This window comes from Acomys minous (assembly GCF_964271855.1).
Source record: "Acomys minous genome assembly, chromosome: 11".
Lineage (NCBI taxonomy): Eukaryota > Metazoa > Chordata > Mammalia > Rodentia > Muridae > Acomys > Acomys minous.
Genome location: NC_140492.1, coordinates 34,113,614 through 34,185,702, shown reverse-complemented (window position 1 = coordinate 34,185,702; position 72,089 = coordinate 34,113,614). Strand labels below are relative to the sequence as shown.

Here is a 72,089-nt window from a genome sequence, read left to right as displayed (position 1 = left end):
TCAAAAGTCAGAGAACATGAAATCCAACTGAAGCAAAACTCTAGGAGAGACAGTGTTCGGTATCATGAGTACCAATCAAGATACAAGAGACAAATTCAAATTTGATGTGCGAGATTCCTACCTAGGAGCTCCTATCAATATTTGTAGCAACGAAAGTATTTTCTTTAGAGGATATTCCCAGGACCATGTGGTTTTAGTTACTATTGATCTGTAGTACAGCTTGACATCAGGGATGGTAGTAGCTCCAGAAGCCAGTGGGGGAGGCATCTCCGGGACAAGGGAGGCTTCCAGGCATCTATGGAGGTGACCCTAGAGGAGACTTCTACCAGTGAGGGAGATGGATCCTGAAGAGGCTACCTCTTGTGGCCAGGGAGGACTTCCAGTGGAAGGAGGGGACACCAACCCATGCACAAACATTTTTGGCCCAAAATTTTCCTGTCCATAAGTAGTCCAGGGTGAAAGATGGAGCAGAGGTTGAGGGCATGGCTAAACAACGGCTGGCCTCAATTTGAGACTCACCCGATTGAAAAGAGGCAAACCCTGACACTATTTTCATAGTCTGCCGTGCTTGTCGAAAGGAGCCTCACGTATCTGTCTTCTGTGAAACTTCATCCAGAAGCTGATGGAAGCAGATGCAGAGACCCACAGCCGATTGATAGGCAGAGCTCTTTGAGTTTTGTGGAAGAGTGGGAGGAAGGGTTGAGGGATCAAGGCCACCACAGGAAGATCTACAGTATAAACTAATCTGGGGCCACAGGGGCTCGCAGAGACTGATCCACCAACCAAAGAGCATGCATGAGCTGGATCTAGGATCCCTACACACATGCAGCAGATGAGCAGCTTGTTTTTCAGTTGGTTTCCCTGACAACTAGAGCAGGGTCTCTGACTCTTTTGCCTGTCTGTATCCCTTTCCCACAGCTGGGCTGCCTTGTCTGGCCTGAGCGTGGGGGAATGTGCTTAGTCCTTCTGTCACTTGATGTACTAGGGTGGTTTGGAATCCACTGGGGGGCTCCTGTTCTCTGAAGATAAGGGAATGGGGGAATCAGCAATGGGGGCTGAGGGTGGAACTGGGAGGAAAGGAGAGAGGGGCTGTAATCAGACTATCAAGTGAATAAATTTTAAAAATTACAAAAGAACACACTCTCAAGAATAGGCCCAGAATTAGATCCATATAACACAAGTTTGAGAAGGAAGTCACCAAGGAAGATGTACTTCCCAGATCCATCATCAAGAGAGGATGTTCACCTTAAGTAGAGGGTGTAATAACCAAACAATGACAATCAACTTCTTCACACTGTATTCTTCAACCTTGACCAAAGTCCCTCTTCTCAGGAGTATTCCATCCAGTGACTAAGGAAATCAGGAGAGTAAATGCCTGGATAGGTCAGTCACAGAAAAACAAAACAAAACAAAACAAAACAACAACAAAACATAAACAAAAACAAAAATACCCCTGAGAGAAACCTTTCTCTCTAGAACATCTCATTCAAGTCACCAAACCTTGTAAGTATTTGATGTCCTAATCTCCACTTCGTAAAACAAATCAGACTGCTTTCTGTATGTTAGATATTTGTGACAGATACTCTACATAGATCATCTGCATTATTTATGAAAATATATTTTGTTTTGAATGGAAGGTTTCTGCTATTATCACTTTCCTATAAAATATCATCATAATGAGTAGCTTCTTGAGTGAGTGTCACTGAGTATTGCTCATTTGTCCTAACTAAATGGACAACAACTAATTCTGAATATCTAATAATAAAACATGATTATAATTACATTCTCAAATGTTTTTGTGTTTCTATAGTACCTTTTTTATATTCCAAACTCACACTTTAATTCTGTCTCATGTTAGAGCTGCCATGCTCATGTGTCTCTGTCAGATGTTTAATGACTCCAGATTCACATTTTTGAGCTGAGCAATGGATGCTCATCGACAAGTTCCACTGGCAACATATGTTTTATCTCTATGAAGAATGAAATTTAATGACTATACACTGCCATTTAATCAAATGCAAATGACACGCCTTTAAACTGAAGCACTTCATTTTGAAAAGAGAGTTTTTATTGCTGTCTGGGGCATTCTTTAATTATGCAATTAGTATATCTCCAGTATCACAATATCTATAATAGTTGTTACTATACTTGTTTTATTGTCTTTAAGTTGTTGTATTATTCATCAAGTTTCCATTTATATTAAGGAAAAATAATGCATGTGTTCACAGATATGCTTGTTATGTGTAAAAATGTCAGAAAAGGTCTATGTATTAAGTAATATATCCTCAGCAGTGATGCTACTACAATGTCCTACTATCTTTAGTAGGTAAATTATACTCAGAGATTTTTTGTTCATTGATGTAATGGCCAATAGGCAGCCTCAGACATGTGCCTTTGCTTCATTCTAAATTAGCACAAATCCCAATTATGTGGCAGTACAATAATGGAAGGGAACCCCAAAAATTCTGAATAACATTAACCGTCTTTTCTCATTTTGAGTTTATTACATGAGTTATTTACTGCATTACTTTTGTTTCTAAGGAAGAGAAACATAATATTTACATATATATATATGTATATATAAGAATTAAGAGAATTTTCTTCTGAAATAAGACAATTTTCTAGTGTTGCCATTTTTTTTATCACTGTGACATTATCCAAATAATTTTTATACATAAATATTTTCATTGATTATTAATTTAAAGCTTACAATGTACATAAAGAGAATATATGTATATGTATATCTATCAAGTTATATGTGTGTATATTATATATAAAAAACCTGTAGTATGTATGTTAATCATTCAAATTTTAAAACATGTGGTACATGCTTATGTAAAGAGCTAGTGAATTTACCTATGAAAATAAGGTTTAATGAAAATTATGAATTTGCCAACATGTATGTGGTATAAAATTCTATCAGACAAGTACACATATAGAATCACTAACTTGAACATGTGACATTTATGGCCAACTGATAAATAATTCATACACATCCTTTTGTCTATGTTTCAAAATAATCTGTTTTTCCACATTATGCCTACTACTAATAACAAAGTGGACTACATGATCACTAGACATATTTTTAAAATATATGCATCATCAAATACATTATTACAATACTTTTTCCAAAAGAACCTTTGCAATTGACCTTTTAGTAAAGATATGCATGGAAATTCCTCAGCTATGCTTCCATTTGCTAGGGCTTTCATCTAAGAGCAAGATATCAGCATGGTTCTTTTCCTGTGATGCCTCTCTCCTTGACTTGCAGCTCCCTGCCTTCCTGCTCATATGGTCTCTATATCTCTTATATATTTGCATCCTAAGTTCATCTCAAAAGACCCATTTTACTAGATTTACATAGCAAGCTCATTTTAGCTTACTGACTTCATCAACCGTGTACCTAGTACAGCTGTAACTTAAGGTGCTGGGATCATAATTTCAACAGATGAATATGGGAACACACAGTTCAGTTTACAACATCCAGGTATGTATAATTAACCCACTGTCTTCTCAAACCACCACCCTCTTCCTGGACCACCTTTCCACACTTATCTAGCGCTGCCACTGTTGAGTTCTTTTACTGTGGCGCTAAAAATACAATTTAAATATTAGCTTCTAAGATAAAGTTTCCATAATGACAACTAAAGTAGAAATCACTGTCTCTTAAAATGTTACTTAAATGTTCCACATTGATGCAGAATGAATTTTTCATTATAGTTATATGTGAAATTTCAATTTCACATAAATGAGAGTGGGAAGGCAGAAACAGAGGACGAATTGTCTACCATGAGAGAGAGCTGCATGCCTATCTTAGCAGGCTCATTGCTGCTTAGCCAAAGAGGACACTGGAAATGCATAAGTGGAACCACAAGGGATGTGAAGCTGATGGCTACACCAAGGCCCAGCAGGGCTGCATAGAGGCCAAGCACAATAAGTACATGGCCTGCTTAAATGAGCTCTTCTCTCAGGAGGATGAAAAGAGAAAGAACTTTGCATCACATCCAGTTATATTAAACATGACCATAATGACATTGAAGAATACCTGCAACACATGGGCCACTCTGACACTGTGGCCCGGCGCCCTCTGACCCAAGAAGAGCTCATCACAAACATGCCACTGAAGATGTCACTGATGCATTCCTCTCTGATAACCACTAGGTAGAAGAATATGCCTGGAGCCCTGACTCAGGTGGGTCTGGAACCACAAGCTCCAGTATATATATATATATATTGTGCTTGTTAACATGCCCAGATAGAGATGGAGAGAGAAGGAGAAAGAGGTAAGGTAGTGTGAGATGGATTAGGAAGAGAGGAGGGAGGAAAATCCGCTGCTGGGTGGTAAATTAATAATTAAAAGAGAAAAACATGTGTTATTATCATTTGTGGTTGTGATTATGCCTAATAGAGCCAGCATAACTATAATACAGTGAACACCAACATTTTTTCTTTTGTTGTGTATTTATATCATGGATTGACATTACTCTCCTCATCTTAATTTATTGGCTTCCATTTGATATCAAACTCCTTTTCTTACCGATTAGTTCCTTTTCCACATTTGTGATTTTGTCTTTTCCTACCAGAATGTTTACATGAGCCAAAATCTACTAAAATGATACTTTTTTGCCTTACACCTGCTTCACAGCTTCCCATTAAATAGGAATATAGAGAAACAAATTAATGTCATGCATGCTGACAATAGTGATATACTGTCTTTTAGAACTTAATTTCAAAATTCATACCAATGTACTAAAAATTTGTCTGTTGCAGCAATAAGCTTTGTACCATATTTCATAAAATGTCATTATTTTTAGATAACTATACTTTGGTGCCTATATACTTTAAACTAGGTACAAATTTCAATAAAATGTTAAAATTAGTTATTTATCTCCAAAAATAATATTACATAGTAATATTTCTCTTTTCTTACAAAGTAAATGGTAAAAAGAGATCTTTTTGATGCTTACTGCATTGTCACTTATTAAAATTTTTATATTTACATTCTTTTGCCATTAGAATTTAAGGTTAGAATATGTCAGATAAATTTATTTTCTCTAATTCTGTTTAACATAGTCTCTTGATGCCATCAAATTCCCAAGTTAAACTGATGGTAGTTGTAGGTTTTATATTATGCAACATAAGATATTTACTTAGTATATTATTTAACTCAAATTGAACCAATGTTTGACACTATTAACAAAATCAAGAACTTGAGACAACATAGGTCATTGTCTCTATGGCAAAACTTGTTACTATCATTCTGGTAAAAGGATACACACCAGTAAAACTCCTAATAACATATTATTATATGCATGTAGATAACTGTATTGGTCAACCTTAGTCAGGAAATATTCTTATAATAAATTTTAATTAATATAGAGAACAATAACTGGACAATGCTCAGAAAGTGAGATACTATAGAACACATAGTCCTAAATACAATGTGTTTCTTGCCCTCTCCCTACTAGGTTCATTGACTTTTGCAAAAGAGGATACAGAAGTGGAATAAATTAGAGCCAGAGATGGAAGAACCTTCAAGAAAATAACATCTTACAGAGACAAAAATGAACATATGCAATTCAAGCCAGATAAAATCCAACCATAGAATTGGCCACAAATTCCTACATCTTTCCAAGAAACTATTTGCATTTTATAGCTGATAGCCAAGAAAAAAAAAATCACTTTTCAGTCACATTTCATGGCAGTCTTACTATTCAAAAGTAGTTGATAGATACAAACAGGACTCCATAGTTTGGTATGATGGTGTGTGTGTGTGTTGCTTATTTGTTTTTTGCATTGTTTTTTGTTGATTAAAGAGAGAAAATGAACATCAAGTTCAGTGTGGGAGGGTAACATTGGGGAGTGGAAGGAATATGATCAAATATAGTTTAGGAAAAATATAAAAATGCACATTTGTAGGAAAAGGTGGGAAAGAGTCTCTTGTTTTGTTTTTCGTTGTTTTCCTCTTGGTAAAGTTATGACTTAGTTGTTAAGAGCACTTAATGGTCTGGCAGAGGATTTAGGCTTAGGGACCAACCTCATACTATGGTTCACAACTGTCTATAACTCTAGCTCCAGGAGATGCAATACCTTCATCTGGCCTCAGTGGGTACCTGCACAAATATTGTAACGGAAACTTTTTCAGGTACACACACACACACACACACACACACACACACACACACACACACACTTAAGATCATGGCAGATCACTTTCTAGTATACTACTGAAACCTTTTAGATAAAGAGGCTGATAACGCAAATATATCTTCCAGTTGATTCTGTTTCTATTTAGAGGAGCTCACCGTCTGGTTATACCTGTTACTGGCTGATGCTTATGAAGAAAAACATGGGAAGAGGGAGTGAGAAGTGCTGTGTTCCTCACATCAGGGAGCGATTCACATATCAGTAGATTCTCTGGAGCACAGAATTTGAATTAATTTTATATTAGTCTATAGTGAGATTTCTGGACTTTTGGCTTTTGAAAATATACACAGAAATATACAAACGTGTCTTTCGTTTTAATCCCAGGTGTGGGAATATGGGACCACGTTGGACTTTCTGCAGCAGCTAACTATAATTTGCTTCATGATTTATCAGAGGGATTGTTTTGCCAGCTGCAGATAATTTCTGCAATTTGTATGACATTTGAAATTCTGGGAGTTTTTTAGAGGATGCATCAGTGCTAGTGCCTCAGCTGGAAGGTGTGTGGTTGTTGCTTGTTTAGGGAGGTTGGTTTAGGTTTGTTAGTTGCCAGAGTCAAAGAAGAAACAAAAGGAATTAAATCAGATGGAGAGACTTTGCTAATTCTTCTCTCTCATCTATCCTTGTTTCTCTCCTGTCTAGTGTCAGGGGGTGAAACTGTGGGATAAGGGTTTGGGAAAAGAAGAACTCACATGTGGCAAACGCCAGGTACATTAGCCCACAAACCCAATGTTGAGACATGTGGCTGCAATAGTACCATAACAAAAGCCCCATGTTGGGACTTCATAATAAACTCATTGAAAAAATGGCATGTTGAGAAAGAGAAGTAGAAGAAATCAAAACAGCATAGATTAATAGCACTGATATTACATGAACAGCAATATGAGGCTTGTCAGCAAATAAAATTAGACCCAGTATCTCTTTTTGTACATATTCAAAGCATTTCATAGCAGGAGCTCAAGTAAATCTCAGGCTTCCTGTGCTTATTGCAATGCTGTTCAGAATATCCAAGTTTTGTAGGAAACTAAATGCTGAATCATTGGTGAATAGATTTAAATAAACAGTAAATGTACTTGAGAGAAGATTATTTTGGCAAGAAAGAAAATTGTAATATGTGATAGTGTAAACTTTTGAGATATTAAATGAAATGAAATAAGGTAATTAATTACACTTACATGAGGTGTCCTTTTGATAATTTCTATTGCTACATATAGTTTTGTGTACCTAATATAAAGCTTCATAATATCTATTTTTCTATCATTTGAAATTCCACTGAAAGTACTGTTTCAGTACAATGAAGGGCTCCCTACTCATTACAGTTTACCAAAATGTAATCCACTGATTTTTTTTTTGCCATTTTTCCATTCTTTCTATAATTTTGATTTCACCATTTTTATAATGTATAATTTCCCCAAGAAAATACTTTTATATATTGAATTAAAATTGAATCTATACCTCAACTTGCTCAATTAGTATAATTTAATTTAGAATTAATTAATATCAGTTTTATGTTTTCAGACTTATGCATATTTATAGAAGGGAAAGTAATTATAGAATAAAATCTATTTTGAAAAAGTGTTCATTTTAATTAATTGACACAATCAAGTTCTTTTAAGACATTTAGTTGTGATATTTTGGTTATCAGAGTAAAGTACATATTCAGTAGAGTGAATTATTCATATGTTTTTTTCATACTCATACTATTCTAGGAAGCAGAGGGTTTTGAATTTATTCTATTGTGCTGAGTTTGCAAATCAAACATTTTTGAAAAAGAAAGTTCTTCTAGATTGTATGCCTACCTTATTTCAAGCTGTATATTAACATATGCATATGTTAGAATTCCTCTTGAGTGCTCATTTTTGTTTCATTTGTTTATCTATGTTCCAGGTTAGATTGCTTCAGTATTCATTAATACATGTGGTTATTGTTCTGCTAACAACTAAATTAATAACTTTAAGTGCTTGTTATATATCATATGCTAATTTTTTCTTTCAAACTGCTCAATTATAAAATTAATAATAATATAAAGAAAGTAATAATTTAAAATCTATAACAAAATGCATAATATAACTAAACTTTTTTCTTTTTATTTTCAAAAATCTAAGTTGACACGTTGATAACTAAGGCTACCTCTGAGTAATTGTAGTTCCCTAAGGCAAATACATTGTACCGAATATCAATGGTCATAATTATAAATAGGCTGTAAAAATTTGAGAATATATTGAATTACCACTGACATTAGCCAAATACAGCAACTACTAATTAATTCCACCATTAATACATCAGTTTGTTAAGATGCAGACATTAATTTAAACATGAACTACTTGATTTCATGTATTTAATTATAAAACTTTACTACTGTTTCATAGCAGTTTCCTCTAAGATTAGAATATTTTCTCTTGCAAAAATAATTTCAATGAGACAGAAGGAGAATAACTAAACCTAGCTGCAGGAAGTCCCTAAAACTGACAAGCTTCACTAGCTCCTTCCCTCTTTCCAAGAGTACACAATAATGCTGTTAATAGTCACTTTTAAATGCCAGGCTAAGAGAAGACTCTGAGACTACACTAATGTCATGGAAGAAACAGAAGCCAACCCAGCTGCCTGGAAGGGGCTTATATCAAGCGAGTCACTTGGAGAAAACACTCCTCCACTTATTGGTCTTCCTACAGTCTGTCCTATCTAATTCGAGTTTCTAGCTTTTGTGAGGTGTCACCCACACTGCCGTGGCTTTAGCGAAGCAACAGTCTTGAAGCTATCTGTGTTTCTGTAATTAACAGGGTCCACTCACATTCTTGTAAGCAACCCCAGAAAACCTCAGAGATTCACCAAGTTGGATTCGGTGGCACCCATATGTTGGTGTATTTTAGGCTGCCTGTTACAACAATTACTGAGAACTCAGGTGTTACTGCCTCAGGTCTTCACTTTATTTTGGTTTTAATTTTACCTGTGAAGGTGTAATTCCCCTGAGTAATGGAGAAGAGAGTCAGAAGATAAAGGTGTTTCTAGAGTGTTTTAAAAGTAGATAACATTAAATTTCAGATAAGAAAGCATCTGTGTTGATTATTATATCCTACATGTTGAATCAAAATTCTGAATGTTATAAGTTAGTTGTGGCAGCTGTACTGCTTGCATGTGTTATTATTTGTTTTGAGGTACTGTGCATCCGATTAACACCCTTTTTCTAAACTCTACCATTAAACATCAAGTCCCTCTACATACATAGTAAAGAAGGAAAAAATACATCTAAGCAGGAAAAATATCCTTACTCTGCCCTTGTCAGTCCTATTCTGACATGTACGATAGAAATAGTAAAGACTGGAATTTGAGTAGGAGAGTGTCTATGCATGCTTGTAGCACTTTTCTCTTCAAGAGAAAAATAAACATGGAAGAAATCAAAAAGCACTTTCAAAACATGAATAGAATATGATATATTTACTTAATGAAAGATAATTTGGTGATAAATGGGAACAGAACACTGAGTTTGAAAGGAAGGAAGGGAAGGAGTAGTAATGTTTTATTTATATTATTATCTCAAAATGTAAAAAATTTTTTAAAAAACACATTAGTATGTAAGACAAATTTGTGACTCCCCCTTCCTTCGTGCTAGAGACAATATTTAATATTTTTCCCCTGGGAAGAAGACATATTGGTTGTCCAATCCCAAATGCCCAGCCTTGAAGTCACACAGAGAAGTATCAGCATACCAACTAAGCAGGTTGTAATTAGGTGTTTAAGGACATATCCATATATACATGTGCATATGTAAATGTATCTTTGATTTTCCAGGTCATCTTGGAGGCTTACTGTTGAATAAGCTCACCCTTTCTAGTACTTTATGCACTCTGTCTGGCTGATTCAACTCAGATGTTCTGGTTCAAAACTTTTGGGCAAGCTGACTGATTCAATCTGGCTTCACTAGCCTTCTCATGAATTGCTTTCCTTCTGAACTCCATGAGCTAATCTGCACCAAATGCCTGTACTGTACTGAACTCTACTGTACTGAAATTAACTCTATTGTCCTGTTATATTTCTACTGAACTCTCTATTGTACTGAACTCTACTGCATTTCCTCTGCTCTCTCTGCTGCTCTTAAGTCTCCTCTCTTTCCTGTCTCTTCTCCTGAGCGTTAGGCATATTCTTTTTCTGACAGATTATGTTAAATCTTTCTTACATTTGTCACTGTGTCTGCCCCTCAATTAGACATCACATTGAAACATGAATGCTTCCTCCTACAAACTAACCTTACCTTCATTGTTTGGGATTAAAGGTGTGTACTAAGGGTGTATCTGCATTACAGCCAGAGGGATTAAAATTACTGAACAGATTTTGCTTATATCTAAACTCAGAATCTTTTTTTTCTTTTGTAACTTTCTCTCTTTTAGTTTAATATTTATCTAATTACAGTTTTTATAATTATAATGTATGTATTATGTGTCTTATCATTCCAATATCATGATATTTCTAATTTTATTTAATTATTTCATGAAATCATTCATGAATATTTACTGTTCGTAGTTATTGTAATGATTTCAGTTAAAGAAACAATAACAGGACACAAATTAACATTTTTTTACTAAAAAGTTCTGTTTAGTAAATAGATTGAAGAGTAGAACTCAATGGAATCTTAAGTAATTAGGAATATGTAGAAGTGTTATGCCTATAAGGAGTTAATAACTTAAGTCTTAGAGACCTAAGTAAGATCCTATATTATAATTGATGTTATATGACTGAGAAATGGTACAGCTATTATAAACACCTACTATCTTATCAGTAGGTTAAGTTCATATCTCAGCATTCACATTATGTACAAATCTTGATACAAGAGGTCTAAGTGCTCCTGGTCTCAGTGGGCATCCATGGACATACACACACACACACACACACACACACACACACACACACACACACAGAAATAAAAGTTTTAAAATGATGTTGGGCTCGAGTACAAAGAAAGTATTTTTTCCAAGATATATATTATTTTTACAGTGAAAATTTTCTCTAACAATATTTGAAGAATACGCAAAATACTCAGTTATCACGTTAGTCAACAGAGAATCCAGATTTCAGTGGCCTTATTTTTTTTAAGTACATGAAATTAAGTGGGTAAGTTAAGTTAAGGGAGGTAAAAACATCTGGGAGCAATGGTAGGAGAGAAAAATCTGAGATGAAAGGAAATGTACAAAGTATGAAATTTATTAACTTCCTAACAATGCAGGGCTCAGGGATGTTGATTTTAGCATATAGTATTAAGACAAAAAAGAATTTTCAGCTTTCAGTGGCAACAAATAAAAATAAAAATAGGATGATTCCTTTCACATTTTTAGCAGTTCAGATTATGAAATTACACTTGATCCAGGAAACAACTGTTGTGAAAGAATATTAGAACACTGAAAAGACCATCAATTTAACTTTTAACATTGTGCATATATTTATTACATTTTTGTGGAATGGGTAACAATGAGGGGTATTTTGCAAATGAAATTGCCTCCATACCTCAGGACAGGCAGACCTACCTCCCCCTGGTATATAGGGCCTGTGTGTGTGTGTGTGTGTGTATGTGTGTGTGTGTGTGTGTGTGTGTGTGTGTGTGTGTGTGTGTGTGTGAAGAATAAACTTACATTTGAATTCCAAACAACTCTATCTGGAATTAAACTTATTTTACATCTGTATAAAAAAATCTATACCAATGAAATAAAAATAAACTTGTGAGTGACAATTGAGGCATTAAGCTGAAGAGTAGATTCACTAATCTTCTTCTCTTCCAATCTCAATTGGTCTAGCATGTTAGACTGACCCACACAGGACTCTAACTAGGCCTGGAATTTCTCAACATTGAGAAAGGGACCACAAATGTGATTTCTAGCTTGTTTATCCATTTCCCCAATTTTATTTTGGCCCCTACTACGTATTATTCATCCCAAATCAGTCAGAAGAAACCTTAAGAGAATGAAGCCCCCATTTCCTTTTACAGGGATTGGGTAGGTTTTGGTTGCTTTCTTGGGCAATAGAGGGTTATTATCAATGGGAGTTGATTACAAGTTATTGGTCTTATTTAGAAACAATTCAAGGTTAGACTCAGTGATGTCTCTCTCTTCCCTTATCTTATATTCTTAAGTTTGGAGATAGGGATTTAAAAGAAAGAAGGAGAAAATATAGAAAAAAAATGTTGTTTTTTATAATAGTTACTTGGTCATGATGTCTCTTCACAGCATAAAATCCTTATTAAGATAATGAATGTGTATTTTATTATGATTTTATTATTTAACTTAGTCGACAAATTCCAACATGCATAATAAACTAAGGGACAAAATTATTAGTGATAGAAACACGAACTAAACTATCAATGCTAACATTACAAAAGTTCTATTTGCTCAGCCATGTTCATAGCGGCCTTATTCATAATAGCCAGAACCTGGAAACAGCCTAAATGTCCCTCAGTAGAAGAATGGATAAAGAAATTGTGGTATGTGGAGAGCCACAGATAGCAGCGCTCCCTGCTGCTTCCCCAGAGCAATGTGCCCTTGAGTGAGCCCCTTATGCGCATGCCTGAAGGCATAGCTGAGGTGGCGTGATCCAAACACACTAACCAAGAGCGACAACATGGCAGTCTCTGGTAGGACCAGGCACACTATAAAGGTTCTCTGGGAGCTTTTCCCGGAGTCACTCCGGTAGTCAAGGTTCCTGAATAAACTGCTGCAAGAAGAGTTCCCGGTGTTGGTGTCTTTCCTGCTGGTCGGGGACGGCATCGACATTTTGGTGGCCCGTAAGGGGAATCTCAGAACTTGCGGCAGCCAGGGCAGCTAGCTGGTAAGTTCCCGGTAAGTGGGACGTAACTGTTAAGTTCTCAGGCTTTGAGACAATAAAGTTCCGGGACTCGGAAAATATGAGAAATTATGTTTTGGGGAAAGTGAAAGAGGAACGGTCGGTAAGATCAGACAGAGGAAGTATTGAAGGGGACGATTCTGGCCCAGAGAACAAAGAATTAGAGGACTTGGCTGAACAGCTAGATAACATTATTATACCAAAAAAGAAGGAGATCAAGATTATGCAGCCTTCAGCTCCTGAACTAGAGCCACCTGAATCTCCAGGCAGAGTAAGACCCCCGCCCTATATACCAGGGGGAGGTAGGTCTGCTTGTCCTGAGGTATGGAGGCAATTTCATTTGCAAAATGCCCCTCATTGTTACCCAGTTTTTCAGAATGCACAAGGGAATAGTTATCATGAGCCCTTGTATTTTAAAATTGTCCAAAGACTAGCTGAGTCTGTTCGTACTTATGGTACAACCTCAGCCTTTGTTATGGTGCAGTTGGAATCCCTAGGGAGATATTGCATGACACCCTCAGATTGGCAAAATTTAGCACGAGCCTGTCTTTCACCTCGCACCTATTTAGATTGGAAAGCTTATTACATTGAGTTCTCAGCTGAGCAGGCAGCTGCCAATGCAGCTAACGGACAACAGGCATGGGACCAGGATATGCTTATGGGGCAGGGACGTTTCGCTAACCAACAGACAGGATATCCGGTGCAAGTTTTTGAGCAAATTAATTTTATTGGCACAAGGGCATGGAAAGCCCTTCCTAAATGAGGAGAAGTATCTGGAAATCTCACAAAAATTATTCAAGGAGGCAATGAAATATTTGCCGACTTTGTGGCCAGATTAGCTGATGCCACTGGAAAGATCTTCGGCAACCCAGATACTGCAATGCCTTTGATAAAACAACTTATTTTTGAGCAATGTACCAAGGAGTGTAGACAAGCTATAAATCCATACAAACATAAATCTTTAGATGTGTGGTTAAAGATCTGCAGAGAGATAGGAGAACCATTACCAAATGCAGGATTAGCTGCAGCCATGATACAGGCAGTCCAAGGAAGGAATAGAAATGAAATTACTGGTCCTCAAAATTGCTTCAAGTGTGGGCAAAGAAGGACATTTCAAATGCCAGTGTCCCAAGGGGATTAATCAGAATAGTCAAAATCCTCCTCCACGTACCCCTGCCTCTGTCCCAAATGCAGGAAAGGAAATCATTGGGCTAATAAATGCCGGTCAGTAAAAGACATTAATGGTCAACCACTAGCAGCAGGATTTGGAGGAGCACAGCCAAAAAACGGGACACGGGGCCCTCATCCTCAGGACTCTCAAATATATGGGGCAATGGAGGAGACCAGAGCTCCAGAACAGTGGCCGAGTCTGCGTCATCCCATAGAATGGCAATGCCCCGGAGAGCTACTAGAGGAAGCGTAGGCCTCAACTTCTGTTCCACCACCAGACTCATACTGACCCTACAAATGGGGCCTCAGTTGGTAGCCACTGATTTCACTGGCCCTATACCAAAAGACACAGTGGGACTACTAATTGGCCATAGTTCTACTACATTGAAAGGCCTTATTATTCATCCCAGTGTAATTGATTCAGATTATACAGGCACTGTAAAAATTATGATCTCATCTCCTCATAAGGTGAGCGCAATTTCGCCCGGTGACCGTCTAGCGCAGTTGCTCATTCTTCCTAGTTGTCATAATTTATTCCCGGCAAAAGATCAAACATGTGGAGAGATCTTGTCGGGTTTTCCAAAACCATTACCAGTATAACATACAACCGCAATTTTCCCAAGAATCTTCACCACCAATGATTCATTGACAAAAGAGATTGCACCTGATACAGAAAATATGGGCTTTCCCCTTAAGGGAAGCTTATGTTTTCAGATTATTAACAATATTTCTGAAGGCAGTGATTGTGTACAATTATACAATCAAACAGGTGCTTGGTTTGATCGCCCCTGGTGCGACAAGCCACAGCAGGCTAATACCACTTAGGCCTCTGGCCCATGGCCTGCCCTCATATCTAGAGGCCCTAGATCTACCAAGCTCCATCAATAGCCAGCTAAAAGGAGGAATCATGATTGTGAACCAGCGTATTGACCTGGTTCAAGAACAAATAGATGTTTTGATGGAAATTTTGCAGCTTGGCTGCCAATGGAGATATCCAGGATTATATGTCACCTCAGTAACTTATCATAACTTCAGTAGCATGGCTAACTTGTCTAGCAGTCTCTCCCAGCATCTTGCAGGTAACTGGAGCAGAAGCCTGGATAGTCTCCTGCAGGAACTGCGTCTCTCCATGGTGCACATCAATTCTACATGAGCTGACGTCTCCATGGTCTCTGGGCTGTCGCAGTGGTTCCAGAACGCCTTCTTTCATCTGCAGGAATGGGTGGAAATAAGAGCTTTGACAGTGCGTCTGGTCCTTGTCAGTTGCCTAGCACTCTGGTGCATATGCATGATGCATGCCCGCCAACATCGCATGCAGGCCTTTATGGTGCAAGCATTTGCTGCACTGGAGGCTGGGCAATCTCCTCAAGTGTGGCTTGGCATGATAGAGAAGTAGTCAATGATGGGTATAGATCCTCCGTTCACTTGGCGGACCAAGGCCATGACACTAATGTGCTTCCATTTCTCCTTCCTTGGCATGGTGAGAATGGCATATATTCAGATATTGCCTGCCGTAAGGCATGGACACCTGCAAGGGGTGTAGGATGAGGTACCGCAGGAGGAGGACCCGATTGTCTGACTCTGAGTCCCCCGAGAAGTAAACCTGATTGCATAGAGGTTGATGTCGGAAACTGTCTTGTTCGCTGTATGTTGGGGATGCCCACAGACAGCAGATCAGGACCTCCCTCTCCTCCTCAAAAAGACATCTTGACAGGCCAATGTGGCCCCAGGAGGATCAGGTCAATGCTTCCCCCCTCTGGTTAATGCCCACTCCCTCCGGGGACACAAGCTCATCTGTATATGATGGATCCATTTACCTCCTTTTCTAATAAAGAGAGGGAGGAGAAGAAGAAGATGTTGGGATGGGCTACATGTCCAATGTTCAACCATCTTGTCAGCCTATTTCTCCAGTGCAGGGGGGACACCTACCAGGCGTTCTCTGTGCCACTTGCTCAAAATTTAATGAATAAGCGGGAACTGTGGAGAGCCACAGATAGCAGTGCCCCCTGCTGCTTTCCCGGCGCAATGCGCCCTTGAGTGAGCCCCTTATGCGCATGCCCAATGCACCCTTGAATGAACCCCTTATGCGCATGTGCAATGTGCCCTTGAGTGAGCCACTTATGTGTATGCCTGAAGGCATAGTGTGAGGTGGTGTGATCCGAACGCACCAACCAAGAGCGCCAACGTGGCAGTCTCTGATAGGACCAGGCACACTATAAAGGTTCTCTGGGAGCTTTTCCCGGGGTCACTCCAGTTGTCAAGGTTCCTGAATAAACTGCTACAAGAAGAGTTCCCGGTGTTGGTGTCTTTCCTGCTGGTTGGGGCGGTATCGACAGTGGTACATTTAAACTATGGAATACTACTCAGCTATTAAAAGCAAGGAATTCCCAAAATTTGTGGACAAATGGATTGAACTAGAAATGATCATAATGAGTGAGTTAATCCAGAAGAAGAAAAACTCAAATGGTATATACTCACTTATATCTGCACACTAGCCCAAGGGGCATGTCCCATAAGAGTATTCACTCACCAGGAAAGTGGGTCAGAGGGGAAGACATCCTATTGGGACTCTAGGTGAGAGAAGCATGGGAGAATGGGGAAATAGAAGCATCCAGAGGGTCCTAGGAACGTATAAGAAGAACATTAAGATGGGTAGATCTGAGTCCAGGTGTCTGGCGCAAACTATGGCATCAGCCAAGGAAAATACATGCAGTAAACTTCGAACCCCTACCCAGATCTAGGCAATGAAAAGGACATTATTCACAGTTGAGTGGAGGGTGGGGTCTGACTTTCAGATGAACTCTGATGCCGCATATTTGACCATGTCCCCTGGATGGGGAGACCTGGTGGCACTCAGAGGAAGGATAGCAGGTTACAAGGAAGAGACTTGATACCCTGTGAGCATATACAGGAGAGCAGGTCCTCCTCAGTCACAGTCTTAGGGGAGGGGAGTAAGGGGAAAATGGGAGGGAGGGATGGGGGGGATACAAGGGATGGGATAACAATTTAGATAAAATATAAAAAATTAATAAAATATATTTTAAAAGTTGTTCTAACTTTAATAGCAAAGATAAATTTAAACTGAGTATGCTTGACTTATTTTGGATAAAGGAAAATAAAAGTCAGTAGATAAGAATTGGACAATAAAATATAGGTCCTCATGTCTCAGTATTTTATTGCTGTTAAGAGACACCATGACCACTGCAACACTTAATAAAGGAAAACATTTAACTAAGGTTATTTTAAAGTTCAGAGGTTTAGTGCATTGCTGTGAAGAAACAGCATGACCATGGCAACCCTTATCAAAGAAAATGTGTTATTATGTCTTGTTTATAGTTCAGAGGTTTTGTTTATTATCATCATGAAATGAAATGTCACAGCATGCCAACAGACATGGTGATAGAACTTTAGCTGAGAATTCTACATCGGGATCAGCAGATAGTAGGAAGAGAGAGAGACTGGTCCTGGCTTGTGCATTTGAAACCTCAAAGCCCACCCCCTTGGTGACATACTTTCTCCAACAACACCACACCTACTGCAATAAAGCCATACCTCCTGGGAGTGCCACTACCTATGAGCATATCGGGGCCATTTTAATTCAAACCATTACAAACCATCTTCAAATAATTGTTCATTTCTCAGATATTCTAGAATCTGCATCAGACAAGCATGTAAAGGAGTCCTGGACCGTAACTTATAAGTAATCATCTACAAATAGTTTTCCTTTTATAGATTTTAGAATCTGCTTCAGACAAGTATGAAGGGTTATTTTTGTACCTGTTGTTAAATCATAAGGGGGCCAAATATTTAGAATGTACCAGCAATGTAAGAATAAGCTACAATGAAATACTGATAATTTAAAATTATTCACTTTTGTAAAATTGAATGAGGATTTGCTATGATTCCATGCATAATGAGGAAGAACTGTGCCTTTTTTGTGGAGCTATCACATGTACTGTTGCGTTCATTAACAATAAGTACAAGAACAAATCGAAAGATGGATAACAAAAAGATGATTCAGCTTTAAAATGTTATAATCAAGATTATTTTTAACAATAATTCCCACTTTCATAATTATTAGTTGCTTTTAAAAATAGTTATCTAAAAAAAAATTGACTGGAACAGCTTAGGACCCATGGAAGTAATGCACTTATGATTTAAATCCAGTGGATCATGAGATAAAAATATTATATCAGATGACTTTTTAAAAGTTCATTTATCTTACTGTTTGTACTGTTAAATACTTGTCATAATATTATAATAACAAAAGTATCAGAAAAGTGATAACAGACACATAATGCTAGCTTAACAGAATCCTCTGGGTATACATGGCTTGTTTTCATTAACTACTGATGGCTTTAAAAAAAAATAAAGAAAAATGTCACCAGCTAGTGGCTAAAGAACACATTCATTATGAAACAACCACTGTTATCACAAAAGGTTGTACCAAAACCACATTAGGTACCTTGGGTTTTAGAAAATGTAAATTTACACAAAGCAGTAATAGTTTATCCTTACCCAGTTGTGACTACATCTAGCATACCACAATAAATGAACACATATTTATTTATATTTAAAAATTAATTTATATAAATATATATTTATATTTAAAAGGACCATTAAAACAATAGCAAGATTGTGTTCCTTATACTAAGATAAGTTAACAGAACTAAATATTAATAATGGGAATTATTTGTCCAAAAAGTTCATAAATTAATATCTACGTATTGAGTGGGTTTTGAAACCTACAAGGAATTTTAGGAAAGTTAATGCAAGACTTTTTGATTATGTTTAAGAAAATATGCTATTTTAGGGAAAGGAGAAATAAATTCAATAAAAGCTAAATAACTGAGTTGGAAAGAATATGCCATCTACATGTTGAATTAAAATATAAAAGAATACAATGCAAAGCAGTTTGTGCTGTATGGAAGTCAATCAATAGTTTTCTATGCCAAGATTTCCTCCACTGATCATAAATAGCATTAAAGGGTAAAGCTAATGAGTAAATAACGTTTATATGATCTACTGAATCTAATTAAACATACAGCCAGATGTCGATTTGCAGTTGATTTGGAATGTAATCATGGTTATATGATACACTGTTGCTTTTATTATGTTTATATATATATATGTCTTAATCTACTTTGATATTTTTCTGTTTATAAAATTTTATATTATGCTCCAATATGACTTAGTGAATAAACAGATATTATATATCATAAACACTTTGTCTAATGTCAAAATTAGATATTTGTAAATGGATACCTAAAGGTTACACTATTATCAAGTAGTTAACTCTATGAAAATTATCAATGAACAAGACTATTTATGGTTCTGCCCAGAAGGCTGTAGATACTGATATATATTTATTACATGATTTGTTTATGTTACTATAGAACTGTATGCTGCTGCAAATGTAAATGGATGTCACATTTATGCAGATGTTATTTCTACTGATGAGTTCCAAATTGGGCAAAATAAACAAATATATTTCCAGAATGTATATGCAAAAGCTCATGCTCAAAAATTATTTTAGGTGCTTCTTTTGTTGTATAAAATAACCTTGTAAAAAGATAATCATTGCATAAATTTTGAACTCCATCAATGAAGGCCAGGTTTCTCTCACATTTGGTATTCTTTTAATGTGGTAATAAAAGTGAGATGACTGATCGTGGCTTATAACTTTTGCAATCCTAGAGTTCATACCAGTTTTTAATCAAAATTTGACCACTTGAAAATATTTGTAAAGAGTTTAGTATATTGAACTTTCAAATGTTTGATCAATCTGAAAAATGGAAGTTACTCATTTATGTCATAAAATAAAGATAAACTATTATATGTGTATATAGGTTATAACATTTAAATTTACAAAATACTCAAATTATATATATATAGACATAATATAGTGCTATTATAATTATTTTAAATTACATATTATATAAATTTTATTTTCTATCGTGCTCTCATCTCAATATGTTTTAAATTTATTCTTTAATTTAAAATCCACTGTTATTCATCACACACCACTCTTTCTGAATTGTGTGGTGCAGACTCACAAGCCACTACTTCTTGAGATACAAGTAATTAATTTCTGAGAGAAGGAAAATTTGTTTTATCTAGTGCTAAGAACCCTGATATACCAAACTATACTAAGAGGTCAGACTTATACATATAAATGCAAAACAAGTTTTATACAGGTTGTAATTATTTCTAACCACACACACACACTCACACACAATGTTGTACTGTCACTTATCAATTTGATAATGGGAGATACATGGACCAATTGAAGACAGAATATGGAGGGAAGAAGGATGATAACATATTATCCATATATGAAATTCTCAGCAATTAAAATGCTTTTGTGTACAGAATATTTGAAACTCTCATTCATGGGATGTTTTATTTTGTTAAAATATTTGAATCTCTACTATTCGTAGAAGCATTTTCCTGTTAGTTTACTTTATATATAGTGTATACTGTAATTAAATGGTTCTACTTTGTTTTGCCTCATTTTACCTTTAAAATATTTGTGTCTTTTATCATTACAAAATTTTTGAATTGGGTGTATTTCCTTTTGTCCTGATTTCTGCTGCCTTTCTGCACTGCAAAATTGCTTTTAAAGTACCTTTGATATAATCGTTGTCAAATCAACAAATATATTTAACCTTATACTATTTTCCCTCTATCTTCTGTTTGTCTCCTTTAATCCATGTATTAATTTTCCTTGATCCAAAATTTTTCCCAATATTTTTTATAATAATTTTTATTCTCATTTATTTATTATTTCAATATTGGGGTGGTTTTACCAGGGAAGATACTATATGTCTTTACGTAATTGTAGATTGGTTAGTGCTAACAGTACAGTTATCTGTCCAAACTCCTGTATCCATGCCATTTTTATCTTTAGCCATGACAACTTGTATTTCAATTCTGTATGTAACATAAATATAAACAATTAATTTTAAAATAATGTTTCAAAATGAATAAACTATCCCTGTAGTTTAAAAACTATATTCATAGTGACTGATTTTTTTGTTGCTCGTACTTTGATCACCTCCCTCTGGTGGGGATGCCACAGAGGAAGAGGATGCAGGCAGTCCTGATGAGACTTGATAGGCTGGAGTCAGGTGGTAGGGGAGAAGGGCACCCCCTCTCTAAGGACTAGGAGAGAGGAATAGGGGGAGGAGGAATGAAGGCTGGGACCAGGGGGAAATGAGAGAGGGGCTAAGATTGGGGTATAAAGTGAATAAAATTTTAAAAAATTAAATATAAACATTTTCAGTGTTTCTGTAAAGACTTTGTAGTTTACATTTCACCAAAGTGCTTTCTATAAGAAAACTTTGGAACAAGGGGTTAAACATTGTTGTAATAAAATCTTTTGGTATCGCTGTGGGATTTCCTGGTCTGTTGATTTCTGCAATCGTGGCTGTACTGCACTGCCTTTGACTTTTCCCACTCTCTCCACAGACGATCCTGGGTTGAACAGACACTACAGCAGTATGCCCATGGACAAAGAATCAGAGGGTGGCTCAAAGGTGAGCCAGCCAGAGAGCTAGGTGACACACCAGAGTCAGTAAATACATCCAGAGGAATAGAAGACCTGATGATGAAAAGCTAATAGTAATGTTTGAATCTATATAGAGTTCTGAGCTAACATGAAAAGAAAGCAAAGACATTTTAATTTCTAGAATATATCTCAACAGCAGTGATGGAGCTAGGTAAACTAATGGACACAATTTGAAATTGCTTGGTAATTTACATTGGACCGTAAGGAAACTACTTTTCTGAGGCACACATGACTCCCTGGTCGCACTTTAAGTGAACACAGAGATGCTGCATTGCCTCTTATACACTAAGGTGTCATCCAAACCTCAAGGTGTCTCTCTTCTCAATATGAAGTTATATTTTCAAAATGTGGCTTTAGTATATTTAGATATAACAATTGTATATCGAAAGCTTACTAAAATAAATCAATTTCATATCACACATCTGTAACCTATTATTCATATGTAGAGACGCCTCTTTGTCTTTAAATTGTCATCATATTTTTAAAATAACAGAATGACAAAATAATCCCTTTCTCAGAAAACAATTCAACTGGGCAAAGAAGTATGTCTGTGATACTTTCATTGAGATTATTCTTGCAAAAGAGATTTCAGATAATAATAAGTTCATAGTTGCAATCAAGAATAGTTTCATGAATTCATGGTACATTGTTTACTATGATTTTCTGTGCTTATTAGAGAAGAAATGAAGGGAGCACAAGCAATGTATATAGGCATATTTTTTTGTGGGAAAACCTTAGGAAATGTTCTAGGCTGTTCAGTACATGAAAGTACACTGGCCTTAAATATCCACAAAGCTGAGGGACCTTACAAATGAGTGAAAGCAAGGCATGGTCCAGCTTAGTGTATGAACAAGGCACCTATAGAGGTTGGAGTTGTTCGACTTCCTTTCTTTGACATAGTCACACAATTTGTATGAAAGTTTATCAAGTTAAATAAAACAGTTTCTAGTTTACCAAGTAAAACACATAACACTAAAGGAAAAAATACATGACCAAGTCAAACTAACCCTTACAAAGTTTTAAAGATAAATTGAAGGAATATCCACCTTGTGACTCATAAGGAGGGACAGTACCCCTGACATCGAGTACTGTTTTTATTTAACAATTCTTAATGCAGCCTTTTTCTAGCCATGCATCATAGATCCCTTCAAACTGTTATTAACAATATAGATTGTAATATATGATATTGTGTTATTAGTATTAATAATACATTTAACTTTGTTTCAAAATACTAATTTACATATAGCTTATTATACCATCTTTGTTTTAGTAAATTAAGAGATATAGCTTGCAATATTATTTTTCAGTAATCATAACCATAAATCAAAAGATAAAGGTGACTACTGAGTATGTTGGGAAAATAATCCATCATGTAATATTGATTAGAATGTATATTAGTGCAAATATTTTATAAAGATGGGGAATTATGAAAAATGTAATGCTACATAACAATTATATTACAGTAGAATAGCTGGTTATCCCCATAATAGTAGTGCTACAATTGGGAAGGCATGCCTTGCCTGGTATGCTGATCTTGTCAACTCTACATCCTAGGACAAAAAGATTATACTGTCCAAGTGACATCAGTACTTTCCATGTCTGTGTCAGCCTACACTTAATTAGGCAAGAAAAGAAAATAAACTATGTCTTTACTATCAACCAGTTCAGAAAGGGCAAAAGAACATGTGCTTTGTGAACAACCAAATACTGCTTAGCTGTGAAAAGAGAAAATTGCTATTTATAAAAGATTAATTCATATTGTTCATGTTAGGTAAAGAATCTGCGAACTGAAGGACATATACTACATGAGCACACATGTGGAATCTGAGAAAATGGTACTTGGATGGAAGTTGTGAGGTGAGTGGTATGGAGAGCAGAGAGGAAGAGTAGAGGTAGGAAAGCTGGTTCTACGTACAATTAAATAGAACAAGGACACCATATGTCACCACACAGAGGAATGATATATAAACTCTCGGTTTGAAAAAAGGACACTTATAGATTCTAGGGAGCATTCTTGATACCATTTCCATGAAGACATAGCTTATGTTTAAGGAGAGAAATAAATTTTATTATTTTATTCATTGTATATGCCGCCAAACAGTATTTGGTAACCTCTTAGTATTTAATATTTTATGCATTTAAAAGTAATGAAAGAAAATCAATCTTATTTATTTGTCCTTTGATTTACCACTTTGTATTTCTTAAGTACTACTTAAAATGGCTGAATTGTGTTTTACAAATTGTTGTCAGTGCTCCACAAATTAGCAGTGAGTAACTAATTACTACCTTGGTTAGTATCCATTAAAATTAAATTGTTGCTAAAACAGATTTTAGAAGTTTCTATATGATATCTCTTTAATTTGTGCACAGATAAATCAGTAAAAAGAGATAATGATTTTTATTATTATAGAGATATGTTAATAAAATGCATGCTATGCTAATATGGAACAAGGTCTTTGTAGCTAATGTTCAAGAGGTAATTAATAAACTTTAGAACATATTTTGAAAGAATGATGCATTTTAATTAAATAACAATATAAAAACCTAATTTGACTTGTATTTCTAACTTCGTAAGAGATAGGAATAAAGAAATGGTTTTAAAAACAGAGAGGCCAAAGTAAAGGGTTTGTAATTAGCATAAAATTTCAATGATTATATACCTTGTAAATATAAAAATTTTTTAATGTTTTAATTAATTTGCATTACATATCATATTTTTGAAATGGGTAGCTAGCCTCTTACTCCGGCAAGAGAAACATTAATTTAATGAAATGCAATTATTAAATAAATAATTCAACATTATTGAAGCTCTAAAAATAAAAGAGCAAGCTATGTTTATATACATTGAGTGTTTTCTAAAACCAAACAGAAAATTTTCTTTAATGGAGGTTTGGATGAAGACAGGAAGAAGAGATGAAGACGTGCAGATCATCTCAAAAATAAGGATTCTGTCTCAATAATATTATATATGTATTTACCTTCTTAACCACTGAAGACAAATTATTTACATATAAATTGAATATTTTATAAATAAAAATAATTTACTCAAGGTTAACAATTATATCATTTAGTGCATCATATTTCTAGTGTTCTTAAGGAACACTAACCTTCAAATTTCATAAAACAAGTAGTTACAACACTCAAACACTAATAAAGTGTAATTTCGTCTTTTGGAATTTTGCATCATGTTAATACTTAGCAGTTTGTGAAATGAAATGGCATGTAGTTTTCTGCCTTCTAGTTTTTCCTTTTTAAAAATTTTCTAACTTATCATTCAGTTAGTGAACTGTATTACTCTTTGCGTAGCGTGTATTTCATTCAAACTCTTTTCAAATAAATTTAAAACAATTGTTTGCCGTGCACGTAGATCGTTAAAGCCATACTTTCCTCGTGTTCAGAAGCAGCAGTCCCCATTGTGGCCTTCTTCCGTGACAAAACCCACAGCTCTGTTTGATGCTAATCTAGATGGACACTCACAGTTCATGAAAGAATCATCACTGCTAATCAAATCAGAGAGAAAACCCACCACTCTGCGCCACTGGAGACGTTTCATGTTCTGAATATTTCATAAGAAGGGGCCCCTCGCTGCAGTGGAAACTCTCAACAGCTTCGGATTGCGTGCAAATGTTTACTTAAAACATTCTAGCGCAGTCCAACTGGTGTGGCACAACAGCACGAGCGAGCATGGAATGATCTTTATAAATTATGGTAATTACTCGTGACATGACTCTTGCTAGGTCACAGCAGTTTGCCGTGGTCCCTCTGGCTTTGCCAGCAATTTCTCCACTTGCAAGATTAAGTGGGCAGGGTGCCACAGGAAACGATGTGAACACAATGACAAATGTCTGTTGTGACTGCTTAAAACTGAACTCAATTGTTGAGTTGCAGAAACATCCAAACACAACCAAGGACTGATACTAAGCCTCAGAGTCTGGAGAGTGCAAGCATAGCACTTGAAAGTCTTGAGAAACACCGTCAATTTGACAAAATTTGCAACACCAATTTTTCCCTTCATTGACAAACAGGGTCTTGCTACTGTATTCTACATATTAAAAAAATACACAGCAATTTGACCTCTATATATATAAGGGAAAATTCCCAAACAAGAGAATTTGTGATTTTAAATATTGCTTTGTCAATGTTTGGGTCAACATTTAAAATGATAACTGTAATAAAAGCTTAAAACATCAAGTTCAATATCAGTGAATTGCCTCAGTGAGGAATGGCTTTAAGTTTAATAAGAAATTAATCTACATCGATATGAACCAACCAGAAATCTTTTATTGATGATCTCCATTTACTCTTTTTCTTACCCCTCATGATTGTTTCTTTTTCTCCTTAGTTAATCGTGGTGACTTCACATTCTCATAGCACCGTGACTCACAAATAACACGAATATGTTAGTCACATAAGTCAAATGGAATTAACTTTAGTTTAATTAAATTTAGTTTAAATATATATCTTAGTATCTTGTAACTTAAGTGTCATTTGGAGCCCAGACCAGACCTATAATTCAATTGTTAGTAGAAAGAACATATACACAATTAATGGGTCACTGTAAGGAAAATGATGCAGCAAATATTTTACTGCTTCAGGTATCTGTGTATGAGTCTGGAGAGATTTTCTTTTTAGTGTTTAAGAGTGCTGGCTACTCTTCCATCTTACACCCATCACAATGGCTAAGATCAAAAATTCAAGCGACACAACATGCTGGCGAGGATGTGGGGAGAGAGGAACACTCCTTCATTGCTGGTGGGAATGCAAACTAGTATGACCCCTTTGGAAATCTATCTGGTGCTATCTCAGAAAACTGGGAATCGGGCTTCCTCAAGACTCAGCTATTCCATTCCTTGGAATATACCCAGAAGATGCTCCAGCACACAACAAGAAACTTTGCTCAACCATGTTCATAGCAGCCTTATTCATAACAGCCAGATCATGGAAACAGCCTAAGTGTCCCTCAGGAGAAGAATGGATAAAGAAACTGTGGTACATATACACTATGGAATACTATTCAGCTATTAAAAACAAGGAATTCCCGAAGTTTGTGGATAACTGGATTGAGCTAGAAATGATCATGAGTGAGTTAACCCAGAAGCAGAAAGACTCAAATGGTATATATTCACTTATATCTGCATATTAGCCCAAGGGGCATGTCCCATGAAAGCCTTCAAGTACCAGGAAACTGGGACAGAGGGGAGGACATTCTATTGAGACTCTAGATGAGAGAAGCATGGGAGAATGGCAAAGTAGAAGGATCCAGAGGGTCCTAGAAACCTACAAGTAGAACATTATGATAGGCAGGTTGGGCCCAGACTCAAACTATGGCACCAGCCAAGGACAATACAAGCGGTAAACTTCAAACCTCTACCCAGATCTAGACAATGGACAGAACATTCTCCACAGTTGAGTGGGGAGTGGGGTATGACTTTCACAAGTACTCTGGTGCCTCATATTTGACCATGTCCTCTGGAGGGGAGACCTGGTGGCACTCAGAGGAAGGATAGCAGGTTACCAAGAAGAGACTTGATACCCTATGAGCATATTCAGGGGGAGGATGTCCCCCTCAGGAACAGTCATAGGGGAGGGGAATAAGGGGAAAATGGGAGGGAGGGAAGAATGGGAGGATACAAGGGATGGGATAACCATTGAGATGTAACAAGAATAAATTTTAAAAATTTTTAAAAAGAACAAACAAACAAAAATAAAGAGTACTGGCTACTCTGTCAGAAGACCCATGTTCAATTCTCCCATCAAAATGCAGTTCACAATTTCTATAAATGCACTACTATGGACTCATGCTTTGTTTTGACAATCATAGGCACTGTATCCATATGATGCATTTATATTAATGCAAATAAAATATTCATACATATAAAATAATATAACATTTCAAAAGTAAAATAAGAATTAATTTAACTAGTACAATGAACTGAACAATATAATGTAGGTTTATGTAAAAGAAATTTCTTTTTAATTTTGAGATATACAATTGGCAATTTCAGTGGTTTTTTTTTTTTTAATATCCAAACAGAGCAGAATGATAAGCTAGAGTGATAGTAATATTGGAGGAAAATTAAAAGAAGTACATGATTAAGATACTATAATTAATGTACAAAGAACAAAACACAATACTCTCAGTATGTCAAAAGGTGCTATGAAAGTTGCTAAGAGAGTAAAGTTGTCAGTATTCCTAGCCTACTTAAAAGCCTGTTAACCATAACAATCTCAGGCCCTAAACATGGTACAATGCTGGCATTTTTACTGCCACCTTTCTAAATCATTATAAATTTTAATTGTATTCTAAATATTTACTTTTTTCCAAGATATATATTATTTTATTAATTTGGTCTTGTTACATCTCAATGGTTATCCCATCCCTTGTCTCCTCCCATTCTTCCCTCCCTCCCATTTTCCCCTTATTCCCCTACCCTATGACAGTTTCTGAGGGGGATTTCCTCCCCCTGTATATGCTGATAGGGTATCAAGTCTCTTCTTGGTAACCTGCTGTCCTTCCTCTGAGGGCCACCAGGTCTCCCCTCCAGAGGACATGGTCAAATATGAGGCACCAGAGTACGTGAGAAAGTCATATCCAACTCTCTACTGTGGAGAATGTTCTGACCATTGGCTAGATCTGGAACACTCCTTCATTGCTGTTGAAAATGCAAACTAGTACAGCCACTTTGGAAATCTATCTGGTGCTATCTCAGAAAAATGGGAATAGGGCTTCCTCAAGACTCAGCTATTCCAGTCCTTGGAATATACCCAGAAGATGCTCCAGCACACAACAAGAAAATTTGCTCTACCATGTTCATAGCAGCCTTATTCATAATAGCCAGAACATGGAAACAGCCTAAGTGTCCCTCAATAGAAGAATGGATAAAGAAACTGTGGTACATATACACCATGGAATATTATTCAGCTATTAAAAACAAGGAATTCCCGAAATTTGTGGATAAATGGATTGAGCTAGAAATGATCATAATGAGTGAGTTAACCCAGAAGCAGAAAGACTCAAATGGTATATACTCACTTATATCTGCATAGTAGCCTAAGGGGCATGTCCCATGAAAGCCTTCAAGTACCAGGAAACTGGGACAGTGGGGAGGACATCCTATTGGGACTCTAGATGAGACAAGCATGGGAGAATGGCAAAGTAGAAGGATACAGAGGGTCCTAGAACCCTACAACTAAATATTTACCTTTAATCCCATACATAACTATAGCTCTCATAATAAAAAAGAAGCTGCTTTCATAGAAGCAGCTATAGAGACTCCTATATAGTCAAAGTGCTGAGCGTAAATTAACTTGTAGAGCCCAGGTACATATACAATCATCACCTACACATAGGCACTGGGGTTATCAGAGAAGAGAGGCTAGATAATTGTAAGATCCAGAGGATGTCTTCTAGAAACGATAAAGCTACTGTACACATGGCATCTCAGCAATACGACAATGTAATCAATATCTGCATAATAAGTACATGAGTGGACGTGCCGTGTGGAAGGGGGAAATTTCACAATATCCCAAATCTAGATGTAGGATAAAGCAATTATAAAGCTGAAGGGAAGTTGACACTATGGCTTTCCGTTTATGTTTTTATGGGATTCCTGAGTGTGTGAATGAGTGGGTCTCCGTGTCTATATCCATTTCTTATGCTTTTCTTGGACTACTCTCCTTCTGCTTGTTAATTTTATCCTATTCTGGTTTTTTCTCATTTTGTCTCTTTTTATTATTTTATTTTCTTTTTATACAATAGGAATTGGTTTGTTTTCTAATGAGAGACATAAAGCATGTGGATAATGATTGGAGGAGACGTGGAGAGGAAATGGGAGAAGTATAGCGAAGAAGATCTTAATCAGAAGCTACTATATGAGAATAGAATTTATTTTAAATAAAAGATCTAAGTAGCATAAATAATGCATCATTTTACTGCATTTGGCATAAGATAACCTTTGGCTTGGTCCCAGTGTAGAAAGCAGGAATCAGTTTCAGTACATCAAGTTGGTGTTAGAATTGACAATTTTGGTGTCAGAGCCCATATCAACATCTTCAGCCAAAAGCATCTCTATGTTACTTTGAATCTGTTTAGACACCAACACAGTTCTTTCTCACACATACATACCTTCCATTGTTGGGGTTTGAGTCTGTACTGTCCTGAACCATCCATGTGTTAAAGTCTTGGCCTGTCTTGGTGAGTCAAAATTCTGAATGAAAATCAATATCTATCATATCTCATCTATATTAACTTAAAACATCATAGGAAAGATGTTTACTTCGTTTCCCAAGTACAAAGAGCCAAATCATCATGTATGTAACATTTATATAATTCCTGATTGTTTCGTGGTTCTTCCTGCTGTATGTAGTTTATTTTACTTATGTATAATAATATAAATGTATATGTAATAAAATGAAATATAAAAAAAGTCTTAGCCTCTGCCCTGAGGTGATATTTTCTATGATCCAATACTTAGTAGGTAGGGCTTTTGGAAGAGAGCATAGTCTCTGAATCCTTTATGTACATTTGTATGCTGAATCTCAACCTTTCTCTCCCATGCTCAGCCCTCTTCAGTCTCTCTCTGACTCTCTGTCTTTCTGTCTGCCTCTATCTGTCTCAGTCTCTGTTTTTTTCTTACACACACACACACACACACACACACACACACACACACACACACACACACACTGCCTCTCTTCTACAAGTTTCTCTGAGCCTTGATTTCCAGGACAGTGTGACCAGCTGCCACTAATTTTTATTCACAATTAGATAACATGAAATAATTATGTAGTGTTTCCAGTTTAACTAAACTGTATTGTGCAGAATGTTCTCAGTCATCCAGTGCCATGTCTTCAATGTGAATTTGATGACATAAAACTGCAGGTAGGTATCTGATAGATTCAACAACAGATTTTTATCTGTTATTAATATCTTCTTTCCATTATTATGTACAAGGCAACAGGATAATTACCACCATAAAATCATCACAATTGAGATTAATTTGTTGCAAATTACATTCCATTCTTAAGTACTAATCGGAAACACTTCAAGGTTATATATCTGTCTGTCTGTCAGTCTGTCTATCTATCTATCTATCTATCTATCTATCTATCTATCTATCCATCCATCCTGTGGTGTGTGTGTGTGTGTGTGTGTGTGTGTGTGTGTGTGTGTGTGTGTGTGTCTGTTTCTTGTAGGTTACAAATGAAAGCGAACACAGCTTCACCAAAAAAGGGTATTCTATTTATAAGGCAATTATATAAGTGAAAAGACAGTAATCTTATGACACAAATCTTACTGATGTCTTAAGGTGACTAACACACAATTTTGGACATATTGGTTCCATCTTTAAAAACTAATCTGTTTTGTTTTTAATATGTGAAAATGCAGGTATAGTCAATAATATTTGTGATGACAGTACATATTTTTTCCAACTAAAATTTTCATTTGTTCCTCTTTTTCTAGCCTTGATGCAGGAGTGAGTGCTTTGTCTAACAAAGATAATTATAAATAAAGATGGCAGGAATGGGTTATTAATATTTAGTATTAATAGTCTCTTGAAACTTATAATAGTAGTAATATTTATGTAAATAATAATGCTCAGTTACAAATGATGGATATATATGCTTTTTGTTTGCTAGTGATGATGGCTATGCATATATGGAGAAAGATCCAATCTGTGTCTCTCTTTCTTGCTTCTTCTTGCTTTTCTCTTTTTGTGTTTTGTATGTGTGTGCTTGTCAGAAAAACAAAGAGTTATAAATTTATAATAACACATTTGTATCACTTGCTAGTTCTTAAATCCTGTAAAGAATTAATAGATTTGTATTTAATATAGTCTAACAAAGAAACACCTAAACACGTGTTTCGATTAAGGTATTTTCAATATTTATATTAGTAAGTTCTGAAATGCAAGGGTCCTTGGCAATAGGATACACAGATGGTACAGAACATACGTACCTGGACCAGGTGCAGTAATATTTGTGAAGGTAAAGGGGAAAAGGGAAGCAATCGAGCAAACAAACAAACATAGAACTAAGACCACAGAAAGAAGAAGTTGTTCTTATATGCATATGAGTAAGTAATATAACATTCTACAGAGATTTATAAAATCAGGAGCTTTGATTATAATTATATATTGAATAAGGTAACTTATATTTCATTATTTGAAATAGTTGAAATGGGTTCATGAAAAATGGATGGTTCATAATTCTTTTCAGATAATGATTTAAACATGCCCTATAACTATTTTAAATCACTAGCTTCTATTTATAGTATAAAAATTTCAGATTTTCAAGCCATCATGTTGCAATAATAGAGTACTATTTCCCTGACTTCTGCAATTAGTTTAATTGTGAGGCCTCACCTCCAATCTATGTAGTATGTGTGTTTCGCTGTAGTGTGTGTATTCAGTAAGTCATGTTTCTGGAAGAAATCATTATTTCTAGAAGCATGACACATTGTACCTAATGACTGTAGATTATAATGGGAAACCATGAGAAAAGATTCAAGATTATGTTTGCTGCAAATGTAGTAAGTATAACTAAATAATAATCTACAAAGAAAGTAAAATCTGTAAGTATGTTGCAGCCAAAATCTAATGAATAATACTGTCAAAACAAACCTAATGAACATCAGACCATATTGTCTCTATGTTCTGAACCAAAATATCTCTTATTTTCAAAAAGAAAAAAGTGTATGGAAAATGTACAGTCCTTATATATAAATCATTTAGATAATTTTTGTATAATGAAAGTGTATTTCTTTTTAAACTGTCACATAGGAAGATTTTATGTTAATATTAGAATGAAATTTAGGGTCTACAAGGTTATATCTAAGTATTATTAACTACCAAATCAGTTACTCTTTTATAATTACTTATATATTTCCTTATATAATTTTATGACATAATACTTATTGCCCAAGAGCCAAGTTTATGCTTCATGTGTCTGTTTTTATAAAGTATATTCTACTGGGGAGAGCAAGTTTAAAAACTAACAAAAATACAAAATAAGACAAAAACATGAAATATTTAAAATTTTGTCTATTTTATGTATATTTGTACATTTATTTTTATATACTATATACTTTAAGTATAATAACAAACTGTGCTAACATATAAAAGACAAAATATAAATGTTCAAATTTTGTGATTCCACTTTTGAAATCAATCTGGAGCTTTTTCAGGAAATTGGGAATAGGGCTACTTCAAGACCCAGCTATTCCACTCCTTGAATTACATCCAGAAGATGCTCCACCACACAAGGTCATATGCTCAACCACGTTCATAGCAGCCTTATTCGTAATAGCTACAACCTAGAAACAACCTAAATGTCCCTCAGTCGAAGGATGGATAAAAAAGCTGTGGTACGTTTACACTACGGGGTACTACTCAGCTATTAAAAACAAGGACATCCTGAAATTTATGGGCAAATGGATGGAACCCAGACCCAGAAAGACTTACTTGGTATATATTCACTTTTAATTGGACACTAGCTTAAAAGGGTGTTCACTTACCAGGTGATTGGGATAGATGCAGGGACTTCCTATTGGGACTCTAGATGAGGGAAATATGGGAGAATGAGGAAATAAAAGGATCCACAGGGTCATAGAAACCCACAAGAAAAACATCATGATGGGCAGATCTGAAACCAGGGAGTCCACTCACTCAACCTACTGCACCAAACAAGGACAATGCATGCAGTAAACATTGAACCCCTGACAGGACATTCTCCACAGTTGTGAGAGAGCAGGGACTGACTCTGACATGAACTCGGTGCCCTGTATTTGACCACTTCCCCCAGGTGGGGAGGCCTGGCGGCACTCAGAAGGAGGATTAGCAGGCTGCCAGGATGAGACTTGATAGGCTGTCACCTTATGGTGGAAAAAAAGGTCCCCTTCTGTCACAGACCTAGGGGAGGGGAAAAGGGTGAAAGAGGGAGGAAGGGAAGAAAAGGAAGATAAAAGTGAGAGGATAACAATTTAGATGTATTCTGAATAAATTAATAAAATAAAAATTTTAAATTTAGTGGTTCCATTATTTTAACAATAATATTTATTTAATTGTGGGTAACAATGAAAAGCACAGGATTTGTTCACAATTAAATCAATATAATGATAAACAAAGCACTGTAGTTATGTGGTTGAACAGCACTGTACATGTGCATTGTATAAAATGATGTATATTTTTATTTTCTACCTGTATTTTGGTTACACAGAGTGATTTTCTATATAAACTAGATTATCCTTGAACTTAGGTAACTTAGGCTACCCTGAAACTTCTGCTTCATGTCTTCTGAATCCAGGGTTTTCAGATGTTGCTTTGTTTTTTTTTTTTTTTGTTTGTTTGTTTGTTTGTTTGTTTTTTGTTTTTAAACTAAATTGACAGTATTTTAGGAAAAGAAAACAAACCACAAATATTGATTTAAATTATTATGAAATTTACATTGTATCTGGTCTTTCAGACCATTTATTTTGGATGACACTTAAATGTTCAAATTTTCTCACTTTAGAAAACCAAAGATAATTCAAAAATATCAGTGTTGAAATATTGTACAGCATTCTAATTAAAATTCAAAGTCACTTGGCCAGTGTTAGTTGAGTAACAGTTGTCCAAAATCTGTGCTTGTTTTTATATAGTTATTTTGATCTACATTATGTTTTATTCTTGAGTGAATTTTTGTCCTTAGTTCTGAAAGTAAGGCACTCATTTAATAGTTTACAGTTTACTGAAAAGTCTTTATTATTATTATTATTTATGGATCTTTGATTAGTCCCTTTTCATTTCCTTCTAATTCTCTCTGCCAAATGTTAGTGACTAATAAAGTTATTTTACATATATTACTAAGGAGAAACTGAACCACATAATCTATAAATGTAATGATATGCAATCTAGGCAATAAAAACCGTCCAACTATTTGTTTCCACATAATGTTTTTAATGTAATTTCCTTTGAAAGTATAGGGTTAAATGCCATTCCAGAAATTCATGTAAAATAAATAACCCTTGAATTAAGTCATGAGTAAGCTGTAGTTTTAATTTTTTAATTTACATGATCCTATACAATCCTATACAAATCACCAACTTCATTTCTCTAAATTGGATATAATCATGAAGTATCTAACTAATTTAAACAATTAGTTGATAGGAAATTTTTGGAGGGGGCAAGATTTAATATTTTGAAACCAAGACTGGCCAGCTGTTCAGTCTGGAGCACTGACAGGTTGTGTGCTATTTCAGTCTTTGAGTCTCAGTCTCCTATGGATAAATGTGCATATATATATATATATATATATATATATATATATATATATATATATTTCATGAAATTAGTTTAGTGTTTAACTTTAATATCTTGAAGACTTGTCCAAAGTATTTTGGCCTACTTGTGCCTGGAGGATTGTTTGTGGGTCAACATGTATTTATATAATGACTAAGGGCATATAAGTTTAGCAGGAAATAATCCAACTAGTAAAGCATCACCCATAAAACTTAAGATATAAATAATAATTAAAATGTTCTGGAATAACTTTGAAGGCCAATTGAAAGTCTTTAAGCTTCTTTAAATTATTTTAGCTTTAATTTGTTCAGGTTAAATTCAGATCGTAGCCACATATGCCATTGCCTCCAGGTGTCTCGCTCCATCCCTCGTACCCTCTCTCTCCCTTTTCTAGTCTTCAGAAAGGGGAACCCTCCTCCCCTATCATCTGACATCAGCCTATCATGTCTCATCTGGACTGCCTGTATCCTCTTCCTCTGTGGCCTGGCAAGGCGGCCCACCATGTGGAAGGGATCAACATGTGGGGAGCCAGAGTCCATGTCAGAAGTAGTTCCTACTCCCCTTATGATGGGACCCATGAGGAGACTACTGCCTATCTACTACATCTGAGCAGAGGGTCTAGGTCCTCACCATGCATGGACCTTGGATGGTGCATCAGTCTTGACAACAACCCCCTCTTCCACCTGGATTTAGCCTCATTCAAAAATAATATATTATGTTTTAGTTTCTGCTGTGTTTTATGTCAGTTAGTATCAACAACTTTACTTCCTGTGTAAACTGATAAAGACAAGTTTAATATTGGGGTTTTCTACAGTTAAGTGGGATTATGGAATGGTCAGTTTGAAAAGTAACCTTTGTTTCCCTTTACTGTCATTTTATTTTTAAAATTTTAATTTTAATTAGATGTTTTAGAGGGAATGAAAATAGAAGACTCTCCAGTGTCATTATGAGGCAACTTTTGGAAGGATTATAATATTTTAATCAATATGATAAATGTGTATTGGATAATTTCATTGAACTAGATATGTTATATTAAAAATAGTCCCCATTTCTCTTACTTTTGAGTATATAAATGCTGAAAGTTGAAAATATTCTATTTATAGTTTTAGTGCAAGGTTGAACGCACATACCACACTTCATTGGTTGCACTTTTTATACTTAGAAAAAGTGTTAAGAGTCCTTTATATTGATTCACAGGCTAAGCAATTTCTTTTTGTTGTTGTTGTTTTCATACTTTGACCTACAACCCCAGCATCCATTAGGCACTACAATAGCAAGGTGTAGACACATCAACTACAAAGAAATAGAATGAAAATGACACTGTCTCCAGCTAGGGATGCATTAATAGACCTGAGAATTCAAACATAGAAAAGGCAATTTTTTCCTGCTGGGAAGTGGAGTTCTCTGGAGAGCCATCTCTGACTGGAGAACATGATATGAAAATCAATAAAGGCCCTATTGTGCTACTGATGTGTCCGGTAAGTGTCATTTTATATCTTGCTAGCGGATATCTAAAGGAAGTTAAAACTACTTTACTCATAGTAATTGGATGAATCCTTTCATCAGTGGTCTATATTGCTGTTCAGTGCAAAAAATAAAATACACTGCAGGGTCCTGTTGGAGAAGAGATCTCATGGAAATGAATGTGAGAATGTTGAGGCTTCCCACGGTTGTGTTAATGGGATCGCTGATGCTTTCCACTCTCTGAATTCCTATACTTACATGTGAATTTAAGGCGCTAACTGTAAATACTGAGCTAAATGACAGGAACTGTGGTTGGGGAAACATCAAATCGGTTAACCAAGGAAAGCAACTTAAAAGACAGCATTACAAATGCCAGGATAATTTACAGACGTTGAATAGCTAAATTGAATGGTTTAATTTCTTCAATATGCATTTCATTTGCCTGGATGAAATTTCATGTTGGAAAATTATCTATATATTAATGTCAGACATCTTTATTGTATATGCTATTATGCAAAATAATTTAGAATTCTATGACATTTATTTTTGCTTTCCAAAACCAAACAATACAGCAATCTTGTCAATTTTGTTACCATCTTTTACAATAAATTAGATTATTTTTCTTAGATAAAAGTCCTTATATCATGTGTTTACTGATGCAAATATGTGAGTGTCAGCCTATCAAGATATATTAGCTCTTTCAATTTGAGGTGTACACTAGAAATTGTAGTTTTCTTTTTAAAGTTTTAGCCTATGTTGCTCCAAATGTAAAACAGTATAGTCCATTTAATTTATATTTAGAGATCTTGAAAATGTTTAATGTATGTGTTTCAGTGATTATACATCAAAATTAGTTTCAGTACCCATGATTGCAAAATTTTATGTTCAGCATATAATTTTTTGTCCAATGAAAATCTTTGAAGTATAACTATGGAGTCATTGCATTCAGCCCCATGAGATAAAAGCACAACCTCAAAGATATGATTGTTATGGTAAAATCTATAGACTTCCCAAAATAAGCAAACCAAGAATTTCTAGTAAAGAAATAACAGGTTTGGTATTTTAATGGCATACTTATGAACTGTAATTTCTTGGTCTATATCTCAGCATGATATTTATTTGGAAAACAGCATTTTCCTTTAAATAATATCTACATCTTCATTGCTATATTAGCATTTTATACTTTGACACAACAAAGGCATTTCATTCAGTAACCTGCCCATAATATATATCACATTTTAAAACTCAATAGTAACAAAAACTACCTGGATCAACTTTTATTCCTATGACAAACATTGTAGTGTCTACAATATAACCACTGTAACACTATACCAGAAAGAGAAGAAGTTAAAAACTACATCATGTCAGGCTTCACTGGGATTGGTAAAAAAGATACACACACACACACACACACACAGAGAGAGAGAGAGAGAGAGAGAGAGAGAGAGAGAGAGAGAGAGAGAGAGAGAGACAGAGAGAGAGAGAGGGAGGGAGAGAGAGAGACATACACAGACACAGACACACACACACACACGCATACACCATATTAATTGTCTCATAGCCAGTGTCTCTATCTTCTTAACTAGAGATGATATTCTTTATATAATTTTCATATGATATGCTTTTATTGGTCTCCTCTATTTCTTTTAGAAGTATGGCTACACTGGTTCCAATTTTTTGACATACATAGCTTCACAAGAAACAAATACACAAGGAAAATTCAACAATCCTATTCACACTTACAAGGGAGCAATATATATAATTAACCATCATTTCAAGTTTACAGGTAGAAGATGAGCAGTGTATTACAAAGAGAAGAAATTTATTTATCTGTAACATTTATGCTTAAAATGTAAAGGTAGAAAATATTTAAATCTGAAAAGGAAAATAATTTATAGGATTGTTAATAAATATTTCAAGTGTAACTGAAGGGCATTTTACAACTGAAAAACCTGAAATTTTTATAGATTCATAAAAGATGGCTATAGTAAATTTAATCTTGAGAAACAACTAATCTTCAGGCACCTGATATTTTTTTAAAAAGAATATCTTGCAAACCTACATAATGAAATAAGGTAAATTATTTGGAAAACAGTTGCCTTATGTCTGTAGGCATTTGACTGTGAGAAAGGAGAGATTAAATTTCTTGAATGCAATGAGAATACACAGTTCATTATAAAGAAACCTTCACTAATGAAAAGCATAAAACGCCAGAAGTGACTAAAATAATCAGAGGAAGGGTAAGCAGGCTTCCAGGATGAAAGCTGATATTCTATGATCATATGGTGGGGGAGGAGGAGGTCTCATTCTGTCACAGACCTAGGGGAAGGGAATAGGGTGAAAGAGGGAGGGAGGGGGAACAGGAAGATACAAGTAAGGGGATAAGATTGAAATGTAATCTGAATAAATTACTTAAATTAAAATGTGTGACTAAATATTAAAAATACACACACATCATATTAATTGTCTCTCAGCCCATGTCTATCTTCATATATATACATATATATATATATATATATATATATATATATATATATATATATATATATATATATATATATATATATGATCACTGCAGGGGCTGCAAGAGATGAGGATTGGGTATGGAACCTCAGCCATGCCAGGCAGTACCATAAAAGGCAAGAAGGAAAAGGAGAGTCCGAGTCAACTGGCCACTGGTGGCTCAGATGCACTGATAAGAGACCACATGCTCAGGAGCTGAAGGAACAAAACAACTGGCTCTCCGGGACCACAGTACCCATAGGTAGTGGTCTGAACATCTCCTTCCTCACCAAGATCCCACTTGTGGCAGTTTACTACACCAGTTTGACTGTGTGCTGTCTGAAGCTTCCGCAGCCAGAATAGGCACTTGCTGACTGCGGGAGAGTTCGGGAGCCTGATGGGCAAATCTGTGAAGGTGCACTTAACCTTGAGCAGCGTCCGCTAGAGATGAAGAGTTATGATGAGGTCAGTGCCAATGAGCAGCGAGCCCATAGATTAGCCAAACCACAGGGACTCGTTTTGGGGGATGATATCCTTAGAGCCCTTCTCATTGCTAGAAAGCTCTGGGACAGTATGGAGGAACGAGTCACCATGAGAGAGAGCGAGCTGCGCTCCTATCTCACCAGCCTCATAGCTGCTTAGCCAGAGAAGGTACCGTAAAAGTGTAAGCGGAACCACAAGGGTGCTGAGGGTGATGCTACATCCGGGCCCAATGGCACTGCATAAATGGCCTACTTGGATGGGATATTTTCTCATGGGGATAAAAAGAGAAAGAAGCAAGGAAGCTATATGCAGGCTACTTCCGTGGGAAAATTGGCTTTGAGCTGATGTGGGAGCCCTGCATCTTATCCAGTCGTTTATCAACTATCGCCAGAATGCCATGTGGGCCACCTTGACACTGTGATGTGGAGCCCTGTGGCAGAGCTCATCCTAAACATGGCCATGAAGGGCATCACTGACGCATTCTTCTCTGAGGACAGCTATGTAGAAGACTATGCCTGACACGCTGATCCAGGAGTGTCTGGAGACAAAACCTCCAGTCTTATATATATTCTTGGCCTACCCGTGTCTGTCCGGCTGATTCAGGAACTTCTCCCCTTCTCAGCATACCTATCGCTGTGGCATGTACCTTCCCAGCCCCAACTTCTGGGCTGGAAAGTGGGTAAGGACGGGCTGAGGTTGCTTCTGCTGCCAATGCCCTAGAATAAATTCTATAAAATATTAGCATGTAAATAATAGCATCTGCAAAAATAAATGAAGTTCCAAGGTAGATTATATACAGTAGTAATAAAACATAGAACAATTATTAAAATATCAATGTCTATTCCGACCGTACTACTGATGCTTATATTTCTTTTTCGCGTTTTCCATTTGCATATTGTTTAAATTCATTTTTATTCATGTGCCTTTGTGTATGTCCCTGTGTGTTGGTGCCTGCAAAGGACACAATAGGCCACTGGGTCCTCCGAAGATGGAAAAAGAAGTGATGGTGAAGCACCTGATGTGAGTGCTAGCTCCCCTGTGAGTCCAGCAAGTGTTAATAACCACTGAGTCTTCAGTCCATCTCCAGCATTAATAATATTTTCTAAATTAACTTTACTGGCTGCAGAGCACTGAATCAGAAAATCACTATTAATCCAATAGGATCTCAAAACACAAAATTCGACCTAAACTTTTAGATCTTAAACCTTTCCCTTTTTGATAAATAAACTTAATAAATTAGAGTGAAAGACTTCACATTTAGTTCAACCCTACGAACTTAGCAGAGAATGAAATTGAACACTTCCTTTTTCATCATAAACAGCCAAATGATAGAAAACACAGGAAAGGCCAGAGACACATGTCTAAGGTGACCACAACTTTATTGTCAAATGATTAGAAAGAATCAACTGCACTACACCTAAACCTCCAGCATCCTTCCATGAGAAAAATATGTCAATTCTGAGAAGACAACCAGCATACATTAGCACAAAACTTGTAATATTTCTTAGGCATTACACAAGTGTATCTAAGCAATAATTGATTTTAGTCACTGGTATATATTTTAAGGAATCCACACTGTTCTCAGAGAATGACTCAATGCATGGCATTCTGTTAATAAAATGCCATAATTCACTTCCAACTCTAGCATAACCGTTGCATTCAAGTAGGTAGGGCAGACCATTAGTGTTAACCTGAAAACTAGGGAAAACACATTTCATGATTAATTAGTCACTTTTACAGACTCAGTAAAATAAAGAGGGCAAGATAATGACTGACAGTAGAGATAAACATGGGTGTGCATAAATTTTCTCTCGCTTGATTTAAAGACTTAAGCTGATCATTTAACATCAAATTGGATATTACAGTAATATACATGACCATCATTCTCTTAGCCAGTGCAGCGGCATCAAACCCTAAGTGAGCAATGGCATTGCTTAATTAAAGTTGACTTACTTTAGTAAAAACAATCATATACAGATTCCTTCATCTTGAAAGATTGTAGCTGATCACAGAAAATACCAGTTTTTACAGCATTGAATAAATACATATTTCTTTGTTTGTTGCATGTTGCCTTGACATACTTTCATGATTAATCTGAGCTGTCGCAAGAAGACAGAAATATAAGAACATTGACAATGATTGCCTGGTGGCAATTTTAATATTGAGAACCTTAAAGTCAACTCTGCCATATTCTTCATTTTAAGAAATAAAACGAAGTATACCTTAAACCTGGATGCTATACTGTAGATTTATTTTGGTTGGTCCACAAGCACTAATACTGAATCATGGTGTTGATAAGGCAGTTGTGCTCTTAATATAATAGTAACGTATCTCTACAGGGTGGTGGAAGGGAGACAGCCTCACACAGCATACTTTTCCCTGAGGAACCACAAAAATTAATGAACTTGGCACAAACTAGAGTCATCTGGTTAAAGGGAACCTCAGTTGAGGAATTTCCTTCATCAATCTAGCCTAAAGACAAGTCTTTAATTAATGATTGAATCACGATGGCCCAGCCTACTGTGAATGGTGCCAGATCAGGGCAGTTGGTCCTAAGTTACATAAGAAAGTAAGCTGAGCAAGCTAAGTTGTCAGACCAGTGAGCAGTTCTTGTCCATAGCAATGCTTCATGCTCCAAGTTCTAGCCCTAATGACCCCCTCATCAATAAGAAATTTATGCTTCTGTAAACTAATTCCCACTTTGTTACTATAAACAACTAATGAAGTTCATTTGTTCATAAAAATGGAAAAACACAAGAAGCAGAAAAGAGCTAGTTGGTGAAAAGGTTATCAATGTATGAGGGGAGAAGAGAGGATAACAGGTATATATGATAAAAACACATTGTATACACTCGAAAAATGTCATATTTAAACCTGTTCTTATATATCATTAACAGAGCTGAAACATGAGAAATTCTGAAACAGTTACAATTTATTAACTCATTGGGAAAACACATTTTGACACAGTACCATAATTTTTATACTTGAAAAATATTTACCTCAATTCAGGAAAACTGATAGTAGAATTTTTAAAAATTATTTTAGACTGAAACACATCCAAAACTATGTTTTTAGTCTTCAATATTGGGCAATAATCGAGTTTTCTTAAGATATTTTAATATAGATTTCACTATGTAAACAATGTGTATATATCTTTTACTAATCTTTAAAAGTTATGTGTTTTTGTAGATGTGATTTTTGAATAACATTTTACAAAATGGTGTTTGTTGTTAATCTGAACATTTGTCTGAGTATAATAGGGTTAATATTTTATACATTTCCTACACACAATCCGAACTTATTATGTAGTAGGTTTCCAACATTCCTTCCTTCTTTCTATTTTTAAAGAATTTTTAATCATTCTTCTACCTTTTAATAACCAAAATTATTGATTTCTTTATTTATCCATTCACTTATTCATTCATTGATGTCAGTAGTTAATCATTCCTATCTTTCTTAAATTATTTAACTTTTAATATTCTTTCTATAAATGTTTTTGTACCATTTAATTTTATTGTAATGATGATCAAAGTAGAGCAAAATATACACAAATGCTATATTTTAACTCTCAAGAAAATAATGAAATTTATTTTTTATGTATTTAGGGTTATAAAGGCATATATATTTTTATTTGAAGTAAAAAAAAAGAGGTCATTACTTGGGGACAGAAAAAGTGGGAAGAGTTGAAAGGAGAAAGGACAAAGGTGGAATTATTTAAATACTAATTAAAAGAATTACAATGTAGTAGATGAATACATACATCCATAAATACCATTATGTGAAGTTTAAATAATGATGTTTATTGATATTTATTTGATAGGGGAAAAATAAATTAGTGGTAAATTACAGGAAATATTTTACAGTAGGTCTTCACATAAGACTGTATAGCTAGTCATAATCATGTTATTTTAAAACAATATTTTAGAATATAAATACAAAAGTAACACATGTAATAAATGTATTTTACATTCAATGTGGTTATATAAGTCCTTATTACACATATCTTCCTTTGTAAAAGAAATCATTACAGAACCTCAGTCAGCATAGAGCTCCTAAAACATATAAAATAACTTCAAAGTGGTAACATAAAAATTAAGTTATACAATCAAGTACCAAAGTAAAATGTTTTCAGTACTTAGAGAGCTTCATAAAAACAGCCTCAGATAAACCTCAAAGATGCTGCAACAATAACATTAACATCAGCATTAGTACACTCATTGCTAAAGATGTCTTTTAACAATTGGCATTGCTAAAACCATTCCAAGTTGTTTTATTTTTTAACTACACAAATCATTTCAGTAATGAAGGATAACAAACAACAAAAAAACAGTTTCACTATTAAGTGTACTATACAAAAGCAGAACATTTAACTTCAGCAAACCTGTTTGTTTAATTATTGTAGAGGAAATTTAATCCGGCACAACTTTAATCCCTTTGTATGGAATACAGACATGCCCTAGTACACAACTTTATTTGCAAACAATGTAGATAATGTCAGTTTGCAGAAGGAAGCACTCATGTTTGAAAGTGACGTATAATTGTAAGGCAGGCAGGGTGACAAATGAGAGAAAGGTTTGACAGAATGAGTCAGCGATTGGATAAGCTCAACTCTCACAAGAACAGTAAGGAAAGACAAGCTACTTAAGAGCAATACCATGGAATTGAGACAGGAGAGAGAGAGAGTACAGAAGACAATACAGGAAGAGTAGAGTACAGTAGAGTAGAGAGTACGATAGAGAAAGGAGTAGAGTTGAATACAGTGAAGAGTTCAGAGGAGAAGACAGTGCAGTTGAGTGGACTTTAGGTCATCAGCTGGCAGTCAGTGGGGAATCAGTTGAGAGGCAGGGCCGTGGCAGTTCGATTCATGGCTGCTTATATCGATTCAGTCAGTTCAGCTGAGTGCAGATGAGTTCAGTCAGTACAGTTTAGTTCAGTTCAGGTTATTAGTTTGAAGTCAGTGAGCGCAGTGCAGGACAGATGAATTCCATGGGGAGTTCCTGCAGTTCAGTGCAAGTCAACAGAGTCATCTGAAGCCAGGGGATGAGAAGAAGCCTGAAGATTACAACAAATTGCTAGAGTTAGTTTGAGGCCAAGTGGAGTAATTCAGTCATAAGTTAAAAGAGGCCAATTTAAATCAGTAACTTGGAGAGAAATTTGAACCAAAAAAGCTGAGTTGAACAAACCAGCCAGAGTAAAGAAAGAGCTATAAAGTATGAGCTTATTCAGCAGTAAGTCTCAGAGGCTGAAAATACTTTAGGTCTAGATTAGCTTATGTAGAGTCTAGAAGCTTCTCGGAACAGACCTAGGTTAGTAGACATATGTGGTCTGGGAAGACAATTACCTGTGGTAATAAAGATATTTTTACAAATTTTAAGGCAGTTTACCCCTAAGAATTATTTTCAATTTTTGACTATTAAGCTCACTTTTGGCTTTCATTACTTTTCTTGATAGTGATTTCATGTGTTTTTCTAGTGTGGTAATGGTTTCCTTCATCAAAATAATATTTGATATTTGATCTATATATTCAACATCAAACTATAAAAAACAAGCATAATGACGAGGTTATCATACTCAAAAAGCCTTAGTCATTTGGTCTTAGCAGTATTAACTATGGTTTATTCCAAAATGTGTATCTTGGCATCTAAACAATCTAAGAAAGCGCACAACAGAGAAGTAAAAATGTAAGAAAAGTGCCTTATTTAATAATAGAAAATGTCAGAGAAAAAAGCATATATTACAACTTCCATTTAAATAAGTACTACCTGGGTAGTTTAATTCTATAAACTGAGATTGTAGCTGTATAAATATCATTAAAAGGAACATGTAGTGGTGAGTATAGGAGAATATGCTTTCCTAGCAGGTCAACACTACTGGTTCCACTTTCAGCATCTGTGTTTGAAAAAGAAAAAGCCATTAAAAATTCAGTACATTTAATTTCTCTGCATCTGTGAACATGGAAAATGTGTTCATATGACTGAAATGTATTATCAAATATATACATAATGGTTTGTCTCAATCTGAAGTCCCAGAGATTTCCCTTGATCTTTTCAGGACCTCAGGTACATAGGTTGTATGTAATCACATATCAGGATAATAATTCAAATTATTTTTCTTTCTTTGTAAAACACTTTTTTTCTTGTAAGAAACTCTGCCAAGACAGGGTAAGCAAGTCCTCAATAGTTCCTGCCTCACAAATATGGCTGTCAGACATATTGGTCCAAAAGGCTGAGGATAATGCTCCAATGTCATAGAGAGTTTTGGGTGACTGTTCAGGCAGCAAATTGTCTCTGTCATCTCATTTGAGAAGCTGCTAATCCGCACTGCTAGTATACTTAGGTAATCAATTTTATTCCTTCTTGTGTCTGATGGGGCTGAAGAACAGATAGTTTAGTTTTACAATTAAGCTTAGTTGTTTAGGGCTTAAGATGTTCTTAGGTCTAGATAGACATGTAAGTTGATTATGACGAGATATGATAGATAATGATTTTCATTCAGAATTTTAGATGCACCAAGATAGGAAAGATGTTTTCTTCAAGGTTGTCAAATACAAATAGCCAAAAATTTAGTAACCTAACAAATGTATAATTCCTGATTGTATCATGGTTCTTCTTGCTATAGGTAGTTTATTGTATATATGTGTAATAATATAAATGTATATATAAAAATTTTAAAAATGTATAATAAAAAAAGAATAACAGTAGTTCATGCAAAATGAAAGTACTAAAGCAAGAAAGCAACAATAGTGCAAACTTGGGAAAATAACAGTAAGTGTGACAAACATAAAATCACTCATGATTTGTAATCCATGGTTAAATATTTTTCATGTAGAATTGTTTTCTTCTAGAATTGTGTCAAGGAGGAGTATGTAATTTTTTTTTAAATTAGGTGGATGTAAAAATTGATGAATTTGTTGACACATCTGGTAAACTAGATGGCTCATGAAAATAACACTCTTGTAATGTCACTTTCTTTTTTATATAGTTGTACGATGTTTAATGAATTCAAGATAGTAGTTTTAACATGCTAGATTGCATACCAATACATATTATTAGTAAATTTTGGTATTAAGAGCACATGAAAATCGTAATTATGTAGTTTTCTTGAGCTTTTATATTTATTATATATTCACCTGATACAAAATTATATCTTCTGTTATTTACATTAACAAAAACAAGTAGAATCCCTGAGATCTCAAAATATCACAATTTATCAATAATGCCTGGCCAATATGACAATCAGTTAACCACTAGAACTTAAATATAGAGGATAGATTATTTTTGTCATAATTTTTGTCTATTAGTTTTATAAAAAAAATATATATATCATCTATTTTCAACTGATGCTCTTCCTGAGGGTTGATGAGTTATATGAAGTCTGTTTAACATGAAAATTTTCAAACAATATTTCCTATTTAGGAGTTAAAAGATACATGTATCAAAAAATGATATCTTTGATGCTGCATACTTTTGAACTTTTGTAGAGCATAGGAATGAGTAATTTCCAAGCTACATTTAATTACGTGACATTAAAGACAGCAATCAAAAATTACTTATTTGTATTTCCTCTTGTTAGAATCCTTATCCTAAAGTAATACTGTAAATTTGTGAAAATAGTTACATTCCTGGCTTTAAGGATAACAATACAATAATTCAGTGTAGGCTACTGTCCTAAGAAGCTACTAGTCATTCAAGAATTCAATTAAAATTTATTTTAATTAACACATTAATAAAAATAGTGTAGGTTTTCTTATGAAACTATAAGCATTTGGAGTAACTATTTCAGTAAGTAATAATTCATTATTTTATAGAATACAGATTGTTTTATGAGTAATACATAAAATATTTAGATATTAGTATTTTAATTTAACTCTTCATTGAGTATATTTGAATTCCATCTTATGCACACCAAATCCACTCATCTCCACTTTCTTTCATATCTACCCTCCAATCTTGCAAATGTCATCTAAAATAAAATAAAAGAAGAAAATGCAAACAAACAGAAAACAACAACAAACCCCATCTGGCCTTGGAAGCTGTAGTGTATCACACATTGTACCCATTTGCCCAAATATATTATCTTGAAAATGCTCATCGCAATAAGTTGTGGTCTGGTTGGGGTCTCTAGCTTTTGTTACACTATCAGTACCAGATCCTCACCCGGACTCTTCTTGAATATCCCGTTGTTGTCTTGTGTCATGGAGATCCTAAAGCTTTGGATCTACAAGACTAACCTCTTCACATGTCATGGGGTAGATGTTGGTTGGGTCAACTCAAAGTCCTGGTTCTGGCTCTGAGTAATAGCTGAGTTGGTTAGCCCTAACCTCTCCTGTACTCACACCTCCAGGCAAATCTCTCTACTCCTGTCCAGGCTAGCTCACCCAAGTGCCTCGGCCAACAAGGGTATGGGCCTGCTCTCCCTCTCTCATGTCCTTGGAGCTGGCTCAATTGAGCCCATGTCACCAGGGCTTACCTCTACTGTGAGGGCCAGGTGAGGTGTGGAGCTAGATCTTCTGACTGCTGCATCCTGAGAGGGCTGGGCAAACTCTCCCATTCTCATGCCCCAAGGGCCAACTCTCCCAATGGCCACAGCCATTGAGGTGTGGGGTCAGCTCTTCTCAGTCTTTGAACATCAACATATTCCCAGGCAGCATCCCAGAGCATGGATATTCCAATGGCCTTTGAAGATAACAAGAGCAATGGCTTCAACACAGATCTCACCTGCTGCATGGTCATTGATCCAGATATGGTCCTCAGTGGCGAGGGCCTGCCTTTTACCATTGCCTCAGGTGGTCACTGACATTTGACTGTGTCTAACCACTTTTGTGTCTCTAGTTATTTCTAATTTGCTGGTATAAAAATTTTGTATATCGATGCAAAATAAATGCAGTTTTTGATACATTTGTATAGAATTCAAATTTAAAATCATTCTTCACATATATTAATATGTATTTCTAATCTAACATGCCAATTTATAATACAAGGTTTACTTCTAATACTTTAAAAGTGCAATTTCAGGGTGTTAAAAAGAAGTAAGTTATACAAGTTAGTGATTAGTTCATTAAATCATGCTCATATCAATTACTAGTCTATTTTAATCACAAGAATATACAACCTAGGTGTAACAGAAAATATGATTCTAAGATAAGGTCTTCAAAAACCTCAGAGACATACATAATATGGCATTTAAAGAAGATTTTATTATTTTAAAAGTTCATTGAGATTGAGATAGGTTATCTCCTGGCAACACACAGACTACCTCAAAGAAAATGATGAGCATCAATAAATCTCCTTATGAACATGGTCTCAAATGTGGCAAACAAACCACTGCAGAAAATGTGCCTGTTTCTACCACAGAGAGAATTCTCCCCAACTATGGGCAAGCTTGGAAGCATGTAGAGTCAACAGTCAAACTCTGCCAAGGCAGAGTAAGTGCTCGATAGTTCCTGCCTCACAAATATGTCTGTCAGGCATATAGGGCCAGAAGGATAAAGATGATGTTCCAACCTTATAGAGAATTTTGGTGATGGCTCAGGCAACAAACCATCTCTGTCATCTTCTCATTGAGAAGCTGCTAACCTGCACTCCCTGTATACTCAGGTAATTAATTTTATTCCTTCTCAAATTTCTGATAGAGGTGAAGACCAGAGAGTTTAGTTTTGCAATTAAGCTTAGTTGCTTAGAGATTAAGATGTTTTTAGAACTAGATAAATGTTTTAAGTTGATAATGACAAGATATGAAAGACATTCATTTACATTCAGAATTTTAGATGCAACAAGCTGGGAAAGATATTCTCTTCAAGGCTGTCAAATTAAAATAGCCAAAACTCTATGAAGTTAATATTTATATAATTCCTGATGTTTTGTGGTTCTTCTTGCTGCAGATAGTTTATTGTATATGTGAAATAATGTAAATGTAAAAAATAAAAATTGAAATGAAAAGTATTTCTTTTCATTTTTCTGTTGTTATGTTCTAGGACCCTCTGGGTCCTTCTATTTCCCCATCTCCTATATTTCTCTTACCTAGAGTCTCAGTAGGATGTCCTCACACCTATCCCAATCTCCTGGTAAGTGAAGACTTTCATGGGATGTGCCTTTTGGGCTAGTGCACAATTATAAGTGAGTATATACCATGTGAGTCTTTCTGCTTCTGGGTTAGCTCACTCATTATGATCATTTCTAGTCCCATCCATTTGTCCACAGATTTCAGGATTTCCTTGTTTTTAATAGATGAGTAGTATTCCATAGTGTAAATGTACCACAGTTCTTTATTGATTCTTCAAATGAGGGACACCTGTGCTGTTTCCATGTTCTGGCTATTATGAATAAGGCCACTATGAACATGGTTGAGCATATGTCCTTGTTGTGCGGTCGACCATTTTCTGGGTATATTCCAAGGAGTGGAATAGCTGGGTCTAGAGGAAGCCCTATTCTCAGTTTCCTGAGAACGCACCAGATAGATTTTCAAAGTGGTTGTACATGTTTGCATTCTCACCAGCAATGAAGTGCTCTCAGTCATTTGAGATTCCTCTATTCAGAATTTTCTCTTTAGCTCTGTACCCCACTTTTAATTTTGAGTTCCTTATATATTTTTGATACTAACCCTTTGTCAGATGCAGAGTTGGTAAACATTTCTTCCTAGTCTATATGCTACCATTTTGTTCTGTTGACAGTGTCCTTTGCCTTACAGAATCATTTCTGTTTCATGAGGTCCTATTTAGTAACCGCTGATCTTAGATCCTGAGCTGGTGGTGTTCTGTTCAAAAAGTTGTCTCCTATGTCAATAAGCCCAAGGATCTTTCCCCCTTTTTATTATAATAGATTTAGTGTGTCTGGTTTTATGTTGTCATCTTTAATCCAGTTGGATTTGAGTTTTGTGTGGGTGATAAATAAGGATCTATTTGCATATATATATATATATATATATATATATATATATATATATATATATGCCTCTATAAGCCTCAGTCCCCTTGATATGTAAAACACACAAAGACGGAAGTGAAAACTAATTTCAGAACAATATTCATTATGAACATTGATGCCAAAATATTCAATTAAATACTTGAAAACCAAATCCATGAATGTTCAAAAATTTCATGCACCATGACCATAAAGACTTCATCCCAGGCATGCCAGGGTGGTTCAATATATAGAAATCCTTCAATGTAATCCATCTTATAAGCAAACTGAAGGAAGAGAACACATTCACATCTACTTAAATGCTGGAAAAGCATTTGACAAAAGTCAACACCCATTCATGTTTAAATTCTTGGAGAGATCTGGTATACAGTGCAAGTACCTATAGATAGTAAAGGCAATATATATATCAAACCTATAGCCAGCATTAATTAAATGGAGAGAGACTTAAATCAAGTCCACTGAAATCAGGGACACAACAAGGCTGACTCTGCATCTATTCTATATAGTTCTCAAAGTCCTAGCTAGAGCAAAAAGACAACTAAAGGAGAACAACAGCATACATATTGAAAAGGAAAAAGTCAAATTATCACTATTGTCAGATGATATGATAATATACATATGTGACTCCAAAATTCTACCAAGGAACTCTTGCAGCTGAAAAACACCTTAACCGATGTGGCTGTGTACAAAATAAACTAAAAAAATCAATATCCTTCCTTTAGACAAAATCAAACAGGCTGAGAAAGATATTAGAGAAACAACTCCCTTCACAAAACCCACAAAAATTGAAGTATCTTGGTGTAACTCTAACCAAGCAAATAAAAAATTGTATGAAAAAATTTCAAGTCTCTGAAGAAAGAAATTGAAGAAGATATCAGACAATAGAAAGATCTCCCATGTTCATGGATTGGTAGGATTGACACAGGAAAATTAGCCATTTACCAAAAGAAATGTTTAGATTCAATACAATCCCCATCAAAATGCTTACACAATTCTTTAAAGACCTTGGAAGAACAATTCTCAACTTTATATGGAAAAACAAAACAAAACAAAAAGCCAAATATATAAAACAATTCTATTCAATAAATGATCTGGAGGTATCTCTATTACCGATCTATAGCTGTACTATCGAACAATAGTAATAAAAACTGTTTGTTAATGGCATAGAAATAGGTTGTTGATCAACAGAATTGAATTGAGACCCTGATATAATCTTATACACCTATGGATACTTGATTTTTGCAAAGAAGCCAAAACCAAGCAATGGAGAAAAGACTGCATCTTCAACAAACAGTGCTGGTCTAACTGCATGTCTACCTGTAGAAAATTGTTTTCATCTGAGACTTTGAACTCCAAAGTATTTCATAGGAAGCATTCTGTTCAGTAATTGGAACATTGCTTAACACAAAATATGGCTTTGGCTATTTAATACTAAAATTTTGCTTTGTAAAATCATACAATTTAACTTTTTAAAAGGCTAACAATTTTATACCATATGATAGTCTGAATAAGAATAACAGTAATAGGCATGTATATTTGAATGCTTTGTCTTTAGTGAGAGTTACTAATTTAGAATTATTAATATGTATGGCCTTGTTGGTGTAGGTGTGGTCTTGTTGGAGCAAATGTGTCAGTAGGGTAGGGCTTTCAAGGTTTAGAAGCGAAAGTTAGGGTTACAGTTTCTCTCTCTCCCTTCTGCAGATGTATTCAGTGTAGAACTCTCAGCCCCTTCTTCAGTGCTAGCAACACATTAACTTGCATGCTGTCATGTTCTCTGCCATGATGATAGTGGACTAAACCTCTTAACCTATAAACAGGCCCCAAATTAAATTAAATGACATCTTGCATAAGAGTTGGTCATGATGTCTTTTCAAAGCAATGTGACATGAACTGCTCATACCCCTCATCAAAATGAACGTGTACACACATGCATACGCGCGTGCATGCGCACACACACAACACACAACACACATACACATACAGATTTAAAATCATATCATACACATAGTATCAACAGTATGTTCCATGATTGTCATTCACAGAAACAGTTAAACTTGCTTTAAACATTTAAAACATCTTTACATTTCAATACTTTAATATCATTTATTTTATTTTCTGTGATTATTATATAATTGTATCATTTTATACTTACATTTTCTTATTTCAAACCATCTTTTACAAAGTCATTGCTTTTTTAAATTAATTATTGTAAATTACTATATTTTCCCTTACATATTTTTACTTCTAATTATACTATAAATAATATATTTACTTAATATTAACATAATTTTTACTTTATTAGCATGTGAAGGCAAGGGTTTAACCAAACGTCTTATACAAGTAAAGTAAGCATTATAGCAGTGAGTTTTTTCCAGCTTTCAAGTGTTATTTTTAATCGCTAAAATGTGAAAAAAATATGTTTATAGCCTCTGTGGGTCATCTTCTTTGAAAATGCATTACGATACCATTACACTCTGCTTTCCTGTCCTTTTAAAAAGTGCATTAAGGAGCTTTTTATGTCCTTCTTCTATTTTATAAACCACTCTGTTTGCAAATACCGCGTTAAGTTAATGAGCTTGTTGTCTGGAAATTATTCTTGCCTGATAAATAAAAGTCTTGATTGACTTTTGAACGCTCTTGTTTTGAGGGGTAGGTTTTCTCAGAGTATACAGTGTGGCATAGATTCATCAGCCCTTTCCGTCCATTTTCACTGTGTGAGATACGTTATTTCAAGAGGTAGCTTAAAGAGAAGGAGCATATTTTAAAATGTAGTTACTACTCACCCTCTTGTGTGACAGCTGAACTTTTATAAGGTTGTTCAGCAATGTTGATTTTTTTTTTAAGTTCATGAAGGATAGAATGTGTTTAATTCAGTCATGCAACAAAGCAGAAAATTAAAGTCTTCTGGATGGTAGATCAACAGATTAAAAACTTCCTGCTCCTTCACCATCACTGTAGGTGGTATTTATATAGAAAGGTATACTGTGCTATTTGAAATGTGACTATTCAATATTTCTAAAAAAATGCATTTACTGTTAATGAAACATTTTTTCAGTTTTAAATTTTTTATAACTACAATATTAGCCCTTTCTTTTTTTCCCTCCAACCTCTCTCATGTACGTTTCCCTAGCTCATCTCAAAGTTATTACAACTGGCTTCTTTTCCCTGTTTTATCATTGGTAAATATCTATTTATGATGTATGTATGTATCTATCTATCATATATCTATCTCTCTATTTTTTTATCAACTTATACATCTATCTATCTATCTATCTATCTATCTATCTATCTATCTATCATCTATCTGTCTTCCAGAAGCCTCACTTATTTAGAAAAAAGACAGACAATAAGGGCAATGAGACAAAAGGAGATACTGACTTCTAGAAGCGTATGGGGCACACTATTTTGTTATTCCTCTATCAAAATATCATGTGTTCTGTCTAAAGTAATCACTTGAGTATTGATTCAGGCACTCTGTTGGTAAAGCACAACAGCACAAGTTGGCCTTTGCAAAAGGTTTTAAATGACTTCAAATGTGGGGTAATGCTTACTTCTAAGGCTTGAGAAGGCAGTGGTATTTTTATAAGATAACTTGTTTTATTAGGGAAGTAATTTCCTTATTATTATAGAGCTCTGGGACCTGGTTTCTTGTTAATTATTGATTACTAACTACCTTACTCAAACAGAAGCCACTGAGCCCTTACAGCATTTAGGTGGGTTTCTTCACAAGAAGCCTTCTCCTTAAAGCCTTCTCCATAAGCATTTTCTGTACAGAGAGCTTGCTTTTTTCTACAAAGCTGGCCAAAAACACTTTATAGTAAAAGTGCTGCCAAGTAGATAATGTTTTTAAGAAAATATTATTAGCAACTAATTTTGTTTGTGCATTTGTCTGTGAGTGCATGCAATGTTTAGTGTTTAGCTGAATACCTTTGGGAGTAACTTTTGCTGCCTACTTTTAACTCAGCAGTTCTCCTGTGAGTCTTGATCCCATGACAGGAGGAGGGCAAATGACCTTTTCACAGGGGTGGTATAGCAGATATCTTGCATATCAGATATGTACATTATGATTCATAACAGTAGCAATATTACAGTCATGAGAAAACACCCCAAAAATGAATTTATTGTTGAGAGTCACTGCACCATGAATAACGTCTTTGAAGGGTCACAGCATTTAGAAGGTTGAGAACAACTGCTTTAGCTAAACAATAGGTTTTGGTTTCTAATGAACATTATTTTTTGCTCGTAAGATAACAGTGGAAGATATATGTACTACCAGATTGTTTTTAAAATATATAAATGATAAATCAATATTGGCAAGAATTTTAAGCTAATTTAATCAGTTGTATTGTGAATTCTGTTAGACCAGCATAAGAATAAAATGAACTTGTCCAAATAAAATGGGGGAAAAATAAAATTACCCTTTCTCTTTTATGTTATCTTAATAAATTTGCTAAAGATCAGTTTAAAAAAAAGTTTGTTCACAGACACTCAATTCTGTTCTATTTACACAGTCGCCATCCTTATGCTAAAATTATACGGTCTTGATTTCTACAACTTTGCTTTAAAGTTCTGGTTCTTGTTTTTCGGATTGCTGTGACTAGTCAATTTCAGTATGAATTTTTATGAGCATATCAGTTTCTGCCAAAATACCAGCAGTGACTTTGCTAGGTATGTGTTGAAGCTAACATCTGATAGGATTGAGTTAGTTTAACTTAGCAAAATATAAATTTCCAATCACTAAATTCAGATGATTTCCCATTTATTTAAGTCTTTTTTTCTATATTTTGTGATTGTTAGTATATACAAGTAATTTCTTCATTTGTTTGCTTGTTATTCAATTCAATGCTCAGAAATTTATTATTATTATAATCATTGTGATTATTATTTGACAATGCTAAGATTGCGTCTGGGATTCACACATACTAAAACAGTCCTTGTCAATAAGTGTGTATTTTGATACTACTCACCATTTTGCTCGTTTATTTTGTTTTGCTCAGTGAAAATTTATAGAAAAATGAGATTTGTGTATCAGTATCACATATTAACACCATGTTCACTCATTGGTTGTCTCTATTTTCATCCAATTTCTTAGCTGACATTATCGTGTCAATGAAATGATAGCTTCATTCTTTAGAAAAGAGCTTATTTACATTACATTTTAAGAAGATTGTAATGACAAATTTTTCAAGAGCCTAATTACATAGTCAGTAAGAAGACATATAAATTTTAATATAAGGCAAAACTTTCTGATTTATGTGTATTTTATCACCTGAAATATGGATATTATTGTTAAAATGTATTACAAATAAGAGTAACATTATGCAGTCAGTGCAGTTTTACTTCTTGAAAAGAAAGTCTTGTGCATTTCCACATGCTTCAAGATCAGTAGTTTAACAAGGATAAATGATACTATAAATCAAAAGCACTTCTTCCTGTTTCACACTTCAATACTCACCTCTTCTTCAACTTTCTTGTAATAAAATTTTTAAAAAGAGACTCTTGAGAACCCTGTTTTAATGGTGCTTAAGGTATAGTTCCAGATATATTCAAACATGTAGATCTATATAAAGAAAAAAATGAATTTCTATTGAGAACAGTAAGTACACAATGAGCAAATTGCAATTTTTACATTAAAATTTAAACTAAGAAAATATAATATGTTTTTATTCCGTAGATAAATATGTACTTCTACATGTAAATCTGAACTTAATAAAATCACCAGTCCCTGATTAATCCTGCTTGTATTATTAAGAAGGGCCAAAACCTGTTATTTCATTATATCATTTGATTTTGCAATTTTTCTCAATTTGAAAAATGTTGCTATGTTCCAGCCCCAGGGCCTTAGTTGCTGTTACTCATCAGAACAGGGCAGCTTCCAGGACAGCATTGTAGAAAGCTTCTGATGCCAATTGGTCCAGCAGTTCAGACTGTCCCACACAGGACTCCTAGTAAGCTTGGAATTTCACAACTATTGTAAAAAAAAAAAAAGTGGTCCACAAATGCTATCCCTGGCTCACTTAAGCATTTGCCCAAATTTTGGGTGGATGACATTCAAAGGAAATATTCACACTAAATCAGCCTAAAGTAACCTTAAGAGAATGATGTCCCATTTCCTCTAGGGGGAGTTGGATAGGTTTTTGTTGACTCTCTTGGTCTACAGATGCTTATTTTCATTGGGAGTTTGTTATTAGTATTATTGTTTTTTTTACAGAGAGGAAACTAGGTTTGACTCAAAGAAATCTCTCTTTTTTTATCTTTCTTTTGTAGATAAGGAGATATGAAACATTTTAAAATGTTTTCTTCATTTTATAGACCTTCCAACATTCAGATTTCCCCTTGCATTAGTTTGCCTTGAGTGTGTTGAAAAAAATTTAATATTATCTACTAGGATCACCAACAAAGTGAAAATAATTTAATTCAATGTAACAAATATGCCAATAAAATTTACAGTTTTGAATTCTGAAAATTCTTTTGGATGTATATTAGTAAAAGGAACTAAATTTAAAATTAAATTTGGCCAGAGAACATAAATCTGTGAGGGATAACCATTGAGATGTAACAAGAATAAATAAAGGAGAAAAAAAAGAATATACAATTTTTTTCTTTTTTAAAAATAATTTATTCTCTCATACATTACAATAAGACCACAGTTTCCCCACCTTCTCCTTCCTCATCAATTGCTCCTATGTCTTCTTTCAGAAAAGGGCAGGCCTTCCAGGGACATCAACCGAACATGGTATATCAAGTTGCAATAAAATGAAGTTCCTCTCATATTAAGTCTGGACAAGACAAGCCAGCAGAAGAAAAAGTGTCCCAAGGTCAGACAAAATGTCATGAATAACCCATGCTCCCTCTGTGAGGAGATCCACAAAAACACCAAGCTACACAATTACAACATCCATGCAGAAGTTCTAGGTTAGCCTGATGGTGACTCCCAGATTGTCAGTTCAGTCTTTGTGAAGCCCTATGAATCAGGCTTGTTGATTTTGTGGGTTTAGTGTAAATCGTTTTTAATAGAATGGAAATTATATGTTGCCATATGTAACATGTATAATAAAATAATAAAAATTATGGAGTTTATGGAGCTAAGAAGAAAGAGAGAAAAGCAATTTGGATTTTGATTTTATGTGTGGGAGTCGTTTTTTGCAGCTTTTTGTAACTTAAATGTTAATCTGCTCCCTATACCTTTTCCATATATTTTGAAAAACAAATTTTGTGTATATTGTATTTATCAAACTAGTATAAATGTATAGTCTTTATTTACTCAATTATTTTATTGTTATAACCATGCAGATTGTATATGGGGAACAGAACATATGAGATAGATTTACTGCCAGAATCAATATAACAATTGCTCTGTAGATGATTATATTTTTCAATGATTAGAATTATAATCAGATGTAGAAATTATGTAATTTTAATGAATATTATGATGGTTTGAAAATAATATTTAAACTATATAGAATTACCTACCTCATTACTAAATCATAAGCATCAATTAAAAATAAAATTCTCCTACTCACCATCCCACAATGGTACTTTAGATAATTAATGTTTAATATAATTGATGGCAGCACTTAGTATGAATAAATAAACAGAAACAGTTTATTTGATTGCAGCTTATTGCTATGGATTCGTTTGATATATCTTCTCCATACTTGGAATCAATTTGGTGGTAAAGTAGTGAGTGAAGCAGAATGAAAAACAATACCTTTCAAGCTACTACCAATTTGTCTTTGAGAAGCCATACTTATTTTTTAAATAGAAAAAAAATTACTGAATAATCACAAAACTTCAAAATTACCTACATGTATATAATAGAAAGGCTTAAATTTTATCACTTTTAAAGTAATAGAAATACTTTAAGAACTAATACAAGTTATGCCAACTAACTATAGCATTTTACATTTAGTATTTTAACTTTTTAATTTATGGTAATAAGACTGATATAGAACTCAAGTACAATAGAGATGAAATAATGTGTTTTTCTTTCTGCATCAATCATATATCCCTTTTTTATTGTTACTTTTAGTATATCTTTGGATTATTTTGATTCACAACAAAATTAAGAGATATATACAAAGTATCTTTAATCCTTGGAACCTCACATGTGCATAGCTGTCACATTATATGCATTATCCTGCAAGAATAATGCATTTATAAGAACAGCTGGAGTGACAACGGCAAATTATTTTAACAAAAATTCAAATTTCTGCTGAGGACATAATCATTGAATATAATCGATGCTGACATAATAAATTCACATTATTATAGACAATTTTGTGAAAGATTCAAAGACAGTAAGTGGTGAGAAGTTTGACTTTACTCTAAATGACAACTGGAACACAGGACAACCAAATATAGAAAAAAAACTGATTTAAGACCTTAAAAGAAATGACAGAAATTAGCACTGATGAATCATAGAGTTAAATGCAAAATTCAAAGATATGCACCTCTACTAAAATAACAGAATAGCTCGATGTTCTTGAATTCATGAATTAACTCATGAAATGGATAGATGTAACGTGAAAGATAAACTCCGCTAACCAGATAATTGTCCAGGTGTCCCTGCTTTATGAATAACTAAATTAAGGGCCTCGGAAGAGATAACTCACAAAATAAAATGAGATATTGGAAAAGTAAACATATGAAAGGACTATTACACAAAATATAAAAAGAATTCAATATTTAGCTGTAGGAAAAATCATTTAACACATGATTCTAATTTGTTTTATATATACATATTTATATTCCATGCCACTAGATATTTAATATATACATATTCCTCCATGTAAATATAGCAATTCTCATTTGTAATGTATAATTTAAACAAGCTGATTAACATTATCTTTCTGTATTATTACTCAATAAAATACTTTAAAGGGATTCATTAGTACAATGTGAACAGTTTTACTCTCATTATAGAACATTAACACTATAATGTTTTTTAAAGCTGATAAAGGGATGAAAAAAGAACAGAGAGGAAGGTTTATTATTTATGTATTTAAGTAAGTTGGTGTATTTTTTCAGAATATGAAAAGATAAATATAAAAATGGAGGAGGGCATCCACAGTCTGATAATCTGTGTAAGCAAGCCATTAGGATTTTCCCTTGCACTACAGAAACTGTGTTCTAGAAATGAGAAGCCAGGTCCTTGGGTAAAGGTCACTCCCATGAATCCCAGCTTTAAACCTTGTGCTGCTAGGGAGGGCCTTCCTGAGCATAGCATCACTCCACTTTCTCTTCAGACACAATTTGTTGGTGAAGTCCTAAAAGTATGTGACAAGTATTTTTTTAATATTGACAAAATGTGTGAATGGGTTTTCTGGTAATGGAGAGTATGTAGTGAATTGAATTGTAATTTTATTTCCAAGTACATCAGTACATATAAGAATATTTTTGAAATATTGACATTACTATACTAAGTCATAAATTTGGTAACAAATACATGTTTACACGTGTGCACATATTATATTTATCTTTGCCAACCTCTTTTAAATATGAGTTGCAGTTCATTTTCAGATACAATGGACAAGTTTTTTTTTAATCTTTCAAATCCTTTTGTAAATTGTACTTCTTTCATGCTTTTTAGACATTTTTAGACAACCAATTAATCTTTTCACTCTTAACAAATTTCCCTGTTTTTTATAAATATTGAGTGAAATTTTGGTAATTAATTCAATATTTTAAAATTATTTAAAATAATCTTTCTTTAACATTGTATCATTAGGCAATTTTGGGGTAAGATTTTATTCAAAATATAAATCTATAGATTGTATATACCCATATATATATACATATTTGTGAAATTCCTGGTATATGTTCAAATAAACAGAAGATATTTGTGATATCTTAGTAGCTTATAACTATTAATTATGAAATCACATTTTCTGGTGTTTTTGTATTAGGATAGGAAAAAATGATAAAATTTTAAAATTGATCAGTATCAAGAAAATAAATACTTATAAAATATATTTATAATATATATAATATATATTTATATACAGGCCAGATAAAGTATCTTTGGGTTCATAAAGGAATACGGCTTCCTCAAGACCCAGCTATTCCACTCCTTGGAATATACCCAGAAGATGCTCCAGCACACAACAAGAAAATTTGCTCAACCATGTTCATAGCAGTCTTATTCATAATAGCCAGAACATGGAAACAGCCTAAGTGTCCATCAATAGAAGAATGGATAAAAAAACTGTGGTACATATACACTATGGAATACTATTCAGCTACTAAAAACAAGGAATTCCCGAAATTTGTGGATAAATGGATTGAGCTAGAAATGATCATAATGAGTGAGTTAACCCAGAAGCAGAAAGACTCAAATGGTATATACTCACTTATATCTGCATATTAGCCCAAGGGGCATGTCCCACGAAAGCCTTCACTTACCAGGAAACTGAGACAAGGGGAGGGCATTCTAGTGGGACTCTAGATGAGAGAAGCATGGGAGAATGGCAAAGTAGAAGGAACCAGAGGGTCCTAGAAGCCTACAAGTAGAACATTATGGTAGGCAGATTTGGGCACAGGGGTCCCGCTCAAACTAAGGCACCAGCCAAGGACAATACAGGCAGTAAACCTTAAACCCCTACCCAGATCTAGTCAATGGACAGAACACTCTCCACAGTAGAGTGGAGAATGGGATATGACTTTCTCACATACTCTGGTGCCTCACCTTTGACCATGTCCCCTGGAGGGGGAGGCCTGGTGGCACTCAGAGGAAGGACAGCAGGTTACCAAGAAGAGACTTGATACCCTATGAACATATACAGGGGGAGGTAATCCCCCTCAGGAACAGTCATAGAGGAGGGGAATAAGGGGAAAATGGGAGGGAGGGAAGAATGGGAGGATACAAGGGATGGGATAACCATTGAGATGTAACAAGAATAAATTAATAAAGGAGAAAAAAAAAGAAAAAGAAAAAAGAAAAAATGAACAAAAAAAGAATATTAAAGATAATATATTATTAATCTGTTTTTAATTACTTAGTAAACAATAACAGGATATGGGTGATCTGATCAGGGAAATGGTAAAGGAGGCATTCAGGAGAAGGAGAGTGAAAAATAAAGAAGAAACAGCGAGACCAGTACTATAACAATGACGATGTCTGGAAAAGCCACAAGGAGCCATACTATTAATTATTTATTTAAAATATAATACATGTAATTCTGTGTGTAAGTACACATAAATAATTTTAAGAAACTTTCCTTACCCATGCTGACCAAGCTGCCACCAAGAGACAAAGTCCTTCTAACAAAACCTCTAATACCACACAGGAGAATATCTCTTTAGAGTTGTTGACCAGGGCTGTCCAAAGTACTCCCAAGACATGCAGCCTATTGCCGTTAACATTGGTTTTCTCTCAGAGGTGGAAAATAAGACACCATGTACTTCAGAAACTTGTCCCAGAGACCCATGAGCTGGAACTGATCAGAATTCTCTCTGCAGACTAGATTTTATGGTACCAGAAGACACCATAGAAGCTTCCAAAGAAGGTAGGAAACCAAAATTGCTACTCGGCTTTGATTCCTATGAAGTACATCAGTGAACAGCATAACCTGCTAACTCAGAGAGTATAGCAGTGGTGCACAATAACTTTGGTGATAATCAACAGCTCTCTCTCTAGAGAAAACTCACTTATCAAGAAAATCATTCCTGTTAGGGTGAACCCAGACAACTACTCAGTATGATAAATTCATAGTTATTGGAGAATACACAATCATTTAATATTGTGATTGTTGGTTTTATAGGCGTAGATAAGGGTAGTAGTCACCCCTTATCAAATAAACTTCTCTTTACAACAGATGAAGACCACTAGAAAAATACACAACCAATGAAATGCAAATATGTGGAGGCTAGTACCAATGGATACAGCTACAAAACATTCCTGAACCTAAGGCTTAGAGATCACTCTAGAAGGGAGGCAGAGAGCTTATAACAGCCAAGGGATACAGAAGTCTAGTGGACAGTTTTTGTCTCCTAGTCATATTAGAAGCTACACCTAGATGGTAAGACTTTACTTACCAAAAAGAGTACTCAAACAAAAGATGAACACCAGCAACACCAGGGATCACGACAAATAGATAGAGGTTGGTGGCTCATGAGATGTTAATCCTACACAAAGTACTATAGTCAAGCGAGGAAGGCTGGGAGCAGGTGAGGTGGCCTTACAAATGGAGCACGCCAACTTTTCTAGTGCCAAATGATCAATGCTGAAAGAATACATACAAGTAACCTTATACAAAACCAACAGGTTATATTTAGTTATATATGTGTGTATACTTTTAGATATATGCATTTTCGGGGAACCATGGAGTTGCCTTGGCCTAGCTTCCCTGAGAAGCATGTGTCATAGGCTTTTCAGGTTAGAGCCTGTGACTCCCAAGTATATCATGCCTCACAGTTTCCAGGAGACTAATGCATCCCTCAGAAAGTGACACATTCGGGCTGCTTTGTATTTCTCTGTATGTTCCCGTAGAAGGCATGGAATCAGGGATGCATGTCAGGACAATTGGTTTTAGGCATTAATCTTCGGTGCCCTGTGAAGTTTGCAACCATCACTGTTTCCTGGCAACTATAACTCTATTGATACTGGTAATTGGTGTTATATTCTTTTTTTGATACAGGCATTAAAAATTTGATTACTTTCAAAACATTGCCACTGTCTCGGTTTTGCTGTGTCCCATGAGCCTCGTTTCAGGTCTTGTAGCCAAATCAGGTGATGTTGGCCAGGTAAGTGTTGGTGCTGAGATGAGTACAGTAACACTTAATGGGAAAAGAGGCCTAATTATTGAAGGGGGATGAGGTTGCACGATGGGAGAGTTCTGAGGATGGAAGGTGAAGGAAGAAATTGTGTAATTATATTATAATGTAAAATTATAAGAGGAGAATTTTGTTTTTGAAGTATATGTGAAAATACATTCATCCCTTTGTCAATTTTTGAATTGTTCTATCTACATTCTAAATTCAGACATAGTGATTTGCTAATACTTTAGTTTAGAGAATGGGTTTGTGCTTCTATCTCTATAGTGACACACTCTGTGATTATCTCTTTATTTTTAAATATTGATGAGATGCACTGTGAACCTGAGCATTATTGTAACAATTATCTCATACTGGAAGACGGGAAGACATTTAGAATATAGTCAAATAAGTTCAGTTGAAAAAAAATAATTATGTTTGACTACTTCCAAGCCTTTAGTCACAATACCTCCATGTTAAAACTTTTGCATTCATGTAAAATCAATGTTAAACTCTGTATTTTTCTCTCTTACAGTGACTTGTTATCTGTGGAGACAACCACAAAAAGAATTGTACAAAAAAACACTGGTTAATCTTTCTCTTATCATACACATATTTTAGAATGTTTAAATATACTTATTAAATTAATGTGAGAATATATTCAAATTAGATTTATGCTATCACTGCAGACATTTGAAGTAATAAATATCTTTGTGTTCAAGAACAGAAAGAAAAATGGTTGAGTACAATATTTTTCTGTACTTATTCTGTTAAACATAGTTAGGTATGCTTCTCAGTAGTAAACACACAATAATGAGGAGCAAGGGTAGGTTGGAATGGCTGTGGTCAAACTTTCTGCTTTAAGATGTTCTCTAATAACCAATTTTTGGTCATCAGTAACTAAAGAAAAATTTTCACAGATCATATTTTTTAGTTATCTGTAGTGATTTTATTTAAATGAAAACCAGTATTTTTGTTACAGTTTTATTAACAGATAAAAATAAGAGATCAAGTGTTAGTGACACTGACATTTTTATTACATTGTTTCTAATGCTGCAAACAAGCTGGAATACAGAATTCAGTTTCTAAGAATGATTTGTTGTAGTATCAATTTAATAACCCACAATGTTTCATAATTGTATTTCATTGGAAGTAACTGGATGTATAGAGCTCAAAATCTTACTGTGTGGGGGTGGTGGGAAAACTTTATATAGAGAGGGGCTCCTGCAAATCTGGCTGTACACAACCTGGTTAAGCCAGTGAAAATGATTATTCATTATTTAAATAATTTATTCGGATTACAACTCAACTGTTATCCCATCACTTGTATCCTCCCGTTCCTCCCTCCCTCCCACTTTCACCCTATTCCCCTCCCCTAGGTCTAAGACCGAAGGGGACCTCCTCCCCCACTACATGATCATAGGCTACAAGTCTCATCTTGGTAGCCTGCTCATTCTGTCTTTGAGTGCCACCAGGCCTCTCCACCAAGGGGATAATATTAGATTCTTCTGCAACTGCGTCTTTTTGATTATGGGTGTGTCCCAACATGCATTGATCTCACTCTTTTTCATAATCAGTGCTTTGTATGTATACTCAGATCTGCTGTTCAGAGCTATTATCAAGTGGAATTGGGGTTAAAAAGTATAATAAATATGATGCAAATCTTGCTCTCATGATCAAGGATATGTTGCATGTGATTCATTATTTATTTACTTTTATTTTATGTTTAGAAGTATTTTGCTTAAAAAAAAAGAGAAGTATTTTGCTTAAATGTATGTTTGTGTCCCACATGTGTACCTGGGTACATTTTCCCACTGAGGACAGAGGAAGGCCTTGGATCCCCTTAAACTAGAGTCAAGGTATTTGTAAACTGCAATGTTGATTTTGGCATTAAACTTGGGTCAGAGCAAATGATCTATATACTACTGAACCATCTCTCTCGCTCCTAAAATTCCTTTTTATAATTTTTTTCTAAGAGAAAAAATTCTTTTTCTAAAAAAATTATTTTCTAATCAATGGGATTATTTTTTAAGGGAAAAAAGAAACCTTTGAAATATTTCAGAGCCATTTTGCTTTTAAGATTATAGGTAGATGGATTTGTTTATGGCCTGTAAAAGCAATGACCACATAGAAATCTAAAAATATTCAAATAAAACTCAGCATTGGATTTTTAAAATGTTTTACTAGGCATATGGAACATGATGTATTGATGGATTTCCAGGTAAAGAATTCACTTATAATATGTCATTCAAAATTACAGATGTGTTTAAATTTTTTCCTTTAGATGATTATTTCCATTTAATTTATATGGGTGTATATAGTGTGATTGTCAGTGTTTGTGTTATATCCCTCCTAAGTGGGGCTTTCATGGATGGTGATTTAGGACTAGACATCTTAGAGCTGGATTTACAAACAGTTGTGAACCACTGACATGGATTGTGGAACACAGACAGGATGCTAGTGTTTGAATCTAAGTTTTGTATAAGAAGTATTCTAAACTTTTGAGCCTAATTCCTGGCTGGCTGCTGCTGCTGCTGCTGCTGCTGCTGTTTCTTCCTCTTCCTCCTTCTTGTCCTCATAGTCCTCCTTGTCCTCCTCCTTCCCTCCTCTTCTTCCTCCTAGCCCTCCTCCTCCTTCTCTGTAGCTTTTCAGAGCTAATTTTAAATTTTTATTTATTTGTTCACTTTACATTGCCGTCATCGCTCCCACCTCCTCCACACAGATTTGCCAGTGGGCAGCTCAGGCTTCTTGTGGGTCCACCAGTAAGGGAAGCAGGCGCTATCACTGATGTGGACTCTGTAGCCTGTATTTTCATTACTGCCCCCTGAGGGGACTGCTTTGCCAGGCCACAGGGGAAGAGGACAAACTCCGTCCTGAGGCGACTTGAGCTGGGGTGGGAGGCTAGGGAGCTCCCCTTTTCTGAGGAATTACTAGCTTCTTAAAAAAGGATTTAGAGCGTCCTTACAATCTACAGTTGCTTCTCAAGTTTTGTTTGGGGGGTATTATTGTCTGGAAAGTCCCCACTAAGAGCCTAGACACAACCTCTACACTAAGACAAAAGTTATCATGTTTCTGCTGCCGAGGCAGGACAATTATAAAAATCTTAAAGTGGTGTTACATAAGGGTTAAAGGAAATATCATATTTATTATTTTCTATAATATATCTGTTCATATTTTTCTTCATGAGGAGGAAAACTCACCCAAATTAAAAAATGTGTCAATGCCTAAGCCAAATATTGAATGTTACAACAATTAGATGAGTTATGTTACAGGCAATTTATATAAACTCATTAATTCCTAGCTCCTTTAAACATAGTTTCATATGTTTACTCCACCTTGCATTCTCATCTATGATAGCTGCGAACATAGTGTCAACAATGGCTTGGAAGTGTAAGGCTCTTGACCTTGAAAAATGACTAATTACCATTCAATTGCCCTCACTCAGCTTCAGTGTAATTGAAACCACATAGTGCTCTTTATATGTGAACAGATTATTGAATATGTATTCGTGAATAATACAAGTCATGTCATAATTATCAGTAGTGATACTTTTTAAACTCTGTTGCTTTTTTTTTTCAGTGTGGCTATTGTGTGAGTTAATATATAATATATAACTTTTAAAAAGAACAAGAAAAAGGTCAAATAGATGTAAGCTCACTCATGCAAAGAGACAGATAAGAATGATTCTAATATTTTAAAGGAATAGTTACATTTTAAAAGAGACGAATGTTGATGTTAGTGGAATTAAATGTTTAATTTCTCACAAATTTAGAAAAACAGTCTGTATTTCAGCACTTATAAATTCAAAATTGTGTGCAGAGAATTTATATTCCATTATATTTAAGATACACAAAAAGTTGAATGAAATATTTTTGTATTATTCTACCATATGTACAATATGTAGCTTTCCTATAATTCAGTTTTTCTTTCTCCCAACATAATTTTCTTATTAATTCTTGGGGAGTTTTATACAATTCATCATGATCACATTCACTACCCATTCCTCCTAGGTCCTCTCACCACCACCCTCACTCCAAAAAAAGGAAAAAGAAAATTACCTCATGTCCAATTTTGTTGCCCCTAATCACATTGGGGCGTGGTCAATTTCCCAGAAGCCATCTATTCAAACAAACAAACAAATAAACAAACATACTCCCTCTCCATATTCCTAACTCTGCTAGAAGCCATTAACTGTGAAAACATACCCTTAGCATCCTGACCACAAATTTAAGGACTCTCCTCAATAGCTTCCTGTCTGGACTGATGTAAATTATCCTCTACTGAATGGCTGTATATGACACACTTAAAAAGTGCGTCATTATTTGAACATTTGGCCACATGAGTGTTTTAAGCTAAAGGGATAAAACATCTCCATAGTAACCTTAGATGTCGTCTATGCTACAATTTCATTTACAATATCCCCTGAAAGCATAACCAGTGGAATATTTTCCTTTCTTCATTTTTTTCGTCAATATTTGATTATAGTGATAAAATAGATGATAAAATATCTATAATAAATGGAGAGATTTCTACCAGTTTTTGTAGTTTCTAACAAACATTGCATAGTTTGAGGAAATTTCATAAATTTAATGGACAATTTTGAAAGGTACAAATTATGTTAAAGAGATTTCGTTGTTTGTTTGTTTTGAGACAGGATTTCTTTGTGTAGTGCTAGCTGTCCTGGAAGCTGCTCTGTGGACCAGTCTGGCTTTGAATTGAGATCTTCCTGCTTCTGCCTACTGAGTGGTGGGATTTAAGGTGTGGATCACCACTTCCCAGCAGAGAATATTTTTAAAAGAATATTAATTTACCTGCTCAGAGGACAGCTAAACTGGATTCCAATCCTGTTTTGTCCTTTTAACCACTTCTGCTCTCTATTCTGTTTCAACTTCCGAGTGAGAGTTAGGAAACCTCCCTTGGGTCCTCCTTTTCACTGGTTTTCTTTGGGTCTGTGAATTATAGTATAATTATCCTGTACCATGCAGCTGATGGAAACAGAGGCAGAGACCCACATACACGCATTGGGTAGAACTCACAGAATCTTGTGGAAGAGTAGAGGAAAGGATAGAATGACTCAAAAGGAACAGAAGCTCAACAAAAAGACTAACAAAGCCAAATAACCAGGGCCCAGGGAGGATTGTGGAGACTGGAGCTCTAACCAAGCAGCATCCGTAGACGGAACCTAGGCCTCCTACATACATTTACTGGATGAGCATCTTGGTCCTCATATGGGTCTCTCAGTAAGGGTAATGGAGGGCTGAAACTGACATGGATTCTGTTGCCTGTTTTCAAAAAAATTTTCCCTGCTGTTCTACCTTGCCAGGCCACAGGGGAAAAGGATAAAATTGCAAAAGAATATTAACTTAGATAGGTAAATATTGGCAAAGTTTAAAAGTGTTAAATTAAAATACAATGATTTTTAATACTTTCTTGGGCCAATTTTTGCAAACCACAGAGACTCAGGTTAAATTCTAACTGTGTCATCTTGGGGAGTTTGTATGGTGCCTTGGTGGTTATTTTGATTTCTCAGCAGCTGTATGAGTACAAATGACAATTGTTACATAAAACCCATTACAGCAAAAAGTTCTAAATCAGATGTGCTAATTAATCAAGAAAGTTTTATTTATTTATTTATTTATTTATTTATTTATTTTTTTGCCTTTTTTATTTTTTATTTTTTTTTTGCCTTTTTTATTTTTTATTTTTTTTTTATTAATTTATTCTTGTTACATCTCAATGGTTATCCCTTCCCTTGTATCCTCCCGTTCTTCCCTCCCTCCCATTTTCCCCTTACTCCCCACCCCTATGACTGTTCCTGAGGGGGATTACCTCCCCCTCTATATGTTCATAGGGTATCAAGTCTCTTCTTGGTAACCTGCTGTCCTTCCTCTGAGTGCCATCAGGTCTCCCCCTCCAGGGGATGTGGTCAAAGGTGAGGCACCAGAGTATGTGAGAAAGTAATATCCCACTCTCCACTCTACTGTGGAGAGTGTTCCGTCCATTGGCTAGATCTGGGTAGGGGTTTAAGGTTTACCGCCTGGATTGTCCTTGGCTGGTGCCTTAGTTTGAGCGGGACCCCTATGCCCAAATCTGCCTATCACAATGTTCTACTTGTAGGCTTCTAGGACCCTCTGGGTCCTTCTACTTTGCCTTTCCCCCATGATTCTCTCATCTAGAATCCCACTAGAATGTCCTCTCCTCTGTCTCAGTTTCCTGGTAAGTGAAGGCTTTCGTGGGACATGCCCCTTGGGCTAATATGCAGATATAAGTGAGTATATACCATTTGAGTCTTTCTGCTTCTGGGTTAACTCACTCATTATGATCATTTCTAGCTCAATCCATTTATCCACAAATTTCGGGAAGTCCTTGTTTTTAATAGCTGAATAGTATTCCATAGTGTATATGTACCACAGTTTCTTTATCCATTCTTCTATTGAGGGACATTTCGGCTGTTTCCATGTTCTGGCTATTATGAATAAGGCTGCTATGAACATGGTTGAGCAAATTTTCTTGTTGTGTGCTGGAGCATCTTCTGGATATATTCCAAGGAGTGGAATAGCTGGGTCTTGAGGAAGCCCTATTCCCATTTTTCTGAGATAGCACCAGATAGATTTCCAAAGTGGTTGTACTAGTTTGCATTCCCACCAGCAATGAAGGAGTGTTCCTCTCTCCCCACATCCTCGCCAGCATGTGGTGTCGCTTGAATTTTTGATCTTAGCCATTCTGATGGGTGTAAGATGGAATCTCAGAGTTGTTTTGATTTGCATTTCCCTGATGACTAAGGAGGTTGAGCATTTCTTTAAGTGTTTCTCAGCCATTTGATATGGAGGAGGCAGACGGATTACTGTGAGTTCAAGGCCAGCCTTGTCCACAAAGTGAGTCCAGGACAGCCAAGGCTAACACAGAAAGACCCTGTCTTGAAAAGCAAAACAAACCAAAAACAAAAACAAAAACAAAAAAAGACAAAGAGATGGAGGAAGTGAAAGATTTTGAATATTGCTTTAGAAATTCTCCTGTCTTCATACTGGAAGAATGTTTCAGAAGTTAAGAGCGTGTGCTAGCTTTGCTACAAATCTGGATTTGGTTCTCAGGATCCACTTGGCAGCTTATAGCTTTCCTTGACTCCAATTCCTGGGGATAAGATACCTTCTTGCCTTCCTAGGCCCTAGATGCACATGCAGAGTACATACACATATGCAGGCAAAAACTGAACACACATTAGAGGGAAAAAAATAATTCTTGACAAATAACCCTCTACCTTGAAGTGGAACAATCTCTGTAGTTTAATTATTTATAATTACCATATAAATGCTAAGAGCAGAGTTAAAGTAAAATTGTGATCTCCAGATCTTTTTCTTTTGAATATATTTCAAATTTTATTTAATGCACTTCAATGATTAACTCCATCACAGTACCGTTGATGTACACAGATTCTCAACTTAAACATATGCCTTCTCTAAAATAAAAGTAGCTTGATGTTAGAACTCTTTTATTTCCCCAAAACATGATCTCTGTCTTATATTCTCTATTTCCTATTTTTCTTTTATTAAAAAGTAGATTTTCTCACATAATACATTTATTATTGTTTCCCCTGACGACTCTTCCAGATCCTCCATGACTCCTTTCCCATCTGAATCTACAACTTTTGTATCTCTCTTTGGAAAATAAAGAGCCATTGAAATAATAACAATAAAATCAAATAAGGTAAAACAAAAACAAACAACTCAGAATAGAACAAAACAAAATATGCCAAAGAAAAAACATAAGATAACACATTATACACCACAACTGCACATGTTCTTTCTAACAGGGATCCCATAAAAATCAAAACCCTGGGGAATTGTATATACAAAAGACCTTTAAGTTTAAAAAATGGCCCTGACAAAACATTGTGAAGTTCCACATATTTCAATGAGTTTGGTATGTGCTGACCATCTCCTGTTGGAAATGTAGCTTCCCTTTAGAAGTGGTATGTTTATTTCTCCCTTCAAGAAAACTAACTTTTTATTTACGAGAAGTTATGAACTGGGTTAAGGGTTGGGGAAGAATATGTGCCCATTTCTCTCAATCCTGAAATCCCTTCTGGGCACAGACTGGTGAAACCCTTGCACATGTTGCCACAGTTTCTGAGAGATCATATATCCACCGGTCCTTCTATGTTTGGATGGCTTTGTTTCTTTATTGTCCTCTGGGTTTTGCAATTATTCTGCCATCTCTTTAGTAAGTTTCCCAGAGCATTGAGGGGATGGATTTGATGGAGACATGCTATTTAAGGGTGAAAGTTAATGGTTTCTCACTCTTGGCATATTGACCAGCTGTGTGCCTCTGTATTTCCTTCTATGCACTGCCTGACACAGCCTCTCTGATGATGGTTGAGCAAGGCACTGATCTATGAGTAGAGTCAATGTTAAGAGTCAATTTATGGCTACCATGTTTTAGCACAGTATTAGTATTTAGTATTCTCTAGATCCCCGGCTTATCAGTACTCCTGTTCTTGGGCACTGAACACTGTGATTGGTGGGTTTCATTTCACAGAGTCGCCTCAAATCCAATCAGATACTGCTTAGTTACTCTCACAAGATTCAAGCCAATATTGCACAAATGCACCTTGTAGGCCGGTCATTATTATTCCATCCCCCACCCCACCCCCATTCTCTTAGTTTATTTTTAAACTTTGTGGCCAGATAGATTGTAGCTTGCTCATCAAGAGTGAACATCTCATAGTCACATATAAAAATATATATACCATACTTCTCTTTCTGAGTCTAGGATACCTCAGTTGGGATAATATTTTTTTTCTAAATTCATCCATTCTTTTTGCTTATTTCATGATTTTGTTCTTTAACAGATGAGTAATATTGTGTTGTATGAGTGTACCACATTTTTCTTCATCCATTCATCCATTAACACAGAGATAGTTTG

At 35.1% G+C, this 72,089-nt stretch overlaps 1 long non-coding RNA gene across 1 annotated transcript; it reads right to left on the bottom strand.

Annotated features, from left to right (window-relative positions):
• Positions 1-14,853: 14,853 nt before the first annotated feature.
• On the bottom strand, positions 14,854-40,182 carry LOC311608783. Its single transcript, XR_014783160.1, has 3 exons — positions 40,076-40,182; positions 29,895-29,959; positions 14,854-15,409 (listed from the first exon to the last, which is right to left on the bottom strand). It is a non-coding gene; the product is annotated as an uncharacterized lncRNA (long non-coding RNA).
• Between the last annotated feature and the right edge of the window lie 31,907 nt (positions 40,183-72,089).